Genomic DNA, 72,089 nt, shown 5'->3' with positions numbered 1-72,089 from the left:
TCCCTGAAAGGTTGGGATAACTCTCTCCCCTCACCGTGAAGCAAACCCCCTCCCCCTCTCCCCCCCCCCCCATCCGTCCCCCTATACCTGAGCTACGCTCTCGGCGGCGACTCCCTGCCCGGGACTGTGCATACTTGCAAAGCCATACAACGGAGACTTCCTACCCCCCCCCCCTTCCCTGCCTCTCCCCTACGTGCGCCCACAATACAAACCACCACCCCTCACAGGTTTTTCCCGTTTACACCGACCCGGGCCCTCCCTCCGCCCATGCACAAAGAGAGCAGAGCCCCAGGCTGATGGCAGCCCTGGCCTCCCAACTTACCTGGAGGCTGCGGAGAGGAGGGTCGGGAGAGCGGAGCTGAGAGGCGATCCAGCGGAGTCTGCCTGTGGACGCTTCAGCCTGATGGTAGAGGTAAAACAAAAAATGAAGAACTATACCAGAATCGACCACAGGAGGTCGCTGTTGCTTTAGAGATAGGAGCCCTGTATGTAAAGGAAGGGATTATAATTAACTGTATTCAATGGCCAACGAATATCTGCCCCCCCCCCTCAGTGATTATAGAGGTGTCCCCTGCCCCCCCCACCTCCCCTTTCCCCCCCACCTCCCCTTTCCCCCCCACGTATAAGTTCATATTATGCCCACACAATTGAAATGTATAGGAAAACTTAAGAATGCGTAACAAATAAATGATGCTACCTTACATTCCCCCATCCCCTGCCCCTCCCCCTCTCTCCTCCCTTCCCCCCCCCCCCCGCATAAGATTTTATTTTGCCTACGCTTGCTCATTTGAAATGTATACGACAACCAATGAATACGTGCCAATCATGTGATGTTAAGTCACATTCCCCCTTCCCCTGCCTTTTCCCCTCCCCTATCTCCGTCTCCATCCCCCCCCTCCCAGTCCCCTTCCCCCCCACCTCCCAGTCCCCTTCCCCCCCCTCCCAGTCCCCTTCCCCCCCCACCTCCCAGTCCCCTTCCCCCCCCCCCTCCGTATAAGTTCATATCTTGCCTACTCTTGTATCACCGAAATGTATACGGAAGCCCAAGGAGGCGCAACAAATATGTGATGTTAAATATGTTATGTGATGATACCCCATCCCCTGTCCCTCCCCCCCTCTCTCTCCCTCCTTTCCCTCCTTTCCCTACCCCCCTTCCTTTCCAATAATCCTGGCTAAGTTTCCCTGGGCAACCCCCCCGCTCAGCACCTAACAGATAACAGAACTGTTTCAATATGCAGGTCTGACAACAGACAGGAAATCAAGCTACGCAACGGTTATTGTAATCAGAGTTTACACCTATGTACCCCTTCCTCCCCCCCTCACCCCCCTCCCCACCACGCCCCCCTCCTCCCCTCTTCACCGCCCTCTCCACCCCTCCACTCCCCCCCCCTTTTTTTCCTTCTCCCCCCCACCCCCCCCTCTCGCTCCACCCCCACCGTCCCCCCCACTTTCCCCTCCGGTTGAGGATAGACACTAAAGGGAAAAATCAAGTACATAGCATGTGTATAACCGATAGTCTATCCAAAGAAGGAAGTTCAGATATAAGACCTCAATCGAGAGATCTGTTTACACTGGAGAGAGGAGGGTGACTCTCCGATTGTGGTCTCTCTACACTGGAGGCTTGAGGGTCCAGGTGCCATAGGAAAAGTATCATATAGTTGTAAGGGGGTCACCCCCGGTTCCCCTGATCTCCCTTTGCCCCCTGCCTTACCCCTGTGGCAGTGGGGGAAGGGGACGGCGACTTCTCCCGGTGGGCACCACCATCTCGGTTGTGGCGCGAGGTTCGCGCAATGCGCAGAGGTTGGCACGGGTAGCGGTGGCCCTTATAAGTGTGCAGGAGCTCTGGGAAGTTGCGCAGGCGCAGTTGAGCGTAGCGGCGGCCATTACAGCTTCGCACAGGCGCAGGAGAGATCGCGCACGCAGTCCCCATAGGAAAGAGGTCCTGAGTGGACTACGATTCCCAGCAGCCTCTGGGGACTGCCCTTTCACCTCTATCACATGCAGTCAGACAGCCACTAAGGCTGACAGATTCTCATGCTGCAAAGAAGATACAATGTTGTGTGCAGACAGGGATTGTTCAGTCAGGCTGAGGACACAGAGGGGGAAAGAAGGGGGGCAGAGAGCTGCAAGCTTCTGCCCTAGGCCAGCAATCCCTAGGCTAGAGTTGAGGCCCTGACTCCCCACTAGTGAGGGTGGGTGGTCACAGGGACAGGCCCTAGGATAGGAACCTGTCACATTAGAGAGAGAGAGAAGACCGGGAAGGGGAAGAAGAAGGAGCTTAGTGTGTAGAGAGGCAAGTAGCCTCTACACTAGGTCTCATACCTCTGGCCCAGTTATTATCTTTGCCCCAGTTTGTTGGCTGCTTCAGGGACAGGCTTTAAGGAAGGAGATCTGCCCCTTTAGCTGTTTGATTAGTTAAGGAAGCACTCAGTGGCGCGCAGCCTGGTTCCTGGGTCTGGGATCACACCCTCAGTTATATAGAGACTATTTTTACGGAGGCCACGCCAAGCAGTGACTGCGGCCTGCCGGCTGCAGACGACACCCTGCAAGGTATAGACGGTACGGTGCATGGTGTTATTATCCACGCTGGAATTCACCCCACGCGTAGGAGGACATCACGTCGGATCAGGCGGATCCAAGCCAGTTGTATTGCGGCACCCGTGGCTGGAGCCCGGGCAGGTATCTATAAGTAGTGCACCAACACTTCAAGGGATAGCGCTATCTCCATCACACGTGGGTGGGATTGGACATAAGGTACTTTGGGGAATACCTATGTTGATGTGTGCACCCGGTGTACTTCCATGTGTGTGGTTATATGCATCTTGCTGTGTGGTACAGATACTGAGTTATGAGTAGTTACAATAGTAAAACAGTTGTTAGCATACATTGTGTGCGTGTCTTATTATTGTGGTTCCTGTAAGAGGACCATCCCCCTCAGGTGGGAAACCTTACAGGTGGAGGCGCTGTGTTCGACGAATCATCAGGTAACCCCAGGCTCCCAGTGGCGGAGGTTCAGGTCTCCTGTGAGCCTATCAGGTAACGCACCACACCCGGTAACAAAAGTGTATTTCCCCACATGGTTCCCATCTGCGATAGGGGGGGGGGGGAGGTGTTACATAGTTTAAAAGAGTTATATAGTTTTAAAGAGTTATATAGGTTTGACCAATACAGGAGAGGGGAGGGGGGAAAGAAAAAATGGAAAAAAAAGGGTTTCATATATAAATATGAAGTGGAGGGATCGGGACATGACCGCAAAGGGCTGAACGTGCACATGACTCACGGTCGTCTCCACAAGGGCAATAAGCCCAAAATCCAGATCACACAGGTGATCATGGTTTCCATTTTAGGGGGTTTTCCCCCAAAAAACACTCTTTTTCTCTCCTCTCTCTATCTCCCCTTTCTTCCCCTTACCCCCCCCCCCCCTGAGTGGTGCGGACGAAGAGCGCAAGAACAGGAGGTAGTTTACCATGAGGAAGGGTGCTGACCATAGTGGGAAAATGGCTGGACGAGCCATTAAGGTCGAGGAAACTGAGATATGGCTAATACATCGGCCATAAAAATAATATCATTAAATGTACAGGGCCTCAACTCTAACAAAAAAAGAAGATTAGCTCTCCAGGAGTTTAAAAAGTAAAAAGGGGACATAGTGTTTATTCAAGAAACTAATTTCAACACCAACATCCCCCCCCCCAACACATTTAAGCAAACCTATCCCCAAGCATACTTTGCGTCCTCTAAAACATAGAAAAGAGGAGTAGCTATTATGTTTAAAAATAACACGCCATTTGCAGTGGAAGAGGTTGTCCCGGATCCAGAGGGCAGATATCTATTGGTGAAAGGGTCTCTGTCGGGAGTTAAAGTTTCCCTTCTCAATATCTATGCCCCAAATGAAGCTCAGGCAGAATTCTTAAACGGGGTTTTGGAGATGCTAGATCAAGAAACACTAACCTCCTTGCTGATAGCAGGAGATATGAATGTGGTCTACAACCTAGACATAGACAAAACCACAATAACAGGGACAAATCGATCCAGATCTCTCCTCGACCTCGGCTTCGGACTCTGACCATTCTTGATCTCTCCTATCCTTACTACGGCAAGTACCTCTACGATCCCACACTCTCCTACCCTGACTTGGCTAACCGACACCGACTCTGCTTACCGGACCTGCCCTCGTGGTTGTAGGGCGGCGGTTTCATATATCCCCACCTTGGCCTCGTGGTCTAGTCCGGTTTGTGGTGAGCATCCATGACACTGTCTCACCATCTAGTTGTACTACATAGTTACATTCATTCATCTTTCTGAGTACCGTGTACGGTCCAGACCAGGCAGCCATTAATTTGTTCTCCCGAGTGGGCTTCAGAACAAGTACTTGCTGACTTGGGATGAATGATCTACTACGCTCTTTCTGATCATACCAAGTCTTCTGCTTGGTTTGAGCATCCATGAGGTTGTCCTGTGCCAACCTCATGAGCATCTCTAATCGATCTGTGAGATTTACCACGTACTGAAGTACAGAGGCATCAGTATTAGTAGTCTCCCCTTCTCATCCCTCATGGAATAGGTCGAGAGGTCCCCATACTCTGCGACCATATAGCAGCTCGAAGGGTGAAAAGCCTGTAGATACTTGCGGTACCTCTCAAGTGCTGCAGGTGAACCCCCCAGTCTTTCCCCTCCGCCTCTATAAAAGCTTGCAGCATCTGCTTCAGGGTACCATTAAACCTCTCACATAGTCCGTTTGTTTGGGGATGATAAGGGGTCGTGCGCTGGTGCTTCACCCCGCACGCATCCCAGAGACACTGTAACAACTCACTCATGAATTGTGACCCGTGATCGGTTAGGATCTCACTAGGGAAACCAACCCTAGTAAAGATAACTAACAATGCCTTTGCTACTGCCTTTGCATCAATGGTGGTACCACCTCAGGGTACCGAGTGGCAAAATCCACCACTGTGAGTATGTAGTGCTTCCCCGACCAGCTCAGAACCATGAGGGGTTCCACTAAATCCATAGCTACTCTCTGGAATGGTTCTCCGATTACCAGTAACGGGTTCAGGGGTGCCTTCACACGATCAACCGCCTTACCTACTCGCTGGCAGGCATCACATGAGCTGCAGAAATCTGCCACAGCCCCTGATGCCCCCGGCCAGTAGTAACGCTGCAACAGCCGTGCTCTCGTCAGAGTGACCCCCTGATGCTCTGCTAGTGGAATGGAGTGGGCTACCCGCAATAACTGCTGCCTTTACTCCCTGGGTACCACTAGCTGTGTTCTACCTGTCGATTCTATCAAGCCCGGTAGAACCTTGCTCCCTATACAAGAGCCCGCGGTGGCTCTGACACTTCACTTGCCTTAGACTTGGATGCCCAAAGTCTCATACCTTCCAAGCTGGGGTCAGCTTTCACCGCATCCCTGAACTGTGTCCCTAACACTGGCCACCCACCCTTAGTCTCTAAGTCGGGGGAAACAGGAATAGGTACAGGGAACAGTAAGTCAGTCTCTGGTCGTGAATCAGTCTGGCTTACCTGTCTGGTCTCCACAGAGACCCCTGGAACAGTTGGTCCCAAATGCAGGGGGACAGGGGATGATTCTGCTGTGAGCTTGGCTGACTGACTGCTGGTAATAGCTACAACCGGAGCCAGCTCTGCTGTAAAGACACAGGTCATCACAGGTCATTGCCAAGTAGGAGCACAGCATCTAATCGGGTAATACCCCCACCTCCCTCATGCCACATCCGGCACCCCAATCCAAAAAGACCCAGGCAACATGGAGCGACCTCAGTCCCCCATCTGGCATGGTCACTTGCATCCCGGTGCCCGGGAGCAAATCCTCTGGTCGGACCATATCAGGTTGGACCAGGGTAACAGTTGCAAGTCCAAACTTTATGAGCTGCGGCCTGCTTCCTGGGAGCTTGCGTGTACTGACTGATATGTGTGGTTGATTTCAAGTGCTGGTTGTTTAAAGTGTGTGCAGTTAGAACCAGAAGCAGTTGTTTAAAGTGCTGGTTGTTTAAAGTGTTTGCAGTTAGAACCAGAAGCAGTTGTTTAAAGTGCTGGTTGGTTAAAGTTGAGAAAAAGCATAAATAAGAAACAAAGTCTGAGGTTATTTTGAAAACAGAATAACACGTGAATTTATTCAAGTCAAGTGCACAACGGAGAAAGCTTTTGAAAAAAGCTCTCTAAATAATAAACACGGTATGCCATATATTTATACCCTAAATCCTAAAAAGTGTCCTCCCTCAATGGGGGCTTGCGCGCCACTAATATTACCTCATTTTGTAATACATAACAATATTAAAGTCGATGTCATTTTGGAATACATAATAATATTGTATAACTACCTGTCAGCTAGAAACCATTCTGGGGTTAAATGGGATGTGCCTATTCTACCACCTGGCATTTGTGTGAGAACTAGTTTCACTGCGAGAATCTAAGTTTATCTCATGGGTTCTCATAACCTTTAGCCTGTTTACACTTTCAATTTGAAGCTGATTTGATGAGGAAGGGTCAATAAATTCAGCTAAGAGTGAAAAACATTCCATTCCTGTTTCACACATTTGTTTATACAGAAATGTAACACAGAAATTAAGACTCACAGAGACAAGACAAGATGGCGGATTGAAATATTCACACAAAATGGCTTCATCCTAGATGCTGTTATGTTGTTATGCCAGACCCCCTAATGTCTCAACTTTGTCAGTCCCTCCTCTGATTCTTTAAAACATTGTTTTTGAGAATTATTGGTATGATTTTAGTCCAGAAACACGTTGGGAGGCACAAGGGTGCTCCATCATCTCATAATGCTGCTTGAGGGTATAGGACAGTGCACGAGGGTGCCTGCTAAATGTAGTCATAGTCTCGTATGGCGTTACAGCCAAATTCTTTTCCAGAGTTAGAACATTGTACTTGGCATATTCTTTCTTCAAGGGACTGCTGTAGATTGGTTCTGCAAACCATGGCATTATGTCTGCAGAGGGGGTGGCACATTTGTGGATCATGCCTTTGACAAATGTAACACAAACATAGATGACAACGAGTATCACAATCACACACATTACCACATTCAAAAATTTCGCTCCTAGTGATCCTACCAATCCAGTCAGCCCCAAAGGGTCCCAGTCTGTGTCACCTTCCTTCCTAAGTCTTTCTTGAATTTCTCCTATCTTATCTAACTCATGCTGTACCTTGCCACTCTGATCTTGGATGAAAACACAACATTGTTCTTTAATTAGGGCACATACACCTCCTTTTGATGCTAAAATGTAATCTAAAGCCATTCTTTTTTGTAAGGCCATAAGCCTGATCTGAACCTGTTCTTGGTTTAGTGATGCTATGGCTGTAGTACTGTGATTGAGGACTTCATCTAACACATCTGTTAATGTATTAAGCCTGTCATACAGTAACCCAACTCCTACATTTGGAAATAAACTTGCCCAAAATTGTTCTTTCCATAAACTACTTTTCAGTCCTGCAGTGTTTGGTGTTTTTCTCTTGTTTCTGAGACGCCCTGCAGAAAATTCTTTGGTAATTGTAAATGCAGGGACCACTTTCCCTAAATAGAAAGATCTTATCCAATTGCAAGGTAAGATTCTATATGCCCACTTTCCACAGAGCCAATAAATTCCACGTGGTAGAGTAAAGTTTCTGCATCCACGAAAAATTGCATCTACTGATAAAGATGTGTTTGCAGTTATGTATTTTGTTGCTGCTATTTGTTTTGCTCTATATTGTGTCTGATTCAGTGTACTGTTATTTATGCATTTGTACCAATAGGAAATTGATGTTCGGTCTTTGTTTACATATATGTCTAGTTCAAAACAAGTGTCATTTGTGGGAGGGAGGACTTTACCTATGGAAACATATCCAATTGTACTGCTTATATGACAACCTCCCACTGGAATATTATTCATCAACGGCACCCTGTTAAATTCTTTGGAGAATTGTCCACTCAACATATCTGGTAATCTTGGTGTGTCATTTGCTGCAGGAGTTAATTCTTCCTGGGTATAAGGAATGCCAATCCAGGGTGACTCCTGATTATGAGGTACATAACCACATACCCAGCAAGATTCGTTAATACCAGATTTCTGATATATTGTTCTGCGTGTGTCCATAAATGTATTATCTCTTTCCCAAGGGGTTAAATGCAAGTCTCGTTTGTTTCTGGATGTACCAGTGGACTTTGTGATGTTTGTGGGTGAGATGCTTTGTGTAGTGTTACCTTGACCATGGTGATAGATATCTGCGATGTATAAGGAACACAGGCAGATGAGTATTGTTGACAAAGCTCTGCAGAGCATCATCATGACAATCCTGTCATCTCTCTGTGGGTTATACTTTCGCAGACCCAATGGTCCATACATCTTAAAATTCTAACTTATACACACTATAAAAGAATAAAAATATTGAGTCTCTGAAAAATGAAATGTTCTGATAAGAATCAGGAATATTGAGTCTCTGAAAAATAGAATGTTTTGAGTTTTTGAAAAACTGAAATGTTCTGATAAAACCAGGCCTGGTATTTTATTTTACTTGTTGGTTAACAGTCAGAGTTTTGACTCGTCAAAATGTTAACTTGATGCGGCTGTGCTTTAGATGTCTGTGGTCTTTAGTGGAGCTGGAATGAGTTTCACGTGTGTTACGTCGATCCAGGAAGAAATTTCTGCTACTTTAATTGCTGTATTGGTGGTGAGAAGAATTTGATAAGGGCCTTTCCATCTGGGATGAAGAACGTGCTTACGTAAGAAATGCTTGACCATTACCCAATCGCCTTCCTGGAGATGATGCTGCTTTGTGTTTTCTTTGGTAGACTGCACTGCTTGTACCTGTGAGTGAAGAGACTTAAGGAATTTCATTAATCTTATACAATACACGCTGATTAAGTCATCAGTAAGTGCATGATCATGCTTCATTAATTCTAAAGTGCCGGCACAAACCATTGGCCTACCCATTATTATTTCATGAGGAGTTAATTTAGTCTTGGCCTGCGGAGTACTTCTGATTGCCATAAGTGCTAATGGAAGAGCATCTGGCCATTGCAATTTTGTTTCTGCACATATTTTACTGATTTTATTCTTTAGGACCCCATTGGTCCTCTCAACTTTGCCAGCGCTCTGCGGATGATAGGGGCAGTGCAGATGATAGATAATACCTAGGACCTTAGCTAGATCCTGAACTATTGCGGAAGTGAAATGTGTGCCTTGGTCTGAAAAAATATGCTGAGGAATTCCATATCTAGGAATGAACTCATGTAGTAGCTTCTTAGCCACTGAGCGACCATCTGCGTGCTGACATGGGTATGCTTCAGTCCATCCTGAGAACATGCAAACAACAACCAAAAACATAGTGATAGTGTAGGCTACGTGGCATTTCAATTAAATCAATTTGTAAGTTGCGAAATGGACCCTGAGGGCATAAGATTTTTCCTGGGCCAACAGGAACATGTTTTTCAATGTTATGTAATTGGCAGATGTGGCATGAAGAACAAAAATCTCTTATCTTAGGGCCTATATGTGGTGCAAACCAATCATTTCTGATGGAAAGCAACATCCCTCCTGCATGAATGTGTGATAACCCATGAGCTATGCGAATTTCATATGGCTCTAAAGAAGGAGGTAAAACTGGTTTGTCATCAGGGCCTCCAAACCAAAATTCCCCTTTTAGTTGATAACCCTTGCTTGTCCAGTCCTGGACAACATCTGTGGTTAACTGCTTGTAAAAAGAAGCTAAATCAAGTGGTATGGTAATGGGTGTGTCCGGGTCAGGTGTTTTAAGAACATATGCCTGCACATATGGACGTCCGGCTGCTGACTTTGCAGTTGCATCAGCAAAGGCATTACCTTTGGATATCTCATCTTTCTTATTTGTATGAGCAGACACTTTAGTGACAGCTAATGACTGTGGAAGTAAAAGTGCATTTAATAGATTTGCAATATGCTTCGCATTATGAATGGGTGAACCAGTAGCAGTAATAAATCCTCTAAGTCGCCAGAGAGCGCCAAAGTCATGTACAACACCAAAAGCATAGCGTGAGTCAGTATAAATATTTACATTCTTTCCAACTGGTAAGACACAAGCTTCAGTTAAGGCACATAACTCTGCTATTTGAGCAGAATAATGAGACGGAAGAGGATTACTGAGAAAAATCTCTTTGTTGGAAACGACAGAATAACCTGTGCATCTTTTCCCTTCAACATTAATATAAGATGAGCCATCCACAAAAAGTTCCATGTCTGGATTTTCAATGGGAATTTCAAAAAGATTATTTCTAATCGTAGTGATTGTGTCCGTCTGAACTATACAGTCGTGGTGTGAGTCACCCTCCTCTGGCAGTGGAAGAAGTGTAGCTGGATTGAGTGTAATGCATCGGTGAACAGTTATATTCTCAGAGCCCTGTAATATAACTTCATACCTGGTAAGTCTGCTGTTTGTTATTTGTGTGTATCTGCGTAGAAGTAATGTAGATACTGAATGTGGGACATACACTTGTAAAGTATGACCCTGGACAAGAGGTTGAGCTGTGTCAACAAGAACTGCAGCAGCTGCTACGTCACGAAGGCAAGGCGGGAATGCCTGTGCAACTGCATCAAGCTTAGTGCTGAAATAAGCCACAGGACGCTGTCTGCTGCCATGAGTTTGAGTTAAAACTCCTGAGGCATGTCCTTTGTTCTCGTGGCAGTACAGTGCAAAGGGTAATGCATAGTTAGGCAGCCCTAGTGAAGGAGCTGACATTAAGCACTGTTTTAAAGTACAGAAAGCTAGTTCTGTTTCTTCAGTCCAAGGGACTGGTTCAGCAACCCCTTTGCGGGTTAATTGCTGTAGGGGTTTTGCAATGTGTGAAAAATTTGGAATCCATTGTCTGCAGTATCCTGCCATTCCCAAGAATCCTCTTACTTGTTTCTGTGTCTGCGGTCTAGGTGTATTTTGAATAGGTGTGATCCTATCAGGGTTAATGGATCTTTGGCCTAGTGATACAATCTGGCCTAGATAAAGCACTTTAGTTTGACATAATTGTAGCTTTTGTCTATTAACTTTATGTCCCTTTGTAGCCAATACTCTTAACAAAGCTACAGAGTCTGTTTTACATGCTTCTAGTGTTTGAGAAGCTAATAACAAATCATCCACATACTGGATTAGGACTGAGCCCTCTGGCAGACAAATGTCCTGTAAATCCCGCTGCAGAATCTGTGAGAATAAGCTTGGTGCTTCGGTATAACCTTGTGGTAGTCTTGACCATTTGTATTGCCTACCTTTGAAAGTGAAAGCGAAGAGAAATTGACTATCTTTATGTACTGGTAAACTGAAATATGCTGAAGATAGGTCAATTGCAGTAAAATAACATGCTGTTGGAGGAATGGATGATAACATGGTTGCTGGATTAGGAACCACCGGAAATATTGGTTGTACTATTTTGTTAATTGCTCTTAAATCTTGTACAAACCTATATTTGGGAGGATTTGAATGGGGCTTAATAATTGGTAAAATTGGAGTGTTACAAACACTGGTTGTTGGAATTATAACTCCTTCTTGAAGAAGTTCTGCTATCACAGGGGTGATTCCTTCTAATGCACTCCTACTAAGAGGATACTGACTGATACGTGGTAATACAGCATTTGGGATTAATTTAACTTGCACTGGTTTCGCTGACTTAATAAAACCTGTGCTATGGCCTGGTGATGCCCACACATCGGAAGGCAGATCTTCCAAAATGTATTCATGATTCTCTGTGGTTAAATTGTACACACAGGCATCTTCCTCTAGAGGGCAGCAAAGCATTACAATTGGCTGTATGTGTCCCGAAATTTCTAACAAAACATTTCCGTCTGTTTTACAGTCTATTGAAAACTGCATTTTGCACATAAGGTCTTTTCCTAATAAGTTGACAGGACATGTAGGGCTCATGAGAAATGCATGTGTTAATTTAGTGTCTCCGATAGTAAGAGATAAGGGAACGGATAACAAATGAGGTATCACCGTGTTTCCAACACCTCTAACCATTACGGGTTTGTTTGTACTAATCTTAAAATATTTTGAGGTCTCTTTAGATATCGCAGAGCGACTTGCTCCCGTATCTAAAAGAAATTCTTCTTTTCTGCCGTTCAAATCTACTGTAATGCTTGGTCCGTCACTGTCAACTGGTATAGAAGGTAGATGTATTATAAAGTCCTCGTGCCCTGTGTCCTCATGTCAGTTAGAATACCCTTGGTTGTAATCCAGGTATTCCTGATCATCAGAACTGTCTAATGTGTAAATTGGGTGTCTTTGTTCCTGTGAATTGTTGTGGTGATTCTGCCTACACTGGTCTCTGTTTCTCTGCTGAATCTCTGTTAATTGCTTTGCAAGTTCTCGCTATGTGTCCCAATTTCCCACAATTATAGCAATCCACCTGTCTCCAATCCCGCCTCCAATCCTGTCCCTGTCTCCCATTATCTCTTCCTCCCTCATTCCTGCTGCCTCCTTGGTAACCTCTTGCGTAACCACTTCTTTGATTATTATTCTCCTTCACTCGTCTTAAATTACCCTTGTCCTTTGTCAGATAACCTCTCCTGTAATCCTCTCCACCTTGATTTCCCTCTTCCCTGGTCTCTGCTCCTTGGAAGAATGCAGTTTGAGCTTTCATCAGTAATTTTTGCTCTTTAACATGTGAAAATTCTGCTTTCTCTCTGCTGTCCACTTTGTTTCTCTCAAAATGCATTGCGGTGGCAATGATCTCACTAATGGTCTTGTTTTCCCATCCCAAAACTACTCTTGTAATCCCCTTTGCAATATCTGGATCTAACCCTTTAATGTATGCAGCCACAATTAAAGGACCGGCGTTCTGTTCTATATTAATGATTCTGCCATATGCCTTAACAGAAGAGATTACTCTGTCTGCAAACTCTTCCGCAGTCTCTCCCTTTCTCTGTTTCATTGAATTAATCTTTCCCCAATTAACTTGCGGCGAGAAAGCCTTGTGAAGTGCGGCTATGATAGCAGTGTTTAATTGTGCACGTTGCTGATCATCTCTCTGAATCCCAGCAATGTCTGCCCAATCTGGTGATCCCACAATCTTATCTTCGTTGTAAGCTTTTACAAACTTGCCTCTTTCAGTCACGGTCATGATTACTGTCAGTAAATGTTTTATGTCGCCACAAGTGGGGTCATATGCAGTCATAACACTGTGTATTTGATCACAAAAACCTCCTATATCATCATCTGGGCGCGGGATTTGGTTTTTTTAAAGTCATAATTTCATTCGGCGTCCAGGGCTGGTGCACATGTCTGACCTCTGCCCCCACTCCTGCAATTTCTCTCATCGGCATAATCTGAGTGTCTGTGTGAATAGGCTGTTCCCTTTGCCGAATGGGTAATAGTGCGCTTCTAAGACGCTTTGCTATGGGTGTGTATAGGTGAGGCATTGTGGGTGATTCAGGGGAAGATAGCACATATTTTGGTGGCTGTGCTGTGTATGTGACTCTGTGGTTTCTGAGTAGGTAGATCTAAATAGTCTAATCGCCGTGGGTGTAACTGTAGACGTGGGTCTAACTGCTGTAAATCAAAGTACACTCTGTTGTCCCTCCTCACAGGAGTGTCTAGATGAGGGTTTGGGGGTGCATGTTCTTCTGCTAACACTGGAGCAGGTGCAAGTGGTTGAATCATGCCTATCTGCGGTGCGTATTGTGGGGCCGTAGGGAGGCAGATCATTGCTTGATCAAGGAGAAAATCTACTTCATCAGCAATAGTCTGTTTTGGCTTTGTTTTGCAGTCCTGAATCCTTACAGGATACAGTACAGACGGTGTAGTGTCACAGATGTTTGATGCAGTGATATGTGCGACGTCTAGTGCGTGTCTCTCCCACTGGAGAAATGTACGCCACTCATCTCTAGGTACAATTTTTTGTGAACACACAAGGGCATTGCGCAAACATTGAACAATTACAGGATTAAATGAACCTTCTCTTGGCCAAGTAAATGCATTCGTTTTATCTGTTTCTGTTCTCTGTACCCATTTCTTCGCATATTTCTCTGCGGAAATTCCATATAAATCACACATTACCTTTCCAGGTGTCTCTGCACTTTGGCGAGAAGCCTGGTTTCCCATAACTCCTCTGCTACAGCATTCAAATTTAATTGACCTGTACAATACTTCTACAGCATCAACTGTTAATTGACCTGTACAATTCTTCGGCTACAGCAATCAACTGTTAATTGACCTGTACAATATTTCGGCTACAATAATCAACTGTTAATTGACAATGTACAACTCTAATGCGGCGAGTAAAACAACCTGATTACTCCGAATCCACTTGGTATATTATTCACAAGACAGAGCAAAGTTATAGTCACAATCCCTTCCTCTTGAGAATGCAAATAATTAACTACAACCCAGGTAATGTCTGGTAGCAATCCTTTAAACGTGCAAATACTCCCATTCATTACTATACCAATTTTCTTCAGGACTCTCACTTAGTCCCTAATAATACTCTAACAACTAACAACTCTGTCACTTTCAAATGGGTACAGGAACACAGATGTTATAAATTCACGTGAAACTGTTAGGGATTCTTACTCGTCACATCAGATAAGACACCGTTCAAAAATCAGCTCCACGCACCACTCAAAAACAATTTAAACGGGCTGTTTGTAAGGTAGCCTTACCTTGATTCATATGAGCGCTCAGGTTGAGTGATGGAGGAGTGATTCATCCGGGTGCTCGATTCCGATGATATTGAGTCCCTATTCCGAATGCGCCATCTGAGAAAAAGCGTAAATAAGAAACATAGTCTGAGGTTATTTTGAAAACAGAATAACACGTGAATTTATTCAAATCAAGTGCACAACGGAGAAAGCTTTTGAAAAAAAGCTCTCTAAATAATAAACACAGTATGCCATATATTTATACCCTAAATCCTAAAAAGTGTCCTCCCTCAATGGGGGCTTGCGCGTCACTATTATTACCTCATTTTGTAATACATAACAATATTAAAGTCGATGTCATTTTGGAATACATAATAATATTGTATAACTGCCTGTCAGCTAGAAACCATTCTGGGGTTAAATGGGATGTGCCTATTCTACGACCTGGTATTTGTGTGAGAACCAGTTTCACTGCGAGAATCTAAGTTTATCTCATGGGTTCTCATAACCTTTAGCCTGTTTACACTTTCAATTTGAAGCTGATTGGATGAGGAAGGATCAATAAATTCAGCTAAGAGCGAAAAATATTCCATTCCTGTTTCACACATTTGTTTATACAGAAATGTAACACAGAAATTAAGACTCACAGAGACAAGACAAGATGGCGGATTGAAATATTCACACAAAATGGCTTCATCCTAAATGCTGTTATGTTGTTATGCCAGACCCCCTAATGTCTCAACTTTGTCAAAGTGTGTGCAGTTAGAACCAGAAGCAGTTTGAACAAGGAAGCGGTTAAACAAGGTATAGTTTATTGAAGTACAGTTACTGTTAGTACTTCTAAACTTCATAGTTGCTAGAATGAGCAGGATTGAAAATGCCACTCAATGCTCATCTTGCCACATGTATGTGCACTTGGAGCAGCTGTTCCAAGGAGCATACCGCTGTGAGAAGTGTGAGCAGGTGGTCTCTTTAGAATCAGAGATTGCTGATCTGAAGAGGCAACTTGCAATATTGAGGGACATTGGCAATCTTGAAAGGGAATTAGAGCTCACTGAGCAGGGCCTTGCTTTGACTAGTGGTGCAGATGTTGGCGCTGTTAGTGAGGAGCAGGTAGGTAGCTTGGTTGCTTTTAGTGAGGAGTTTAGGTAGCTGGGTGACAGTTAGAAGGGGAAGCAGGGGCAATAGGGAGAGGCAGGTCATTTCTGAGCTGACACATCCCAATAGATTTGCCATGTTGAGGAAAGATATTGGGAATGTTGGGGCAGAAATGGCAAGGCTGGGGGAGACTAATTCCTCTAGCAGCCAGGGGAATAGTTCCTCCAGCACAGTGGGGACTCCGGATGCTCAGATAAAAAGAAAGATTGTGGTGGTAGGGGACTCCATTATTAGGAAGGTAGATAGGGCAATCTGTTTCCAGGACCGCATGAACCGAACAGTTTGTTGTCTCCCGGGTGCTCGGGTTCGGCACATTGCGGATCGGGTACACAGATTGTTGGGGGGGGGCTGGGATTGACCCGGCGGTCTTGGTACACGTTGGCACCAATGACAAAGTTAGAGAAAGATGGAGGGTCCTAAAAAATGATTACAGGGATCTAAGCCAAAAGCTTAAGGCAAGGACCTCCAAGGTAGTATTTTCTGAAATACTACCAGTGCCATGCGCAGGGAAACAGTTAGAGATCAGGGAGGTTAATGCATGGCTAAGAAAGTGGTGCAGGAAGGAGGGGTTTGGGTTTTTAGAGCACTGGGACTCCTTTTCTGAGAGGTGCCATCTATATTCTAGGGACGGATTACACCTCAATGAAGAGGGATCTTCTGTGCTAGGGGGGAGAATGCTAAAAAGGTTGGAGGAGATTTTAAACTAGGATGGAGGGGGGAGGGGAATGAAACAGATAATGAACTAAATGGAATAGATGAGGATACAAGGTGGTATGGTGGTAGAATGGGGGCAAGTGCAAGTTTGAAAAGCAGTGAGACACTCATAGTAAATACAGATAATACTAGAAAACTTCTAAAGACTAAACAAAGTGGGCGCAGAAAGGAAGGAGCAGATAAGATAATAGTACAGGCTGAAAAAAAACTGAAATGCATGCTTGCTAATGCAAGAAGCCTGACAGATAAAATGGGGGAGCTTGAATTAATAGCTGCAAGGGAGCAGTATGATATCATCGGCATTACTGAAACATGGTGGGATGAAACTCATGACTGGACAGTTAATTTAGAGGGTTATTCTCTTTTTCGGAAGGATCAAACAAATAGAAGGGGAGGTGGAGTATGTTTATATGTTAAACCGGATCTAAAACCTATTATAAGGGATGATGTTTTTGAATGGAATGATGAAAATGTAGAGACTTTGTGGATAGAAATTAGCAGTGGAAGTAAAAGTATAAAGAAAATGTTTGTGGGAATATGCTATAAACCACCAAATATCTGTGAGATTGAGGAAGCTAAAATACTTTTGCAAATGGAGATGGCATCAAAACTGGGTCATGTTTGCATAATGGGGGATTTTAATTATCCAGACATAGACTGGGGCAATGAGATTAGCGTTACAACAAAAGGGTAGCTGTGTGTATGGGAAATTATCCCAATCCTCAGGGCTCAGCTGTGTGTGGAAATGACTTGATTGAAGTCTCAATTAAACATGTGTCTGGTCATATGAGCATGTATTTTAAGCTGTGTGAGGCTCTATATATTATAATGCAAATAGGTGTACAGGTATAACTGGAGACAATACACAGAACTCTATATATACCATAAAGGTACTGTCTAAATCCCCAGAAAACCAAAGTACATACCCATGGTGTTTGATGGAGCCTCAATGGAACAGCTGCTCAGACTCAGAAGTGTGCGTGCGTCACGCCTGCATCTCAGGTAAGTTGAAGGTGGTCCCGTGGGGTCCGACGGCGGAGCACTGCTGTTTGAAGAAATTCGGGGCTGCACACCAGTTCCAGTTAAAAATCGATTTATTGAGTGGTCATCTGAAGTATACAGCAAGCACTCTGACGCGTTTCAGGACAGTTGTCCCTTTATCAAAGAGTTACTCTTTGATAAAGGGACAACTGTCCTGAAACGCGTCAGAGTGCTTGCTGTATACTTCAGATGACCACTCAATAAATCGATTTTTAACTGGAACTGGTGTGCAGCCCCGAATTTCTTCAAACAGCAGTGCTCCGCCGTCGGACCCCACGGGACCACCTTCAACTTACAACAAAAGGGAACAGGTTTTTGGGGGTGCTTAAAGACAATTATATGACCCAAATTATTGAGGAACCAACCAGGAGAGGGGCAGTTCTGGATTTGGTCATATCAAACAATGTAGAAGTAATAACAAATATTCAAGTCCTGGAACATTTGGGTAACAGTGATGATAACACGGTCTCGTTTGAAATAAATTATCAAAAAACAGATTACTTGGGTTCAACAAAGACCTTCAACTTTGGAAAGGCAGATTTTAATAAACTGAGGTCTAATCTAGTAGTAATACAATGGGATGATGTTTTTGCAGGGAAAAATGTAGAAGATAAATGGGCAATCTTTAAAACATTGTTAGAAAAGCACACGTATCAGTGTATACCCTTGGGTAATAAGTATAAAAGAAATAAGTCAAAACCAATGTGGCTAAATAAACAGGTAAGGCCCAGGGAATGGTTACTGCTTGCTTGCTCTTGCTTGCTCTCGCTTGCTGCTGCTTGCCACTGAGCCCCTACAGCCGCAATTAAAGCGGCTTTAGTAGGGGCTCGCGCATGCTTTCCCTTGCTTGCTGAGGCGCGCTTGAACAGAGCCGACAGTGAAATTTTAAATTCACGCGCTGACTCCGCTCACGTGACGCCTCAGCAACCAATGGAAGGAGAGCAGGGAAATGTGAATGTGGTACTTATTGTCTGGCGCCAGCGGAGTGAGTGAGAGTGTGTGTGTGTGTGTGTTGATGTGCGTGTGCGTGCGTGTGTGTGTGTTGATGTGCGTGTGTGTTGATGTGCGTGAGTTGATGTGTTGTGCTGTCAGCCTGCGGGAGATGGAGGGGCTTGCGCTGCTGGGGGGGGGAGCGGGTGATGTGCCCCCTTCTGCCCCGTGTCTGTGTGTGTGTGCATGTATGTATGTGTGTGTGTGTGCATGTGCGTGTGTGTATGTATGTATGTATGTGTGTGTGTGCGTGTGCGTGTGCGTGTGTGTGTGTGTGTGTGTGTGTGTGTGTGTGTGTGTGTGTGCATGTATGTGTGTGTGTGCATGTATGTGTGTATGTGTGTATGTGTGTGTGTGTGTGTGTGTGTGTGTGTGTGTGTGTGTGTGTGCATGTATGTGTGTATGTGTGTGTGTGTATGTATGTATGTGTGTGTGTGTGTGTGTGTGTGTGCATGTATGTGTGTATGTGTGTATGTGTGTGTGTGTGTGTGTGTGTGTGCATGTATGTGTGTATGTGCGTGTGTGTGTATGTATGTATGTGTGTGTGTGTGTGTGTGCATGTATGTGTGCATGTGTGTGTGTGTGTGTGTGTGTGTGTGTGTATGTGTGTATGTGCGTGTGTGTGTATGTATGTATGTGTGTGTGTGTGTGTGTGCATGTATGTGTGTATGTGCGGTGTGTGCATGTATGTGTGTATGTGCGTGTGTGTGTATGTATGTGTGTATGTGTGTATGTGTATGTGTGTGTGTGTGTGCATGTATGTGTGTGTGTGTGTGTGTGTGTGTGTGTGTGTGTGTGTGTGTGTGTGTGTGTGTGTGTGTGTGTGTGTGTGTGTGTGTGTGTGTGTGTGTGTGCATGTATGTGTGTATGTGCGTGTGTGTGTGTGCAAGTATGTGTGTATGTGTGTATGTGCGTGTGCATGTGTGTGTGCATGTGTGTATGTGTGTGTGCATGTGCGTGTGTGTGTGTGCATGTATGTGTGTGTGTGCAAGTATGTGTGTATGTGTGTATGTGCGTGTGCATGTGCATGTGCATGTGTGTGTGCATGTGTGTATGTGTGTGTGTACCAGTGTGTATGTGTCTGTGTGGTGTGTGATGTGTGTGCGCGAATATATTTATCAAAGTTGCACAATGTTAATAAATAATTTATTCTCACATGTCTTTTTTTTAATTTTTAAAATATTATATAATATATACACACACACACACACACACACACACACACACACACACACACACACACACACACACACACACACACACACACACACACACACACATACACAACACACACACACAGGTTCCCCAGTGACACACAAACACACAGACCACTTCAAAGTGACACACACACACAGTGATACCCGCCTCCCAAGCGCTTGCTGTCTCCTCTGCCAGGACAGCAAAAAAAAGCGCTTACTATGTCCCAGGCCTAAGGGAGGAAATGGACAAGAAGAGGAAGGCGTTTAGGTTCTTTAACTCAGAAGGGAAAGAGACATCGTATCAGAATTATAAGGAATGTAACAAAAATTGCAAAAGGGCAATCAAATTAGCAAAAATGGATAATGAAAAAAGGATTGCAATAGAAAGTAAGGTCAACCCTAAAAAAATCTTTAAGTACCTTAATAACAAAAAAATGAGAAAACAAAATATAGGACCCTTTCAGTGTGAGATGGGTAGGCAGATTATTGGAGATAAGGAAAAAATTGAGGTATTAAACAAATTCTTTGCCTCTGTGTTTACCAGGGAAGAATCAAGTTCAATAGTAGCGCCAGAGGAGGAAGCCACAACCTCCATATTAATGAACAATTGGTTAACTGAGGAAGAAGTTCATAAGCGACTTGAAAAAATTAAAGTAAATAAGGCACCTGGCCCCGATGGCTTACATCCAAGAGTTCTCAAGGAGTTAAGCTCAGTAATAGCAAAACCATTATATTTAATATTCAAGGACTCCATTTCCACAGGCTCAGTACCACAAGATTGGCGTAAAGCAGATGAGGTGCCCATATTTAAAAAGGGAGCTAGATCACAACCGGGAAATTACAGACCTGTAAGCCTGACTTCAATAGTAGGGAAACTACTTGAAGGTTTAATACGGGATAACATTCAGGAATACCTAATGGAAAACAAAATTATTAGTAATAGTCAGCATGGATTTATGAAGGATAGATCATGCCAAACTCACCTTATTTTTTTCTTTGAGGAGGTAAGTAGGAATTTAGACCAGGGTAATGCAGTTGATGTGGTCTACTTAGATTTTGCAAAGGCTTTTGATACGGTTTCACACAAGAGGTTGGTGTACAAAATAAAGAAAGTTGGACTCAGTAATAATATATGCACCTGGATTGAAAACTGGTTAAAGGACAGACAACAGAGGGTTGTCATAAATTGAACTTTTTCAGGTTGGGCTAAAGTCGTGAGTGGAGTACCTCAGGGATCGGTACTGGGACCTCTGCTTTTTAACTTGTTTATTAATGACCTTGAGGTTAGGATCGAGAGCAAAGTCTCCATCTTTGCTGATGACACTAAATTGTGTAAGGTAATAAAATCAGAGCAGGATATAATTTCTCTTCAGAAGAACTTGGAGAGACTGGAAACGTGGGCAGGTAAATGGCAGATGAGGTTTAATACAGATAAATGTAAGGTTATGCATTTGGGATACAAGAATAAAAAGGCGACTTACAAATTAAATGGAGATATATTGGGGGAATCCTTGATGGAGAAGGATTTAGGAGTGCTTGTAGACAGCAGGCTTAGCAATAGTGCCCAATGTCATGCAGTAGCTGCAAAGGCAAACAAGATCTTATCTTGCATGAAACGGGCAATGGATGGAAGGGAAGTAAACATAATGATGCCCCTTTACAAAGCATTAGTAAGACCACACCTTGAATATGGAGTACAATTTTGGGCACCAATCCTAAGAAAATACATTATGGAACTAGAGAGAGTGCAGAGAAGAGCCACCAAATTAATAAAGGGGATGGACATTCTAACTTATGAGGAGAGGCTAGCTAAATTAGATTTATTTACATTAGAAAAGAGGCGTCTAAGAGGAGATATGATAACTATATACAAATATATTCAGGGACAATACAAGGAGCTTTCAAAAGAACTATTAATCCCACAGGCAGTACAAAGGACTCAGGGCCATCCCTTAAGGTTGGAGGAAAGGAAATTTTACCAGCAACAAAGGAAAGGGTTCTTTACAGTAAGGGCAGTTAAAATGTGGAATTCCTTACCCATGGAGACTGTGATGGCAGATACAATAGATTTGTTCAAAAAAAGGTTGGACATCTTTTTAGATGGGAAAGGTATACAGGGATATACCAAATAAGTATACATGGGAAGGATGTTGATCCAGGGATTAATCCGATTGCCAATTATTGGAGTCAGGAAGGAATTAATTTTCCCCTTCATGGGGTTTTTTGTTTGCCTTCCTCTGAATCAATAAGTATAGATATAGGATAAAGTATTTGTTGTCTAAATTTAGCATAGGTTGAACTTGATGGACGGAAGTCTTTTTTCAACCTCATCTATGTATGTAACTATGTAACCTCTTGTATACTCCCTCACACAAATAAAGGGAAAACTGTTACAGGGAAGAAGTTTAACTGCATAAGAGGCATAGGGCAGATCTTGACAGGCTCCCAGCCTTTATAGTTGCTGTATATATATATGTATATATATGTTTATATAGCTGTCCCTGGAGGTCACTTCCTATACTGTAGAGCAGGATATATAATATTATTTTTGTGCCAAGATTCCATTTCTAGCCAAGCGAGAAGAAGTGCCTGTCACGGTAGCTTTGTGTCAGGGTTATAATACACAGCAGGTTACAATAATAACCTCTTACCTCTGGGTTGAATTGAACGCGACCATGATATGATAAATAAAGTTTATTCCTTAGCGATAAGGTGAACACACAGGATTGTACAAACAACACACAGAATAGGAACACTTACGTGGGAAGGGGTCAATGAAGTAATCAGGACTGGATTAGCAATTCATCAGGCATCAGGTATCATTCAGATGTAGTAACGAAGACCCTGGGCATAGGGCTTACACTCGTTTATATGGGATTTAAGCCCAATACCCTAACATTGGGTGCCAGGTATTGGTTAACAATTACCTGCACCAATGACCTTTTGCCAGCTAACGTGGGAAGCATTTTGGTACATGCCCCCAGGTTGCTGGCCCATGCGCACAGTCTCTGGCTTGGGGTCTCATTTTCTTAACCCCACACTAAAGAAGCGGCGCCTCTGAGTCTGCCAGAATAGGATCTGGACATGAGAACCTTTGTCTGCAAGTGTGATTTATAACACCTATAGAACCACTCAAGTCCTGCTCTTCTCCGCCCTACCATATACAATCAGGGTGGGGGAGCCTTTGATCAGGGGGCCTGGTGGAGACATATGGTCGCCCCCTGAACATTAACATACTGCAGAGCCAGTATCCTTCGCGGGCTTTTATGCCAGACCCAAAATACAGTATATTTCTTAACACACAAACATATTAAAATAATCCGTTTGGTTAGGCCGAGTGGGCTGGAAATTACCAGACCCTCAGGCCGGTAGGGACTTTCCATGGTGGCCAAGTTTCAGCTTGCTATGACCCACCGAACCGGAGTTACAATAAAAGACTTTAAATGTACCTTTTGCAGAAGTGGCATTTCTCTGCCATTGAAGTCAATGGAAAAACCCCACATTAAACAATTAACCTGCCTCCGTTCTGTTGCTCAGAGTGGGTCGTAATTTGCCATGCAGTCATGCCGGAATGAGGACTACATGGTGTCAAAATTCCAGCTCTCTAGTCCATACAGAACCGGAGTTATGGACTTCAGGTTTTTACAGTTTTGCACTTAGTGTTCGAAAGCCACGTGGCTTTCTCTGCCATTGCGGACAATGGCACAACCCCCGTGGCAAGTGCGATTGGGGTCGAGGGAGGGGGTTTCTATGGGCTAGAGGCAAAAAGAAGTTTATTTCTGGTCGCCCTAGAACAAAAGTTTCACACGCTAATTGGTGGTAAACTTGACCGAAGCCTAGTTCCCACGCCAATTAAGAGATTAAGCTCTTTCATAGATATTGTATCCGCTTTTGCGGTTCTGCGGCCTGGCTGACTGCCAGGTCGTTCCTGGAGGTCAGACTCGAGGAATCCCCATTGAAAGACATTACTCCATTCACTTTCAATGGGGAAGCTCTGCTCCTTCTCTTGGGTGCCACCTGCAGGTCTTCTCAGGTATCGGGCCCAAATCTGTGGAATCTCCATAGGATTACATGGGGCTCCAATGGCGACCTATGGAGATACTGCAAAAAGGAGACTGAAAAGGCGGGAAAGGGAACAAAGGGCCATAAACATGTAAATGCAATTAACCCTTTCTGTCTCGACCTGATCCCAGTGTATGTGGTTGGTGCATACACTGGAAAGGGACAAACACCGATAAATGGAACCATATATACATCCAGCAAAGAGAACACATGTTGCCCTGAGTCAGGGGAATAAAAATACATGTAATCCCTGTGACGGGAGCGCAGGCCAAATACACCTTTATATTTAAGGGATCAGTCACAAGGCAAAACAGGCAGTAAATATATTGCGGTTTATTCGGATAAGACCTCGGAAACACACAGAAATACAAGAAACAGAGAATATATACACTTATGGGGGTCTGGGGAAGAGATCTACCCTTTCCTAGTTGCAAGGCACCTGTTCAGCAAAGGCTTACCTTGATAGGACCCTGGTTCTGGGCTCCTGGACCGAAATCCAGCCTGCTGGCTAGGCCTCCCAATGCTTCCATGTGTGAATAGCTTTTTCACAGAAGCAAATTTGAGAGGCCTGCCAGCAGCTGCTTGTCTTCAGATCTCCAACAGGAAAAAGAGAGAGGTGCTTTAACTGTACGCTCTTATATAGGCTGAATTCCTATCTAAATAATTGAGGAGTGTAATAGCCAATTAAAGCAGGGATTGAAATTACGCATTCCCTGATAGGAGGGATAAATTCAAAACTTGCCAATAGAAACCTTGCTTATCAGTTTTGACATCCAGAGCCGTTTTTCCCTGGCTCCGCTGTGTCTACTTAAAACACTTCCTAATCTGAACATCCTGCTCACCAAATGGTTTTCCCCCCTCTCTGAACTATGGAATCTATGCAAACTAGCTAGCATCTTCCACATGCCTGTGCTTTCTGTATAGAACCTTATACAGTAGTAAACATTAAAACACAATATAAAGTACATTTCCTTACAGAATATACTTTGGAGAACCTTATACTTATGTAGCCATGCATAACAATGTCTACAGTCATCTCTCCTGCTGGCAGTAAAACCTGGTAAGTTACAGTAATGCCAGCAGTAATCATGGAGATTTGCCCTCACACCCTGGTGAGGTGCCCTATGTATGGATGGGAGTGGCTACATGCTCTGAGTCCCTAGTTAGTGACATCAGAGAGGTGCCTGCTTCCTGAAGTATATAAGGCACTGCACTGCCTAAAGTTAGTGTGTGTGGTTGCTGTGGGTTGATGTTACAAGGTGAAGGTGAAGCAGCAAGTTCAAGGTGCCCACTAGTGCAGTAACTAGTGGCACCATTCTATATCCAGCCAGAGAAGGCCAACTGTGTCCAGGGACCTGGCACAGGGGTGGTCTCCCTGCGGGGAGAGGGAATCCCACTCCATTGGGACGGCGTACCTTTTAAAGGGGATCACGGAGAAATGTGCGGCTGAGACAATGACTGTGAGGGGCAGCTGGCCCTTATCACCACGCACAATAAAAATGGTGTGTCTGCAATTACTCTCCAGGGGTCCTCACCACCAAGAAGGAGTTCCTCATCAGGACCATCTACCTGCATACGCATATATCCTGATGAGGTGGAGGCGCTGCACGTGATGTAAGTAGGACTCGCACCCACTACCTCAGATACCTGTCTGGCTTGACATCCCCGAATTCCATCATGCGGGAGACTCAGGAGTCCTGTTGCCTACTGGTGCACCATCAGGCACAGACATGTAATGGGGCTGGATAGACCACAGGGGCCAATGTGAGATTGGGTGGGTCAGACCAGACACGAACACCCGTTACAGTTGGAGGCGCTGCTGAGATACCTGTCAACAGGACAAGCTTTTTCTAGGCTCACCAGGAATGGGAAGAGTGTCTGCTGCCACTTTGTGCTGCATGGAAGGGACCCAGGGGTAGTCAGGGTTGCTGCATGCGACGCGGACCGCACAGACGCCCTGGAATCCTGCAAGGAGTTAGTTGGGTCTGGAGCCGGGCTATAGCTGTCACCGAAACCTTGAGGTAGTGCTAGTGGTAGGACGTCTAAAGGGATAAACTGGTAACTTAGAGCAGGAATCCTGGAGAGGGTCTGCGCTAGACTAGCCAACAGTAGGTAGATGCCCTAGTACTGCATGGATGAACCAGAGTACTCTAGTCCATTCCAGACCACTCACCGCAGGGAGCACAGACTGGGAGGAAGGAGATACAGCAGACACAGTAAGAGTGAGCCTAGCCTGAGGTAGTGCAAACACGAGTCAGATCTACATTAGGTACACAAGGTGGTGCACAAGGCATTTTTATTGTATCGGTGTGGCAGCTGCCCCACAGAGTGGAGCTCCATGTACAATAATTCAAGACACAGTATTCGAATGGCGACTGACAGAATGGAGAATCCGCGCAGTGCGGAAGCTCAAAAATGGCTGACGGAGGCCGAAGGAGAGAAAGAATATGTTATGATGTGTGAGGAAGAGGAGCCAGCTACAGAGGAGACTTTTGTGAGCCTGTTGTGGAATGGCGTGAAAACAGTGGTGGTGCCGTGTATGGCCTGCTTGGGACCTTGGGGTACTGACACTGAGGATAGTGAAGGGGACAGTATTGTGAAATGGGAGGCACGTAATGGACTTGCTTGTCATTCAACATACAAACAATCGAACGCTACCTCAACAATGAATCCGATTGACAGTGCAATCCAAGATGGCGGTTCCTGCGTCCCTGGGAAACCGCGTTGGCCAGTTGCAGAGAATATTGCAAATGCTCAATTTGCAGAAAGTTGGCCAGGAGTGGCGCCAACGGAGAGACCCCGCCCTGTATGGTGCGAAAGCTGGAGCCGCGCCCACATGGACTGTGACTAGTTCCGCCCCTGTGCTGGGCCACCCTACAAGTCTACAGGACATCCCCCAAGTTTCAACCAGGGGGTGTGGTTTCCTGTCTTGGCGGATGCGGATGGAGAAAGCTGGAGGAAGGGTTGGCAACCCAGCCCATGCCCTTCAGTTGCGAGGAACCAGCAAGCCGTACAGACCACTAGTGCGAGCACCTCCATTAGTGACTATGGCTTGCAAACAAGAACAAGGGCCTTTGATAACCACTCATCCCTACTCGGCTCCAGGAGGCTTCCTGATCCTCCGAGTAGAGGGCGTAGAGACAGTAGCATGCCTATGCCTGCAGTGTCGACTGCTGGGCGGAGCGGTGAGCTCTACTGCACGATGCACCCAATGTGGCCTACAATATTTATGGCCCATGCCAACATTTGTGCTGATTCAGGCAGCAGAGGCTGCGGAAGATGCCGCTATGCTGGCGGCAGAACTTCCTGGTGCGCTCTGGAGGGAGGCTACGAGTCCCTGTGAACAGGTACCAGCTCCGGTCATCAAAACAGAGCCGACTGAGAAAACCGGTCACCAACGCGGTGATAAGAGGGGGCCGCGCCGCAAATCACCAGGCGGAATGCCCCGCCCAAATGCAAAATTGGAGTCCTCGGATGAGGAGTCCCTCAGCATTATTGCCGTTACGACCCGACCGCCGACGTACCACAGCAGCAGTACTATTAAAAGAGGGACACTTACCTGTGTCGGCGAGGAACGGAGCCGAGTGTCGCCCATACCACGGCAAAGTCCCACGGCCGTGGTGACCAGCGGATCCGATGGTGGCAGGTCCACTCCAATGCCCCGGAGTGGTAAGCAGAGTCCATGCTTGTCCCAGGCTCCCAATGGTGGCAGTGGCGGAGGAAGGAAAGAGCCAAGCCCAGGCGGTGCCACGACGGAAAAAGGCGTTGCCGGATATCGTGGTGGAGGAAGAGGTCCCGCTTGGGGACCCAACCCAAGATGGCGGCGAGACACGTGAGTGTCCAGACATCACGTCCGGTGGACCGAGCGGAGCAGAGTGGGAGATGATTGCGCCCCGTCGCTCGAGCAGTGGAGGTCGGACGCCCAAGTCCAAGAGGAGCGGGCGATCGACACAGCGATCGAGGAGTCATGAGACCGGAGAGACGGAGAGTCCCTGCGGCGGAAACGGACCAGGTAGCGGAGAAGAGCGGGTCCTAGCCCCGCGGATACCGACGGTGCGGCCCTATCCCCAAACCCCAGTCCTAGCTAGACCCCAGGCCCTAGTTAAAGTCCCAGCCCCATTCACTTTCACTTTTGGGTCATCCTCTAGTTTAGGGATGTTAGGGGATTCCCGGGTAACTTCTGATGAACGGACTGGGAGCCTGGACTATGGGACCTCTGATGATGGGTCAGTGGGAGGGGGGAGGATTACACGACAGGTGTCGGTATCCAGTGACTGTCCCAGTAATGTGAGCATTACTATTGGAAGCCAGAAAAAGGGTTCGGACAATCAAGCACCGTCCGAGTGTACGTCGGGCATATCTTCCAGGGGTGTACCAGAAGAAGGAGATCTAGAGGAGTAATCGCTAGAGGAAGTCGGGGAAACCCGATGGTGGGCCCCCTTATTTGAGGGATATGTGCCCTGGATTGATAGGACCCGGTTCATCATAGATCGGGATGGGGTGGTAGATCATTGGTGGGCTAAAGGGGAGTTTATGGAGAAGGATCACCTAAGGGAGATTCAGGAGAGGTGGTATAAAATTGGGCGAGGATTAATAGAACCCCTGGGTCCGGATGGGTTGGATGATCCGGTGGCTCCCGATGAACCCCTGTCATGGGTGTTGCCGGGGAGAGCGGGCAGTGCTCAGCTGACAAGGGCCTGCCGAGCAGAACGGGCCATTTTAGCTAAATATAAACGTACCCATGGGCTAGAATACCCATATGTTCCTGAACCCCTCATGCAGGAGATAGAGGACCGCCGGGATGGGTGGCTCAGGGAAGATATTGAGTACTACATGGTTACCAAGGGAGGTGCCATTAAGGGCCCCCAAGCAGAGGAACGTATATCCCAGTTAATGCGAGTCTGGAGTATTGGGCGCAGCATCTATATGCATAAGGTGGTGTATAGAGGGGAACGTGGCTTGCCCAGGGAGTATAGCGTAACAGTGACCGACATGGCGGGCAGAGAAGTGAAGAAGCCAGATCCTCGTCACTATTATTAGGGAGAAAGCAAATGAGGTCTGTGAAAAGAAATCTTGAGCGCCCCTGCTGGTCAGTGTGCACTGTTATCTAACTAATTATGAAAAGCATTGTTATGACTTTTGATGTGTGTTCCTTTTGCAGTGTTTCCTGAAGAAAGGTACACCAAATTTAGGTCCCAGCCGGGACGGTGGGGATTCACCAGGGGGAGTATGTAACCATGCATAACAATGTCTACAGTCATCTCTCCTGCTGGCAGTAAAACCTGGTAAGTTACAGGAATGCCAGCAGTAATCATGGAGGTTTGCCCTCACACCCTGGTGAGGTGCCCTATGTATGGATGGGAGTGGCTACATGCTCTGAGTCCCTAGTTAGTGACATCAGAGAGGTGCCTGCTTCCTGAGGTATATAAGGCACTGCACTGCCTAAAGTTAGTGTGTGTGGTTGCTGCGGGTTGATGTTACAAGGTGAAGGTGAAGCAGCAAGTTCAAGGTGCCCACTAGTGCAGTAACTAGTGGCACCAATCTATCTCCAGCCAGAGAAGGCCAACTGTGTCCAGGGACCTGGCACAGGGGTGATCTCCCTGCGGGGAGAGGGAATCCCACTCCATTTCGAGGGCGTACCTTTTAAAGGGGATCACGGAGAAATGTGCGGCTGAGACAATGACTGTGAGGGGCAGCTGGCCCTTAACACCACGCACAATAAAGATGGCTTGTTCAACAAGAACCACATGGTGTGAGTCTGCAATTACTCTCCAGGGGCCCTCACCACCAAGAAGGAGTTCCTCATCAGGACCATCTACCTGCATACGCATAGATCCTGATGAGGTGGAGGCGCTGCACGTGATGTAAGTAGGACTCGCACCCACTACCTCAGATACCTGTCTGGCTTGACATCCCCGAATACCATCATGCGGGAGACTCAGGAGTCCTGTTGCCTACAGGTGCACCATCAGACACAGACATGTAATGGGGCTGGATAGACCACGGGGGCCAATGTGAGATTGGGTGGGTCAGACCAGACACGAACACCCGTTACACTTATAAGGGAAATAAATTGGGGAGATTTGGACTTGGAAACCCTATCTGAGCTGGGGCATTGAAATGCTAATCCACATGTAATTCACATGCTAATTCAGACTGCCTTTTGTCACCAACCTGGGTTTAAATCACAGGACAAACACAATGTATTGCAGTTTTAAAACACAGAGAAACAATATTTAGACACGAGCTTGCATTCTCCCATCTGCACCTATCATGTGGGGTTGTAAAATCTTCTCTTCTCTAAGACACAAGCTAAGAATACCTTGCTGGCAGGCAAGACAGGTTAAAATATCCCCCCCCCCCCCCTTGCCCTGCAGCTATTTCTCATAAGAGGCCACCCATACAAGGCAATCCACTTCCAAGCTGACACAGGCAGTTGCAGGCCCATGAGGCAAAGGGAATACACAGACACTGCATTACCTAGCTCACTGGGCTTACACATTTAACCCCAAATACACAGTTCCTAGTTTATAACCCTATGGGGGAAAGTATAACAGAGGAACAAAATTACAGGCAACACAGTAAGGTACAATATTAGACCCAAGAGCTGACACTCTCAGCCCATACCATATGATTTCAGGGGCAGCCAGCCGGGCTCCACCTTTATTAAGGAAGGCCGGCTACGCCGACCGCGACACCTCCCCCCTCAATTATGAAGGCGCCAGGACAGTCACCATCATCAGGTGGCTTGCTGAGCCTGAAAAAATTGAGGTTGCCGGGAAGAAACGGAGTCCATCTGGCTGGTTAAGTCCTCCAGCATGGTTGGACCCCTTGCCTCCATAGTCCAAGTTCAACAGGGCAAGGATCCGCTGCAGACATCGAAATGTTGGTCCACTATCTGGGAACCAGGCTGCCAGCACTACTGCCCTCTGGTCAGTCACCTTAGTCCAGGAGTCAGTTAGAACACTGTAGTGCAGGCCTGCCCAACTCGTAAAGTGAGAAGGGCCGAACTGCTCCAAGGAAAAAAAATTTGGGCCGCACGGGTTAAATCATCATCATCATCATCATCATCATCTCTCCTCCAGCACCTCTCCATCATCATCATCCTCATCTCCCCCAGAACCCCTCACTATCAACCTTTATGATACTCCCCATCAATCTCTCATACCCCCATCTCTCCCCCTCACCCACACAATACCACCCTCCACATCAAAAACACAATACCCCCTCCACATCCCCCCAGCCCATTCCATGTCAGCATCCCCCCCATGTCTCTCTTCCCTCAATATAACACTCTCTCCCACTCCCCTAAATAACACCCTCTCCCCCTCCTCTCAATGACACTCTCCCCCTCCCCTCAATATGACACTCTCTCCACCTCCCCTCAATATGACACACTCTCCCCCTCCCCTAAATCACACCCTCTCCCCCTCCCCTCAATATGACTCTCTCCCCCTCCCCTCAATATGACACTCTCCCCCTCCCCTCAATATGACACACTCTCCCCCTCCCCTCAATATGACACTCTTCCCCTCCCCTCAATATGGCACTCTCTCCCCCTCCCCTCAATATGACACTCTCTCTCCCTCCCCTCAATATGACACTCTCCCCCTCCCCTCAATATGACACTCTCCCCCTCCCCTCAATATGACACACTCCCCCTCCCCTAAATGACACGCTTTTCTGATAGAGATAATAGGTCACTGATAGAGATAATAGGTCACGTGATGGACATTATTCAGAATCTATGGGAAATCACTCATCAAAAAACAAAAGGCGACCAGAAGGGGCAACAAAATATCGAAGCAAGGGATCCACAAAGAAAAGAAAGATGAACTCTTGAATAAAGAACTTTCCAATAATGATGGGGTTATTAACATCTCAAAAATTGAGCTTACATTAGAGGAAGTTTCTTTGCTTAACAAAGGGCTCAAATTTGCCCGATTCTGATTATCATATTTTCAATACAGTAGTGGATCTACATAAATTTGTTAGAAAATGCACCCTTAAAAAATTTTTGGGTAGTAAAGACACATTTGCTTCTAGTCATGGTACAGCTACAGTTGATAGGAGTGTTGATTCTTTGAATGAGGTATCTAATATGTTTTCTTTTAGAGAATTATGTACCATTCAAGACATGGAGGAATTGGGTGGGTTTGACTTGGATGAGCACGATCCTGTTACCTTTTTAGGTAGGAGAGAATCGGGCCTGAAGAGAAGATCCCATTTCTTCCCCTCCTTCATTAAAGGCAAATTTTAGTCGACGTTGAACGAGACTTAATTCTTTTACACAAGGTTTTCACTTTTGATTCTCCCACACATACTCATTTTGGCAATAATTTAACTATGGGTGAACGTAAAGCACTTAATGATCTTAAAGCTAATACATCGCTTGTTATCAAAAATGCTGATAAAGGGGGGGGGGGGCGATTGTAGTGCAGCATAGGGATGACTATCACAGGGAGGCTTTACGCCAACTTTGTGATGCTTGTTCCTATGCTGTACTGCAATCAGACCCTACCCCTAAATTTCTTGCCGAATTGAGAAACCTCCTTGATGAGGGTTCTATGTTGGGTATCCTTAATGATAATGATGTGGAATTTCTGTATAATTCCACTCCTACTACGGCCGTGTTTCACCATCTCCCAAAGGTTCATAAATCGTTAGTCTCCCCTCCTGGGAGACCTATTATTTCCAGCATTGACTCTTTGGGAGATGGTGTCTCACGGTACGTGGATTGTTTCCTGCAGCCATTAGTACAATTATTACCTTTTTATATCTTGGATAGTGGAGATCTTCCTAAACAAATTGAATGTATTACCTGGAAAAAGAACTGTCTATGGGTTACCCTGGACGTTACCTCGCTCTATACTGTGATATCTCATTCTCAAGGGGTGGCAGCTGTTTGGCATTTTTTGAGTCGGTCTGATTTATCACCTGCACAAGTCGCTTTTATTTTGGACTCAGTCTGGTTTCTTTTCACTCACAATTATTTTTTGTTTGGGGTTCATTATCTCCAAACGCGTGGAACGGCCATGGGGACGAGCTTTGCTCCCTCATACGCCAATCTCTTCATGGGGTGGTGGGAGTCATTCCACGTGTTTGGAGATATGAACATTTATAGGGAGCACATTTTATTTTACCGGCGGTTATCTTTAATCAATACACTTAATACCAATGATTTAAATCTTCACTTCACGTACACGTATAATTATCACCATATACACTATTTATATTTATATTTATATACAGGCATACCCCGGTTTAAGGATACTCACTTTAAGTACACTCGCGAGTAAGTACATATCGCTCAATAGGAAAATGGCAGCTCACGCATGCGCCTGTCAGCATGTCCTGAACAGCAATACCGGCTCCATACCTGTACCGAAGCTGTGCGCAAGTGGGGAGACTATAGAGCCTTTTACACATGTGTTATTTACATCAGTTATGCACGTATATGACAATTGCCATACAGTTCATGCATCGATAAGTAGGAAAAAGGTAGTGCTTCACTTTAAGTACATTTTCGCTTTACATACATGCTCCGGTCCCATTGCGTACGTTAATGCGGGGTATGCCTGTATCGACAATGCACTAAATATTAATACTGATGTTTTTCGTAAACCAAATTCACGAAACACCTTTTTATGTGCGAACAGCTGCCACCCCAAAGCCTTAATCAAAAGCATCCCGAAAGGCCAACTGATACGGCTTCGGCGCAATTGCTCTACAGATTAGTTATTTAATGTTCAGGTTAAAGACCTGTATGATCGTTTTATTAAGCGAGGCTATGATCATAGTGATCTAATGAAAACGATACAGGAAGTCTCCTCTATGGATAGAAGACGGTTGCTCCAACGGCCCCCTAAAAAACCTGTACTAGATGATTGTCCACTGTTCATCACATCTTTTAGTAATCAGGGAGAACAGATTAAACGAATCCTAAAAAAACATTGGTGTATTTTGTCATTAGACCCTGTTCTCAGACCTATAATATCGACAGGTCCTAGAGTGATTTTAAAAAAAAGCTAGGACAGTAGCGAACACTCTCTCACCCAGTCTCTTCAAAACGTCAACTGAAAATCAATCGAAATTACCTAGAGGGTCATATAGATGTAATAAGTGCAAAATTTGCCCTAAAATGAAACAATGTAGCCCTTTCATTTCCACTGTGAATATAACAACACATAAAACTATGATGTTTATTAATTGTAATTCATCATTTGTTATCTATTTAATTACATGTGGATGTGGATGTCAATATGTGGGCCGAACAACCAGATGTCTCAAAATCAGAATGATGGAGCACTTCAGGCTTATATCAAATGGGGATCTCTGTCACCCGGTTTCTAAACACTTTTCCAGCTGTATTAAGGGTGGCCCTGTCAATTTTTCCTTTCAAGGAATTGAGATGGTTGCACCTCTGGCGAGAGGTGGCAACAGGACCTTACAGCTGGATCGCCGTGAGGCATTCTGGATCTTTACTTTAAAGACCAGAGTGCCTCACGGAATGAACATAGACTGGGATCTTACACATTTCTTGTAATTATTTTTGCCATTTTCTACATATATTTGTCTGGAGTGTTTCCCTTGTTCTCATTTGGTATTATCAGATGTTCAAATATACTTGTTCTTTGTTACAGCTAATTTAGTATCATTAACATAATATCTCTGGTGTGTTAGTCATTTAAACTTTTTTCAATTGAAGCTTTTTTCAATATAATCCTCCTACTTTTCATGATTCCTGTAGATTGAGATTATATACAATTTTGCCCTTAGGGAGGGACGATTTCTGCTATGACCCATGACTGTGTTATGAGTCTGGGATATTTCTATCTTACCTTTGGTTAATATATATCTGTATATGTATAGTAGTTATCTTTAAATAGATACATCTCTTTTAAAAAAAAACGGATAAATTTCTATTTCTTGTGTAGTTTCTTTATTTGTTTTTTTTTCTCCCGATAGCCAATCCTCACACTCAGTGTATCTCCTCAGTTACGAGCGCGACTCAGCATTGAGCCGCGCAGTAATACTGCGACTCCGTTTTCGGGGACGCATGCGGATGAAGTCACGAGTTCTGAGTTTTGGTGCAAATTCTTTGTGGATAAATGGTTTGCTATTGTGTCTCTCATTACACCTTGAGAAAGTCCTGAGGGATGAAACGCGTAGGTGCGTGGTCCTATTTTTGTGCCTCTACTGACCATTAAAGGCTAATTTATATTTTATCCCCGTCTGGAGTTGCCCTTATTTCCTGCGTCTGGTACGCTGTGAGCTGTGCTCCTCTTCACTTCTACTGTCCTGGATTTCCCTTCAGAGGACTGCACGCCAAAGAACCCACTTACCTGGAACCACATCAGGAAGGTAAAGGGCATAGCCCATCATATTCTACCTTCCTTTGCTGGACTGATTTGCATTGTTTCCCCAGGGGTGAATATTCATTTATTGGAGACGAAGTTTTTGGGGTAGCCATGTGGGCACCACCAAGTCCCTGATTTTCACCCTGGGAGGTTTATTCATACTGTATTTGCATATAATGTTCCTGGATTTTGGATTCATGCATATGGAAGTTATGTTACCTGAGCTCTTTGTGGTGATGCACCAATACACCGCACAATCATTGTATGCAACTAATACATTTTTTGAGTCTCTCTAGGCAAAGTTGAAAGTGCACCTACTCGAGATGGGGTTAATAGTCAAATATTTCCTACGCAAGCAAGCTCTTCATCCCAGATGAAAAGGCCTATACTAACCACCAATACAGCAATTAAAGTGGCAGAGTTATTTTCCTGGACCTAAAGCACGTTAAACTCGTTCCAGCTCCACCAAAGACCAAAGTCACCTAAAGCACAGCCGCATCAAGTTAACGTCTTGCCGAGTCAAAACTCTAACCGTTAACCAACGAGGAAAATAAGATACCAGGCAGAGGCTTGGTTTTATCAGAACATTTCATTTGTTCAAAGACTCAATATTTTTATTTTTAGAGTGTGTTTAAGTTAGAAATTTAAGATGTATGTACCATTGAGCCTTGATGGGAGGATTGGTTTCCTGGAAGCGTGGCTTGTGAATGCTCTTGTATGTGTTTTGGCAGTACTCATCACTCTCTATGTATGTGTCATGTGCAGCAAAACTTTGATCCAGAAGTGTGTTGCACCTCCACCGAAAGGAGGGGGTCACCCAGGGGCGTGTGTCAGCCACAAGGAAAGGATCATAAGTCAGCCATTTTGACCATCGCAGACATTGTCTGTTCTGATATTCTGAGTGAATGATGTATACAATGCGTGCAGGGGTGAGGATCATGCATCCGCTTCCACCGATACCAACCCCCTCAATTCTCAGTAATAGGATGTTGTGATGATTCTGAAAATATATGATGATAGAGATAGATGCCATTTTCTTTATCTAGCAACTGCATACCCAAAGAAAGGTTGCTTGCATAAAATAATGTTTTTAGTATTATGTGTATAATTTCTGTATTTTCCCATTTTTTAAGCCAGCCTCTTTAAAGGGTGTATCACACACTAGGAACAAGAATCAATTTATGGGTCAAGTGTCTCCACCAACCAATGAAACCTGTGTAAAAATGTATGTTCAGTCAGATAACAATTTACAGGAAGGATGTGGCCTTAATTATTTTACAGTTTTTAATTTCATCATTAAACCAAGAGCAGGTTCAGACTAGGCTTATGGCCTTACAAAACAGAATTGCTTTAGACTATGTTTTAGCTTCAAAAGGAGGGGTATGTGTCATAATTAAGGAACAATGTTGTGTTTTCATTCAAGATCAGTGTAGCAATGTGCAGCATGAACTAGATGAAATAGAAGAGATTAAAAAAAAAAAAAGGCTTACAAAGGGAAGTGACAGAATATCACCCCTTGGGGTTAGGTGTTTGGCTTGGATCACTTGGAGCAAAAGTTTTGAATGCTTTGGTGTGTGTGGGGGTGTTACTTGTTGTCATATATGTGTGTGCCACGTGTTGCAGAGGTATGATCCACAAATGTGCTACCCCCTCCTCCAATCTGATGCCACTCTTTGCAGATGCCAGAAACAGCAGTCCCTTGAAGAAAGAAGATGCCGATCAGTTATTCAACTCCAAAAGACATGTTGGGGCCACAAGCGCCTTACGAGACTATGACAGCAGGAGGGAACCACCCTCTCCCTTTCACTCCGGTGTATACATACAAACAGTATCAGATGATGGAGCACCCCAGTATACAATACGAGTCTGTCTATGTGTACCTGGACTAACATCATAACCTTAATTCTCAAAAGCGATGTTTTAAGAATAAAAAAGGAGGGAGTGACAAAGTGAGAATATGATGTAAGGAGTGGGGGAGGTCTGACATAACAGCACTGGGATCTAAGCAGCCATTTTAAGTCAGCATCCATCTTAGGTGCCTCATATTGTCATCCATTTTGGGTTTGTGTGATTGAAAGGGAATGAGAATGAAGGTTTGAAAGAGATTTTGTTTTGCTTCCAATTTTTAAGTGAGAACAAGCTGTTCAGCTAAGCCACAAGACCTTGAAGATGGGAGAAAAGTGCCAATGTTATGAAAATAAAAGATAGATAACACACGTCTCGCATTCCGAGGGAGGTTCCCATGAAGTCCCGTATGTAGAGAAAAGGTCACCGGCCTGTATAAGGTGTTATTGCTGAGTCATTTCATTTCTAATATGAATCCCATAGAAATGCTATTAACTCAATGTGTTCATATTCATATTTTGTTTATCTTATATGCTTACGTAGTGACGCACAAGCAACCTCGTATAGGGGGCATGGGCTTATTATTTTGTGTATAAATAAGGCCTGTATGCCACCATATAGTTGGGGAAGTGTTTAATTTGAACCTCCCTTCTGCGTGTGCACCGTACACTGCAATAAACTTATTTGTCATTCTGCAATATATCCTCAGATTTGTGTATCTTTTTTTCACAACTTTCACAATGGTAAGCTTCCACACAAAGTTTGCTTGACTCAATTTGCTGACTGCTGACCACAGCTGCCTTTGAGGTTTGGACATTTCGAACTGCTATGCCTGTTGCTGGCTGGGAGATAAGAAACAATCAGCTCTGGAGGTAATTGCTTACTCAATCCCCTACATTACAGCTGAACACCTTTGGAGTTTATTCTTTCATTCGGAACATTTCCAGTGTCTGACCCACACTTCCCACGACCATTGAATTGCTCTATTTTGGCTGTTAGCGTGGACGTTCCCTACTTCCAACCATGCACCATTTGATGCTGGAGGAACGACAGCACAACTTTGGATTTCTCAGCTTTTGCATTCCCTATCGTAAAGCTGAATATTATCTGGAGCCCCCCCACCCCCATATTTGTGTTGTCTCTATGCAGTCAAATACTTATTTATATCATAGTTTGCAACTGCTACACCCGGGTGATTGCCTACTGGTTTCATTATTCATTTTAAAGAGCCATTTCATACAACCTTTTAGCTGCTAAGAAACCTTTCTGCCTCAATTCCGGGTACTCGGTACATCACTACTTTCTGCCTCACTGCTTGATTTTCTGCACAGGAATCAGAGTGGTAATGTTATAATATTTCTATCCAATGTCTGGTGTGTAAGAAGACTTGAATTTTCAGGAGAGCATTTCCTACATTTGGGGAAAACATACAGTACAGTGTGGATTTTGATGCAATAAAAAGTGGCTTTCCTTTGTGTATCTCTGATATACTGTAAAATTAGATTTAGGAGCAAAGTATTTCCCACATTTAAGGTAAACATATTCTTTGCAGTATCCTAAAGCAGCGCTCAAACCTTCTAGCTCAAATGCAATGTCAATATGGAACAGGGAAAACCAGTATGTAACACGGTCAGTCAAGAGTGTAAAAATCCACAATAGGGGCTGGTGCAATCTCCTACAGAGGTGTTTCCAGACCTCCTGTAGTCTGAATAGGCACTGTAGAACAAGGGATAGAAGAGCACACAGAAGCCACTAATAGTGTAAAACCTTATTTAATTAGATACAAATAAAAAAGCAACAAAGGATGCAATTACCAAACGAAAGCTTTAAAATAGCATGTAAAGGGTTACCCCAGCGGGGTGGACCAGCAGCATCTCTCCCATCAACCTCTGATCGAGCTTCCGAACATGAAAGCAAGGAAACCCGGAAGTGGACTTACTAGAGGTGTTTCCTACAGTCATTGAATGTATGACATTTTTCCCATGTGGTTTCTTTGATGTATAACAAGATTTGGTAACAAAATGTTTGCTACATTCATTCCATTTATTAGGGCTTCTTCTCTCCTGTGTGTAATCTGTGATGTGTAATAAGACTATATTTGTGAGTAAACCCTTACCCACAGTCATTACACGTATGAGGCTTCTCTCCTGTGTGTTTTCTCTGATGTATAACAAGGTTAGATTTGCGAGTGAAGTGTTTCCCACATTCATTGCATTTATGAGGCTTCTCTCCTGTGTGCGTTTTCTGATGTGCAATAAGACTACATTTGGAAGCAAAGTGTTTCCCACATTCATTGCATTTATAAGAATTCTCTCCTGTGTATGTTTTCTGATGTACAACAAGATCACATTTGCGAGTGAAGTGTTTCCCACATTCATTGCATTTATGAGGCTTCTCTCCCGTGTGCATTATCTGATGAACAATAAGACTAGATTTGTAAGTAAACTGTTTCCAACATTCATGGCATTTATGAGGCTTCTCTCCTGTGTGTATCCTCTGATGAACAACATAATCAGATTTGCGAGTGAAGGGTTTCCCACATTCATTGCATTTATAAGGCTTCACTCCTGTGTGCGTTCTCAGATGTGCAATAAAACTAGATTTGTAAGAAAACTGTTTCCCACATTCACTGCATTTGTGAGGCTTCTCTCCAGTGTGCGTTCTCAGATGTTCAATCAGACTAGATTTGTAAGTAAACTGTTTCTCACAGTCATTGCATTTATGAGGCTTCTCTCCTGTGTGTATCCTCTGATGTACAACAAAATCATATTTGCGAGTGAAGTGTTTCCCACATTCATTGCATTTATGAGGCTTCTCTCCTGTGTGCATACTCTGATGTTCAATAAGACGAGATTTGTAAGAAAACGGTTTCCCACATTCATTGCATTTATGAGGCTTGTCTCCAGTGTGCGTTCTCAGATGTTCAACAAGATTCGATTTGCGAGTGAAGTTTTTCCCACATTCATTGCATTTATGAGGCTTCTCTCCTGTGTGTATTCTCTGATGTACAACAAAATCATATTTGCGAGTGAAGTGTCTCCCACATTCATTGCATTTATGAGACTTCCCCTCTGTGGGCAAATTGATATCTTCCATTGTCCTATCTGTTGAACAGGCTGCAGTGTGGAATACTTCTAACATATTCCTGCTCATGGATCCATCTGTTGGAGGATTTGCACAGTGAGTAAAGAAGTGTATCATAACAGTATAATCAAACATTGAGTTCCCTATGAGCATCATTTAACAACAAGGGCTCAGAGAGGGATATTGGCCTTTGGTGGTAACACTTTAGAATTTGGTTATATATTCTCTGCCACTTTATGTATTGGCTGCTCTCTCTCTAAATGTAATAATTACAATGAAAATGTAGAACTTGAATAAGGAAACAAAACAAATAGAAAAAAAGACTCCTCTCCATGCTGCTATATAATATCACCACCCTGTAAGGTAAAGGTGATACTCCTAAAGATGGACCACAGGAATTCATGTGGTCGCGATACCCATTGGTAGCAATCACATGTACGGAGATCTCCCCCAGGGTGACAAACAGAAGCAGAGGGGGTTCTGATCAACCCATAGAAAACTAGCATTTTAATAATGATTTGCTATCCTGAGGTCCTGGGCATAGCAGGTACATTATTAGAGTACTCTAAAGGTTAAAATACGGAATGCTAAGGAATTTTTCATAATTACTTTAACTAGTAGCGCACAACAAAATTTCCTTGAGAACATTTCTACACATACATTTCAGCTTTAATCCTTTTTCTCTGCACATAGGAGAAATATGGGCTCTGATCTACTTTCTTCACACATGTTCTACTCACCTGTGCTGGTAACTTCAAGGCTTTCCATCTCCTGAGCTTCCAGGTGACTCTTCACACTCGGCTCCTCTATTTGCTCAGCCTTTGGTACAATTTCATCTTTAACTTCCCCTGTTCAAAACATTCAATACTGATTACATTTTTTTATTTTATTGAAATTTTCTCATAGAAAATATTTAATACATGTTCTATTTAATGTGTTTTCCTGTTCTCCACATGGCAGTAGGTACCAAATGGGATAGCTCCTCCCCTTTAGTTGCAGTCGGACAGGATACTTCTCCAGGTACTAGTATATAAGGCCCTCCCCTTAAATGCAGGACAGTATTGTTTCTGTCCTACAGTGTAGCTGTAGGTTATTTTCTTTTGTAATAGGACTCATCTGGACTGCAGATAGTGCAGTTCAATCCAAGAGTTGTCAGCCCCTCTCTTCCTGAAGCTCCTGCACGTGTTTGTATCCTGGAACGCAGTCAGTGAAAAGCGAGGCAAGGACCAGGTAGGGCTGATACGGGCATCCCAAGTGGACGCGTAGGATCCAGTGCATCACAGACGTAATAGTTACTGAATTCCTCGATTTATGCTTGTGATGTGCGGAGACGTTTAGAAACTCAGGAAAAGAGTGCACACTGAGCATGGAGGGTGCATCAGGCAAAGAATCATGCACAAATCTTCCAGATGAGACCTTAGTTAGATTGTTATGACTTACTGCTGCGGCTCATTTTATTCTAACACATCGCCGCTTTTTTCCTGGCTTTTTTCTCGAATGCGACGCACTTCACCGGGAGCATGCCGCATTCATTTTGCGTTCTCAGTCACGGGTCATGCTTGGTTGACACGCGGTTGATGCGTTTATTGAGAATGGTTCGGATGTAATAGGTTGCAATTCTTTGCGTGTCCACCAGATGGCAGATATTCATGAATAGTAATGCGCATGCGCTTCAGTAATGTGTCGACTTGCAGGTGTTTCGTTTAAAAAAGATACCACAGTGTGCTATTGTAAATTGGCCTTGAGACTGAAGGAAGGAAGGTTACAATAATGTATCAATTTAGGCTTTTCATATTAAAGAAAGACAAAGACCAGTTTCTGTTATTCTCCAGAGACCCGCCGCCATGAGTGTTCAAGTGCAGCCCGTTTTCCAAAAACCCGACAGAATTTACGCGTATTTGATATGGGCCGCGATTAAAGCAACAGATGATAAGATGGCAACAGTTGTTCAAATTTATCAGTATTTTATCGAAAACTATGACTTTTACAAATTTTCGCCAGCTCCTCATGTGTGGAAGCGTGCAATAAGGAAAAGGTTATGTAGCGATCCATGTTTTTATCGTATTGATCCACAATTTATTGGTGGGTATTGGTGTGTATCACCGGCTTTTTCCTGTATCTATGATCATGCAGACGGCAAAAGGCAAAATGTTGTGTTAAAACCAACAAAGAAACGACAGTCGCTGCCAAGCAATTCCCCAGCACCAGCACCGGCTTCCAATAACGGTCCCACCGTCATTGACAACCCTTGCTGTCTGTCCAGCAAGCCTGAGCCGGATTTCGCGTGCAGTTTCGATAAAGCTTGCATGTACCTAAGCGATTTCCAGCCTCATCAGCTGACTGGTGTAGTAGTCCCGCTGCCAACTATCAACGTGAATGATCAAGAATACTGGACTGGCAGTGGCCCGGCGCCGGCGCCAGCTGAATGGGAAATTCTATGGTGAGTAATGTTGCCGTATTTATTTTTTATTTTGAAAATATCAATATCAGTGCGATTCAAAAGTCAAGCGATTCTCCTGTAAGCAATATCATTGGCTGAGCGGCTTCTACAGTACTGTAGTGCAGATACTGAACAATTGGTGGAATGCTAGGCGCATGCACATTGGAACCTTCTTGAAACGCATATGCGTGTCATCACATCGACGGTAGGCGCATGCGCATGTGAACAGGAGACGCCGCCCCGAGAAAATTATTGGTGGGACTGGCTGGGAACTTCTTTAGCGGACTGACTGACCATTACAGTAAAACTTTTCTTTTTGTTTTTCCTCAGAAAAGAAAACGGCTAATGGAGGGATTTCGATGGATAATATCGCTTTGCGTAACAATGCCTGCACATTGCTGAATTGGATTTAAAAACCCACGTACCGGAGTCTACAGTTTAGTGACCGTTGTTATTGATTAGGATAGAATACTGTACCTGAAACAGTATGCTGATGTTTTCCGACCGTACAGTATACGATACTTTTTTTATATACAGTATACTGTGTAATAAACCCGAAAAAATAAAAAGTATGCATTTATTCTACATGTATTACAGTACATACAGTACAGTATGTTTCTTCTATACAGTACCAGTACAAACAGTACAGTACAGTATGTGTCTTCTATTTTTTTTAATACTCTTGTACTGAGCATGCCTACAGTAAACAGTACAGTATGCCTGGACAGTAGTGTACAGTACATTCTAGAAACACTAATTTGTTACAGTATCAAAGGAGCCAATGGAACAATTTAAAACAAATCAACATGTTCTTTTATTGGTGGAGTAAGTACAAAAATATTTATTTACAAATACTGTACAATGTAAAATCATTAAGTGCACAACAATTCAAAACATCAACAAGTGTATGGTTTACTGCTAGTGAAAACATTTATTTACAGAAAGTAAAAACATTTACAGTCAGTCAGTATGGTTTACAGTCACATGTTATTAAAAAAAATTGTTTATTCATAAAATATACAAAACGCAACATCTCCTTTACACAAGAACGGCAAGTCAAAACATTTGCAGTGGGATGGTGTGCAGAACAGTCAGTCAGGCCTGCACCACTACAGTCCTCGAGGGCAGCAAAGAGGCCCGGTTTTCAGGACAACCTTGAAAACCGGGCCTGTTTGCGGCCCTCGGGGACTGGAAAAAAACATTTACCAAACATTTTCAACAGTTGAACACTCACTCAAATGCGTACCCCACCAGATTGTCCTTCCATGGCCGATGCCTTGCATGGCGCAAAACGCCATTAATGCAGCCTCGATCGCCTTTCATTACAGGATCTGTAATTGGATAAAAGCGCCGCAATTCCTCCAGAATGGTCTTTCTTAAATTGTCAGGAAACGCCTTTTTTACGCGATTTCCTTCGTAGTTCACTCTGAAGGCCCAGTTGCAGTACAACGAGTAGGGCACATGGTGCTTAAAAATTAACAAGGCATACTTGTGGGGTGCAGAAGTGAAGATCATCAGGAAGCGCAATGTCATGTAAAAACAGAAGAAAATTCCCTGATGGTGCAGTATTGTGATTGATATGTGATTAATATCAAGGTGCAGTGTGCTGGATACTCACAAGTGTAGAGTGAGCAACGTTCCCATAAAGGTTTCTTTATGTGTGGCAGCCCGTTTGACCGTCAGACAGGTAAGTGGAATGGTAAGTGCTGGAGACCTTAAGTGAATAATAAAACGGACATAGTGCAGACTGTACAAAATATCTTTAAAAGTAAGTATATGTGCAATACACTCACATGGTTATAAAAGGTAACAAGCGTTTAGATCACACAGGTTGGATCTCAGCAATGAATGAGCTGTTCTCTGTCCCCCCTCTGCCTCGGCAGGCGTGCGTGTCACCGGTGCGTCTCACCCTAACCGGAAACCGGAAGTGACGTCATCTGCTCTGGGGGACGCCGATCCTGTGGGAGTTTTTTCTCATCAGCCTCACTCTACGCGTTTCTCCGTATTGCGGTTTCTTCAGGAGTGTATGGCTGACATGCTTTGGGAGGATTTTATACGCTATGCTCAGATCCCATTGGTGGACAATTAAGTATGGTAATCCAAATCAGTAATTAGGGCAGGGATTACAAGTGTAAACAGGCAATATTTGTACAACTCATATCAATCATATATGAGTTTAAACAGACATAAAAATTATAAGACTCATATCATACATATATGGGTCTTCCAAAAGGATTTTATTAAATAAACTTAAAATTAACGATATACACAAATAGGTTAAAATAGTTAAAATAATTAAAATAGATTAAATTAACCGCTACAACATGATTTAACCCCTAAATAAACTGAGCTAGTCATATGATAACAGGCATGGTGATGTAGTTTATCTAGTGGAGAAAAGACAGGCATGTTAGAATCATTCACAGAAAAGGTTTTATATCGAACTCAAGATTTAAACCTTGGGGGGAAATGGTTTTTAGCTCGAATATCCAGAATGATTCCCTCTTAATTAAATTTAAGTCTCTATTGCCCCCCCTCCAATGGGGCAAAACTTGCTCTATGGCTTTGAATGAGAAGCTGGCAGGATTGGAGCTATGTGTCAATAAAAAATGGTTCGAAACACTGTGGGTTGTGAGTTTGCGTTTTATATTACCCAGATGTTCTAATATACGTGTTCTAAGCGGGCGTATGGTCTTCCCAATGTATTGTAAGCCACACTCACATTCCGCAAGGTAAATGACATGACTGGATCTACAGTTCAAATGCTGTTTAATCTTATAAGATTTCTGTGTTACATTAGATTTGAAACTGTATACTTCTTTGGAGCTATGCTGGCAAGCCGTGCACATTTTACATTCATAAAATCCTTTGGGGGGATCTAGCCAAGTGTGCTTTTTGGCTATTGTATTTCTCAGTGCACTTGGGGACAGGAAATTTTTAATATTAGGTGCTCTCCTATAAACCATTTTTACTCTGTCCGCCAAATGTTCCCCCAAAATTGGATCATTTCTAAGTACCGGCCAGTGGTTATTCAGGATTCTATTAATCTTACTGGCATCCTTATTGAATTGTGTGATAAAAGGCACTTGTATAGTGTCCATATCTACAGTTAATTTTGGGGCAGGTGTGAGCATGGATTCTCTTGGGGTACTCTTAGTTCTAGCTAATGCTCTATCTATTACATCCCTCTTGTAGTTTCTCTCTCTAAACCTTTTTGTTAAAACTGTGGATTGCTCCTCAAAGACATGGTTATCTGTGCAATTACGCTTTATTCTGCGGTACTGCCCATATGGGATGTTTCCAATCCACTTGTTGAGGTGGCAGCTTGATTGTAAAATATAGTTATTTGCGTCCACCTCTTTAAAATAGTTTTTGGTCTTAATGAGGCCATTTTCCAGATAAATGCAAAGGTCCAGAAAGTTGATAGAGGTGCTACTGACCATAGATGTGAATCTCAGATTGTACACTGGCGACACACTTTATTCGAGCTCGGCTAGTCCCACGAATTCGGGTATACCCGGGTGTATTGAGGTTTGTGACTGTTTTCTGCCCGAGTGCATTGGGTTATTTTCCAGGCAGGGATTGAAGCATTTTATTCCCGCTGGCTGCAATACTGCACAGTATATATATATATACTGCATTACAATTCATGAATTTATGCCATCTGGTAGACACGCGAAGCATTGCAGCCTATTAAATCCTAATCATTATCATTTAACAAATCAGCCACCCGTCAGCCAGGCATGAACCCAGGCTGGGAAGGCAAACGCAACGGGGCTTGTCAGAGGTGAGGAGCGGCGCATTCCAGGTATCTGCCAGGTACATACTGGGTATTTGCTCGAATAAAGTGTGTCGGTGCAGTACTCATTGTCATCCAGATATAAGAGGAACACATCTAGATCTTTCATAGTACCCTTCCATACAAAGATAATATCATCTATATACCTCCGCCATGTGACCAAATTTGCGTCCAGCCCAGGCCAAGACCATATATATTGGTCCTCCCACATGGCCATCAATAGATTAGCATAGCTGGGCGCAAATTTGTTCCCCATGGCGGTCCCACAGAGTTGCAAATAAAAAACCTCGTTGAACCAAAAGAAGTTCTTACTTAGGACAAACTTAATGCATTCCACCAAAAAGTCTACTTGTATTGTGGGCAAAATCCCTTCCTTTTCCAAAAAATGTCTGGCGGCTCTACATCCATCTACATGTCTGATGGATGTGTAAAGAGCCGTCACATCTGCTGTCACCAATAAGAAGTTATCCTGCCATTCTATCTCTCTCAGCATCAGGATTACGTCATTTGTATCTTTCAAATGAGATTTTTGCTTTATGACTATTCCCTGTAAGTAACTATCCACAAACTCAGACAGGTTAGCCGTCAGTGACCCAATGCCAGATATTATAGGCCGTCCTGGCGGATGAGTGCGGTTTTTATGTACCTAAGATACATAAAAACCGCACTCATCCGCCAGGACGGCCTATAATATCTGGCATTGGGTCACTGACGGCTAACCTGTCTGAGTTTGTGGATAGTTACTTACAGGGAATAGTCATAAAGCAAAAATCTCATTTGAAAGATACAAATGACGTAATCCTGATGCTGAGAGAGATAGAATGGCAGGATAACTTCTTATTGGTGACAGCAGATGTGACGGCTCTTTACACATCCATCAGACATGTAGATGGATGTAGAGCCGCCAGACATTTTTTGGAAAAGGAAGGGATTTTGCCCACAATACAAGTAGACTTTTTGGTGGAATGCATTAAGTTTGTCCTAAGTAAGAACTTCTTTTGGTTCAACGAGGTTTTTTATTTGCAACTCTGTGGGACCGCCATGGGGACCAAATTTGCGCCCAGCTATGCTAATCTATTGATGGCCATGTGGGAGGACCAATATATATGGTCTTGGCCTGGGCTGGACGCAAATTTGGTCACATGGCGGAGGTACATAGATGATATTATCTTTGTATGGAAGGGTACTATGAAAGATCTAGATGTGTTCCTCTTATATCTGGATGACAATGAGTACAATCTGAGATTCACATCTATGGTCAGTAGCACCTCTATCAACTTTCTGGACCTTTGCATTTATCTGGAAAATGGCCTCATTAAGACCAAAAACTATTTTAAAGAGGTGGACGCAAATAACTATATTTTACAATCAAGCTGCCACCTCAACAAGTGGATTGGAAACATCCCATATGGGCAGTACCGCAGAATAAAGCGTAATTGCACAGATAACCATGTCTTTGAGGAGCAATCCACAGTTTTAACAAAAAGGTTTAGAGAGAGAAACTACAAGAGGGATGTAATAGATAGAGCATTAGCTAGAACCAAGAGTACCCCAAGAGAATCCATGCTCACACCTGCCCCAAAATTAACTGTAGATATGGACACTATACAAGTGCCTTTTATCACACAATTCAATAAGGATGCCAGTAAGATTAATAGAATCCTGAATAACCACTGGCCGGTACTTAGAAATGATCCAATTTTGGGGGAACATTTGGCGGACAGAGTAAAAATGGTTTATAGGAGAGCACCTAATATTAAAAATTTCCTGTCCCCAAGTGCACTGAGAAATACAATAGCCAAAAAGCACACTTGGCTAGATCCCCCCAAAGGATTTTATGAATGTAAAATGTGCACGGCTTGCCAGCATAGCTCCAAAGAAGTATACAGTTTCAAATCTAATGTAACACAGAAATCTTATAAGATTAAACAGCATTTGAACTGTAGATCCAGTCATGTCATTTACCTTGCGGAATGTGAGTGTGGCTTACAATACATTGGGAAGACCATACGCCCGCTTAGAACACGTATATTAGAACATCTGGGTAATATAAAACGCAAACTCACAACCCACAGTGTTTCGAACCATTTTTTATTGACACATAGCTCCAATCCTGCCAGCTTCTCATTCAAAGCCATAGAGCAAGTTTTGCCCCATTGGAGGGGGGGCAATAGAGACTTAAATTTAATTAAGAGGGAATCATTCTGGATATTCGAGCTAAAAACCATTTCCCCCCAAGGTTTAAATCTTGAGTTCGATATAAAACCTTTTCTGTGAATGATTCTAACATGCCTGTCTTTTCTCCACTAGATAAACTACATCACCATGCCTGTTATCATATGACTAGCTCAGTTTATTTAGGGGTTAAATCATGTTGTAGCGGTTAATTTAATCTATTTTAATTATTTTAACTATTTTAACCTATTTGTGTATATCGTTAATTTTAACTTTATTTAATAAAATCCTTTTGGAAGACCCATATATGTATGATATGAGTCTTATAATTTTTATGTCTGTTTAAACTCATATATGATTGATATGAGTTGTACAAATATTGCCTGTTTACACTTGTAATCCCTGCCCTAATTACTGATTTGGATCACCATACTTAATTGTCCACCAATGGGATCTGAGCATAGCGTATAAAATCCTCCCAAAGCATGTCAGCCATACACTCCTGAAGAAACCGCAATACGGAGAAACGCGTAGAGTGAGGCTGATGAGAAAAAACTCCCACAGGATCGGCGTCCCCCAGAGCAGATGACGTCACTTCCGGTTTCCGGTTAGGGTGAGACGCACCGGTGACACGCACGCCTGCCGAGGCAGAGGGGGGACAGAGAACAGCTCATTCATTGCTGAGATCCAACCTGTGTGATCTAAACGCTTGTTACCTTTTATAACCATGTGAGTGTATTGCACATATACTTACTTTTAAAGATATTTTGTACAGTCTGCACTATGTCCGTTTTATTATTCACTTAAGGTCTCCAGCACTTACCATTCCACTTACCTGTCTGACGGTCAAACGGGCTGCCACACATAAAGAAACCTTTATGGGAACGTTGCTCACTCTACACTTGTGAGTATCCAGCACACTGCACCTTGATATTAATCACATATCAATCACAATACTGCACCATCAGGGAATTTTCTTCTGTTTTTACATGACATTGCGCTTCCTGATGATCTTCACTTCTTCACTGTCCACGGGATCGAGAGAACGACCCCACACCGGGTTAAGCAGCATTAATTCATGTTTGTATAAGTATCACATTTTTTCACATATGTGTCTATAATTTTGGAGCGCCACTTTTTGATATATTTGCTTGTCACTTATACTTGTGGGGTGCACCAGCACTCATCACCCTATACTTCTCCCTGAGTGCCGGTGGCAGATCGCGCAGGGTGATGTTCGGCACCGTATCGATGCGAGCGAATGTAGGTCTTCTGTGAGCGGGTGTGCTTGTGGCGGCGGGCGATGGTAGGTTGTCTGGGAGGAAGCTTTCCTCCTGTCTTGGTCGCCGTGTTGTCTCCAGGCGTGGTCTTGACGGGGTTGTCATGTCCTCCTCAACGGCATACATGTACACTAAATCTTCTGGTTGAGGGGGTGCGCTTGGTGATGGAAGGGTGTCGATGCTCCCATTCATCACATCCATGCCACCCTCCTGCTCCGGCGTTGGGGAAACAGGGGCATGAACACCGAGCAAATGATGTATCCCCGCTATGTCAGCCTCTATCTTCTCCATCCGTCGATCCATCCGTTGATCCATATGTAGCATCCGTTGCTCCATATTTAGCATGGTCTCCCTAAGCAGATCTATCTTTGTCAGCATAATGGAGTCCACGGGGATATCCACACTTATCCCATTCAGCATCCGGTCTAACGACGTGTGCATGGCGTGTGGACATCTGGGTGGATGGGTGCTACGGAGGATGAGATGGGGGTTCCATGGAGAGAAGCGGCAGCGTCGAAGAAGGGTGGAGAAGGGGACCTGTGGATATCCGGTAGAGGAGAAGCGGCAGAGTTGTCGAAGAGGGATGGAGAAAGTGATCTCTGGATTTCCGGGCGAGAAGCGGCAGAGTCGTCTAAGCGTAAAGGAGAAAGTGACCCGTGGATTTCAGAGGCACCAGCGGCAGCGTCGTCGAATAGAACTGGAGAAGATGGCCTGTGGGTTCCCGGGAGGGCGGCGGCAGCGTCGAGGACGAGGAGTGGAGAAGACGGGCTGAAGATTTCCGGGACAGCGGCAGCAGAGTCGTCGAAGCGTATGGGAGGAAGTGGTCTGCGGGTTCGATGGGTTGGCTGCCATTTGTTTTGCGTTGAGAGTACATCACCGTATTTCTTCTTGACATAATAAGGCTGACGTCTATTAAAACCCTTAGCCTTTGGGGTCAGCAGAAGGTTTTCTTTATTGGCCTTAGCCTGTCGCTTTGGCCTTGGCGTGGAAACGGCAACCGCCTTTCGCTTTTTCTGCATGACAGGCACGGCAGAGGCGAGTGGGTTCCTGCGTCCGTAGAATCGAGGGTTGATCCATGGAAGCAGATGGCACAATGCAGTATCTGGACAAGGGCAAATTCAGATAAAGATCATCGAGTGGTGGGCTATGCAAAGTGTGTAACCTTTTATGCATGGCGGCGAGGTACAGGTGTTGAAAGTGGGCGTACTCTAATGTGAGTCATTACCGTATAAATACACCATCCATTTTGTGGATTCACTGCACATTGAATACACATCGACTAAACATTGAATATACATTCTTGTGTTTGTATTTCTTTCTACTCGCAGCAATGCCTGTTAAAAAGATTTCCAAGGAGCTCAGCATGCGAATTAAGGAGATGTACACGAGCGGACACCGAATTGCTGCCATCCAACGCTGGTTAGCTACTTCTGGCCTCGTTGTGCCAGCAACCACCGTGAGCTATCATGCACACGGAAAAACCAGAGAACGCAAAAGGACACCAAGGGTAACTAACGCGTAAGTATATTTATACAACTTAAATTTTTTTTAATTTAATCTACAGTACTGTATCTAATATGTTTGTTATTTCGGTAGATTTATATTACAACAGTATATATATTTTTTATATTTATATTACAACAGTATATTTAGTTTTTATATTTATATTACAACAGTATATATATTTTTTATATTTATATTACAACAGTATATATATTTTTTAGATTTATATTTATATTACAACAGTATATATATATTGTATATTTATATTTATATTACAACAGTATATATATTTTTTATATTTATATTACAACAGTATATATATTTTGTATATTTATATTACAACAGTATATATATTTTTTATATTGCTGCATATTAATAGAACAATATATTGTGTACTGTTGATCTACTGTTTCCAATATTTTGGTTATTTCAATTTATATTTATATTACAACAGTACTGTATACAGTATATATTTTTTATATTGCTGCATATTGATACTGTAGAACTGTGCTGTAATACTGTAATGCTGTGCTTGTGGCCTACTGCACTGTAACTTACCGGATTGTTTTTCTTTAAATTGTAGGGAGACAACTCTTCTGGTGGACAAAATAAGTGAGGAGAATGATGAGAAGAGTGCATTAAGGGGTCAAATACACTCTGCAGGAAAATCACAATCTCACTGTATCAGAGACCAGCATAAAGAAGATGAGACGCAGCATTGGATGGAAATATGGACTTGTGAGGTTAGTACAGGACAGTACAGGAGGTAAAAGTGTTGTTTAGGAAACTGTACTGTACTGCTAAAATTATTTATTCCTTGTCATTACAGATCGTACCCCATGATAAGGGACGCAAACAAAATCAAAAGAGTGGTCCAGGCCCAGGCATGGATTGACAGTGGGGAAACTTTCCAGGATTGCATCTTCACTGACGAGTCTACTGTGTCGCTGGAGAGATTTGCAACCTTTGCATTCCACAAAAAAGGTCGCATATATATGAAGCCGCGGGCAAAATACCCCGTCAAGCTGCATGTGTGGGGTGCCATCTCTAGGCGTGGACCAGGATGCATTGTCATCTTTGAAGGTAAAATATATAAAATATAATTTAGCTTTATGCACTGTACTGTACTAGTGTAGCCTTACTGTATGCACTGTACTATACTATTGTGCAGTTTTTGGAGCACTTTTCTTTTCTTGTTATAGGAATCATGAATAAAGCTTTCTTCCAAGACAAAATTGTGCCTGAGATAGTGGAATACATCACACGTGAGTTCCCGGATGGTCACCGTTTCTACCAGGACAACGATCCGAAGCACACCGAGTCAACAGCACATATCCTTGAGCGCGGTATCAACTGGGTGAAGACGCCAGCGGAGTAAGTGCGGTAACCGTGTCTCATTTTTCCCCCACTATTTTTACTGTGTACTGTATCTCTTAAACTAATTGTCCTTTTTTTACAATGACAGATCGCCAGACTTCAATCCGATCGAAATGGTCTGGCATCAGCTGGAGGACCATATCCGGAAAGTGGTGAAACCCTCCAAAAAGGATGAGTTGGCGAAAGGCATAATGAGTTTTTGGAACGATGTACTCACCGTGGAACGCTGCAATAAATATATAGACCATATTGCGACTGTGTTGCCCATTGTGATCGTGCGTAATGGGCAAGCATCAGGAAAGTAGTACTGTACTGTAGTATTGTAAGTACAGTATGATACAGGTAAGTATGGCACAGATTTTTTCTTTCCTAATAGTCAGAGTATACAGTAGTTCCAGTATAGACTAGTTTGACAGTACTAACTGCATACACAATGCCATAATGCCATAATACAGTATGCACCTTCAGTACAGTAACTGCTCAATTTTTTTCTTTCCAGAGAGAGCAGCACCAGCCATCTGGTTACATACAGTAGTATTTAACAGTAGTCAGAGTATACAGTAGTTCCAGTATAGACTAGTTTGACAGTACTACAGTAACTGCCTACTATAGTCCAATGTGGAGTAGCTATACAGTACAATACACAATGCCATAATACAGTATGCACCTAACTGCTCATTTTTTTTCTTTCCAGAGAAAGCAGCACCAGCCATCTAGTACTACACATCACTCAATGCCATAATACAGTACGCACTTAACTGCACTAATTTTTTGTTTTCTTGTCTTTTCAGGAAAAAGGGATGGCCTGGGGGGAGGGGGCTTGTTATGTGTAATCTGTTTGTACAGTCAAGTGTACAGTATATAAACAGCAGTAATGATGTACACAAAACCTCTCCTCTCTCAATGAACTACTGTACTGTACACAGAATGAGGAAAAAGATAAAGACGGAAAAAATTATATTACTATACTGTATATATATTATAAATTAAATATTATTAAATAATATTATTATAAATGTACATTATTCATGTTTATCCATGTTTTCTAAATGTTTTCTAAATGTTTATCCAATTTCAATCTGCCAGAAGAACTTAATAAAGACTGCATTATGTATTATTCATGATTATTTTTATATTTGTACTTTTTGGTTCCTGATAAAATAAAATAAATATTTATTTACATTCCTGCTAATCATAATCATTGACAACAACCCCCCACCCCCCCCCCCCCACACCTACAGTACACCAAAGAAAAAGAATGAATGACAAAACAACATGAATCAGTTAATGGTTTTTTTAACTCTCAATTCTCACAATGCTGTGCAAATCAGATTTACATTTCAAATTCGAGAAGGGATTTTCCAAAGCATTACCGTAAACCAAGCCTCAAAGGGTTGGGGGGGGGGGGTTGGGTGAGTCATGCGCAGTAATCAGCTAGCTCCCATCTCAAAGAGGATTACATGCAGGCGCAGTGAGGTGATTGACGCTCGGCTAGAGACGGATTAAAAACACAATGACTAGCTTCAGAAAATTAATGACTCTGTGGAGGTGTCTGTCGATAAGAGTTTGTGTGTGCGTGGGGGAGGGGGTTGCATGAAGGATTAGCTGTGCAGCAGTTCAAAGAAATTACATAGAGTAGAGTGCAGTAATTTCAAAAGGCAGTTCATCATAATAATTTGATCCCTACACCCCCCAAATACAGTACATAAAAAGCACACAAATCAACCATGTGCAGTCAAACGCACAGGGTTGCAGTCAAAAGCTACAGTACAGATTGAATATCGTAATATCAAGATTGTTTTTGCAGGCTTGTGGATAAAATGACAGTTAAAAAATTATAATAATTTTTTTTTTTTTGGGCACTCACTCAAGCAAGCAGTGGTGGGTGAAGTTACAGGCGCATGCGCAGTTATCAACTAGCTCCCATCCGAAAGAGGATTACAGTACACACAGGTGCATAGAGAGGTGATGCTCTGCTAGGGACTGATTAAAAACACAATGGCAAGCGTTTTATATTTATTTTTTTTGTTCCTGGTAAAATAAATATTTATTTACGTTCCTGCTAATCATAATCATTGACAATGGGTTTTTTTAACTCTCAATTCTCACAATGCTGTGCAAATCAGATTTACATTTCAAATTCGAGAAGGCATTTTCAAAAGCGTTACCGTAAACAAAGCCTCAAAGGGTTGGGGGGGGGGGGGGGGGTTGGGTGAGTCATGCGCAGTAATCAGATAGCTCCCATCTCAAAGAGGATTACACGCAGGCGCAGTGAGGCTTTTTAGCTCGGCTATGGACGGATTAAGAACACAATGTTAAGCTTCAGAAAATTAATGACTCTGTGGAGGGGGGGGGGGTTGGGTGAGTCATGCGCAGTAATCAGCTAGCTCCCATCTCAAAGAGGATTACACGCAGGCGCAGTGAGGCTTTTTAGCTCAGCTATGGACGGATTAAGAACACAATGTCAAGCTTCAGAAAATTAATGACTCTGTGGAGGGGGGGGGTTGGGTGAGTCATGCGCAGTAATCAGCTAGCTCCCATCTCAAAGAGGATTACAAGCAGGCGCATTGAGGCTTTTTAGTTCGGCTATGAGCGAGCCTTGTGTGTGTTCGTGGGGGAGGGGGCTACAGGGTACAGCTGCATGAAGTTCAAAGATAATGACATACTGTACTTTAATTTCAAAAGGCAGTTCATCATAATAATATGATCCCTACACCCCCAAATACAGTACGTAAAAAGCACACAAATCAACCATGTGCAGTCAAACGCACAGGGTCGCAGTCAAAAGCTACAGCACAGATTGAATATCGTAATACAGTATCAAGATGGTTTTTGCAGGCTTGTGCAGAAAAAAAATTAGAATAATTTTTTTTTTTGGTCACTCACTCAAGCAAGCAGTGGTGGGCTAAGTTACAGGCGCATGCGCAGTCATCACCTGCTGTCAAGCAGGAATGTGATTGAAACCAGACACATGTTCAAAGGAATGGTGTGGGAGAGATGTACTGCATTGTAGAGAAGATAAGAAGTTGAAATACCCTGCAGTGCAGTAAATTATCCTGAGCGAGGGGAGAGCGCTGTATATGCCGAAATGTGACACTGTTACAGTACTGTACACGCCTGTGCGTTTCAACAATTTTCAAATGAGACATACAGTACTGTACAGTACAGCACTGCAAATGCATGTATACTTTAAATATGAATATTTACAATTACTGCGCGCGCAGACACAGACTGTGTACTGACGTAGGTTAAACCGCGAAGGTATTAGACTTCCAAGACAACAGCTCGCAAACGCCCCCCTGAGTTTTTACACGGCATTGCAGTATTTCAGACAGCGAGAATAAAATGCTAATATCACTAGCGCTAAAATAACGCAATTCACTCCGGTCAACAAAAAAAAACGCACCTAACCGGGATTATTTGAGAGCCGCGGATCTAGCCGTCTTAGACTCAGGTCGGCCGCCACTGTAAAGAGAATGCATTTGTACTCTGAAGAATGAAGATATTAATTTATCACTACAGTACCTCTGAGGGTCAACCAGAAGGAGGAACTTCTGAAAGGTAGCCATGGACGCTTTGTATCATGAAAAGTAGGGTACAAAAAAATCCATAATTTGTGCAGCATATGAGAAACCAGCCATGGAAGAAAAAAACGATACGTCAAGACTGCTGGAAGTCAGCTGCGGTGGAACCGAATGACCAGATATTCAGCTTTCTATCTTTCTGGATGAAGGAGACCGTATCCCAGATCGTTGAATCAGCGATTGTACAACCAAGCAGTCTCCCAAAAGGTCAAGGTCACAAACATGTCTTGACAAGAAGACTCTTCTACAGAGAGCCAAAGATATGTAAGCAACATTCAGAGGACAAATATTGGGATTCATCCAAACCGGTGGGGTTAGGCGAAGATTTGGATTTTAATCTAGGACCTTGCAGACCCTTAATTTAGGAAATGAAGGAAGTACTGGGATTAGAAGATACAGAAATTATTCATGGGTTCACAAAGAAAGATGAGATATTTCCCCCCTGCACAAGGTTATAAAGGTATGATAGAGAATGAGTGGACACAGTCAGACAAGAAATTGCTGGCTCTTAAAAGATTTACCAGAATGTATCCTTTTGCAGATAAAGTGGTCAGAAATTGGGAAGCCCCTCTGAAAGCTGGATGCCACAATCTACGGTCCTCCCAGGAACAGCTGATTCGATTCTACGTGTTTCGCGTTGGTATCAGTCGAATGCTGAATGCAATATCCAATATGTTAGAGGGAAGAGTGTTCCTTCCATAGAAGAAAAGAACGAGGTATTTTTATCATCCTTAGTAAGACAGGATGCCTTACATGTATGCCAATGTCCCTCGTCCTGGGAGACCTTTCTCATGGCAATCAGCATGGAGAAGATCCTTTGGAAAGGGAATTGCATGAATTAAGGAGAGCCCTACCATTCACTGTGGGAGTAAGGCGTGCACAGTTCACAGCTGTATGGGCTCAATATGTAAGAGACAGATGGGTTCTTCAAGTCAAGGTTACCATCTGGAGTTCACTCAAGAACCAAGAGAAAGCAATTTTTTTATTTTCCAGCTGTCCAAGATCTGCATAGAAATCAAACCATTAGACCGTATTCTAATGAATTTAACACTGAATCTAGTGATACGGGAAGTCCCTCGTTCTCAAAAATGACAGAATAATACTCTAGAATATTTCTGGTCAGAAAACTATACGGAGAATTCAGAGCAGTACTGGATTTCAGGAGGTTGAATACTTTCCTTCAAATAAGTAAAATTGAGATGGTATCATTAAACACAATTATTCAAGAAGTCAGAACAAAGGACTGTCTGGTTTCCATAGACCAGAAGGATGCATATCTGCACATACCCATCACACAGAGCCATCAGAGATACTTCAGATTTCCAGTAAGGCGGAAGAATGATCAATACACTGCAATCCCTTTTGAAGGTATTAGTTCCATTGGTGGCTGAACTGAGAAAGAGGGCTATCCAGATATATCCATAACTGAATGGACAGGATGACGTATTGCTAACATCTCAAGACAAAATGTATTACTGTCACACACACAGATAGTACTCACGATAATGGAAAATCATGGGTGGATAATAAATGGAGACAAGAGCCAACTAACCACACCACATTCTTTGAAATCCTGGAAGTCATATTCCAGACACTACAAGGGAGAGTTAGACATCCCCGAGATGAGGTACAGTAAATTGCAAGTAAAATCAAAAAGTTAAGACAAGTATGCAGAGTTTCAGCTTTGGATTGCATGACATTATTGGGAAAGTTCGCTTCAATACAGAGTGATGTAAAACAGGCAAGATTCCATATGAAGCCACTGCAGAAAACAAACATTCTTGGATTAATGGAACACAGGCCCAAAACATCCAGAGCAAAAGATTTACATATATCCCAGAACAAGACTGGATCTAAGATGGTGTGAAATCCCACAAAATCTACATAATACACGCTCCCTCCAGGTAGGCAAATGGATAACAATCACCACCGACCAGCAGCTCTAAATGGGGAGTGCAGATGGGAAGATGGTCGGCACAAGGAAGCTGGCCAAGGTCCTACAAAGAGCTTCCAGCAAACGTGTGAAAATTGCACTCATCGAAGAACGCACTCAAATTATTTCAAGCTTATATTAAAAGCAAGAACATACAATCCAACCACATTGCCATGGTAAAATACATTGCAAAAGAAGGAAGAATCAGAAGTGGGAGACACAATTTTGTCTTGGGCGGAAGACCACTCAAATGACAACACAGTGGTTCATATTCCCAGGTGCCAAAATACTGCGGCCGACTTTTTGAGTCAAACAAGAATCCATCCAGGCACACGGGAATTAGATGTTAGATATTTTACATGTATGATGTACATGATACATTATGTATCACTGGAGTCAACCCCAAAGAGTCAACCCCAAACAGGTCTCCATGAGGTCTATCAACAAAAAAGTGGACTGCTCTTGCTCAAGGTTTTCATATCATCACACGAGTATGGCGAGAAAAATATGATTTGTCCATCTGGTGAATATGGCAATAGATCTAACATGGCATATACCAGTCTTTCAGGACATGCTGACACAAGGCCCAATCCAACACCCAGAGCTAAAAAATTTGACATGAGCGGTATGGAGGTTGAGCAACAAACGCTGAAAAAGAAGTGATGTTCAGATAAGGCAATTGCAACACTAATGACAGCCAGGAAGACCTCAAACTCATTAATATACCATTGTATATGGCCATGTCTTCAAAACTAGTGTAAGTAGACAAATCAAGATTTTTCTGATCTCTTTTTATTGTTATTGAGGGAATTTTTACAAGATGATTTTGATAAGGGTCTCACTCTGAGTTCCATAAAAGGTCCAGGTTTTGGCATTATCTGCACTACTAGAGAGGAATTTAGCATCAGACAACTTCCAGACTCCTACTGTTTCCTCCGTTTGCCAAGATACACCCTTTCCTCTGTCGCTTTACAGCTAAAACTCCAACGCAGGCCCTTATCCTCTCCCATCGACTATTGAACCTTCTACTGTCCATCTTTCCTGCCTCTCCTATAGTCTGTACTAAACGCTGCAGCTACAGTAGAATCATTTCACGCTCATCTAAATCAGTTTCAATGTCTCTGCTGCTGAAATCCTTCTCCTGGCTTCCTACAAAATGCCATATTACTTACATAATTCTTATCTCTTTTAAGGCTATACACTCCCCTGCCCCTCCATTCAGCCCTAATTTCTCACTATAAACCTGCCCGACTCAAGGACATGTTCTGTTTACCCCTTTTGTATCTAAATCCCTCTCCCACCTAAAATCTCTCGCTCAATGACCCACGCTTCTGGAATGTCCTTCCCATCAATATCCAACTGGAACCCTCTCTCTCCACCATTAAGACCCATCTTAAAACAGATAGCTTGTCCGTTCTGAGCATGTGCTTCGGTTCTATGATGAGTCTCCACTCCGTGTGCATGCGCGGCGCACCCATGGTGTTTCTGTGGAGGACGCGCATTCGCCGAGTGAGTTGTGCCCATGCACAATGGGTTGCTTGGGGTAGTATGCACCCTGCGCATGCGTGGGACCCCGTGGGAGCCGTGACATCACGAGGAGTGCAGCGTTCGCGCCAATGGACACCTGTAACGCGGCAATAGGTGAGTACAAGAGGTATGTGTATATATATATATATATATTTCACAAGGTTGTTCTACATTTAGCCCTCACCTTGACAAAGACTGATTAGGCAGTCGAAACGTTGGATTTGCTATTAAACCACCCCTTCTGCAAGACCGTGTGCCTGGCTGTTTTCCTCCTGCTCTGCTATTTTAAAACACACCTCTTTAAGGGAGGATATGGGTAGCGGCGCTGGCTGATACTATACATCTCATTCATTGACGTTGACCCCTTTCTGATGTACTTACTAGAACACCGTCCCAAAGTCTCTAAATTCTCCCTACTTACCACATAGATTGTAAGCTCTTAGGGGTCAGGGACTCCTTTAACTAATGTTAGTTTTATGTCTCAAGAGCTAATTCCCATTATGTGTTATATTATTATGCCAGGTGTGTTACTGCTGTGAAGCGCTAAGTACATGGATGACGCTATATAAAGATATACATACTGTACAGGCTTATTACAAGATTTCTACAAACAGTCAAACACCTATGACCCCAAAAAGGAAGCACAGAACCGACATGGGATCTTTCATTGATCTTACAATTCCTGGTGGGTCAGCTACTTGAACATTTGCAGCAAATTCTGTTGACCTGAAAGACAATCACATCAGCGAAAAGAGTGGGGGGGGATCTCCAGGCCTTTCATTTAAAGAACTTTTTCTGACGTTTCACCAGGATAACGCAGTTTTAAGACCAGTTTTCCATTTCCTTACAAAAATAATTTCCCATTTCATTTAAAATTAAGCGATCGGCTTTCCTTTATTTTCCCCAAAGCTGGGAAATTACCCCAAAAATAAACATCATCATTTAGACATAGTAACATGCTTAAAAGACTATCTTTGGGGCGCGGCCTGGGGTGCTGCAAGATGGCCGCATTAAACTGGAGCTCCCTAGTAAAAGAACTTTAATCTATTGCCATCCTGACACGGGAGACCAGGTATTTACAGCCTTTTACCGAAATCATTCACTGAGCAAGCAAGATCGTAAAACAAATGGTCATTTATTCCATAGAAACAGACGTACATACAGTGGATTACAAAATACAGAAGAAAAACACACTTACTGGGAGTCTGGGCAACAAAACTGGACTTTCCTAGGTGAAATGTCACATAAAATAAAGTCTTTAGGTTGACCGGGACATGTCCCGAAATGTCCTGGAACTCAAATCGGCATGAGGTTCCTGACACCACCACTGTATCTGCTCCAGAGCTGCCAAAATCCCTTGACCGGGAGTTAGTACCAAATGTCCTGGTACTCTTTTCGGCTTGCAATCCAAGCCGCAACCGCTACGTTCTATTCTCAGAATTTGGCCTCGCAAAGTGGGACTTTCTCGCCTTGAAATTTCTGAAGCCAGCTCGCTGCTATTTCTCTCGGAGCATCTTTTGGTGATTTCAAATTTGCTGCTGCTGTCTTGGCACTTAGAATCTCTCGTCTGGATTGGCTGAGGGTTTCTTATAGTATTTCTGTGTTCATTCATGAAATAATCCAGCCAATCCGAGTGTGGGTAGAATCCTACCAGCCAATCAGAATGCTGCTAGTCTATCCAAGCCGAGCAAGCTCGGATTTGGAATCTGACAAGGGCATGCGCCAACCTGGCACCTCTGCCACTTGTCAGAAGCCACCGTTGAGTTAGGCTCCTCACAGTCTTGTCGGCGGCAAATGGTGGTCCAATGACTTCCATTCATCCCATGACGTGAGTACTTGAGCCTAACTTTTCCCACCCTGGCAACCTCTGGGGCTTTCATGTCCGGGACCCGAGCAGACTTGATGGCACCAAGCTTGGTAGCCACATAGTCTCTCGGAACCGTGGACCTGGAAGTCCCCAGCTCATACACCGAGCACACGCATATGTACTTTTATACACTTTAATAAAATGTACTTTCACATATTTTTTCTAAGTCCTTTGGTTATGGGGAATAGAATGAAAAAGCGTGCAGGTTCATTCTTACCAGCCTTATCCCCACACACTGAAAACTGGACTTAGACTTTTAAAACTCTCGCAACCTCATCAATGGTTGGAGCACCCCCAGAACACCTATACCAGATTCTGGGTGATCAGGGCATTAACTGGGCATCCCCCTTATACTAGGGACCCCTTTTCCGTATCAGGGATACCACACATCCCTATGCTCCATTACCTTTTTGGTCTGTGCTGATGCAAGGAGTCCCAGCGGTGAGTTGCGCAAGCGTTTTCAAGGGGAGATTTTGCCGGAGCAGTGTGTCTCAGTGTAACCTGATTCCCGGGTACATTTTTGGGGTATCCAGCAACTCTGGAGCCCCGCTATCTAGACACATTCTGGTCAGACTTTCTCCGTAAACCCCCCCTTGAAACTCCTAGCCTAGCAATCTCTGCTTGCTGGCACACCTGGAAAGGTAAAACACAGAAAATTCATTATTGTTGCACAATTACATACATTGGAGATACAATAAACAGGTCCAAGAGCTGACACTCTAAAACCCCAAATATGGATCAGAGGTAACCAGCCGACCATAATACCTATATTGATGGCTTGGTTACCCCCTCACCGTCACACAATTTTGCAGCTACATCAGGATATAATTGACAAAATATTAAAGACTTTTGCATAAACTACACGCCGATACCTCATATATGATATCTGGAACAAGATTAATGGAGTTTGGCGCTGCAGAGGCCTAATGGACATCACCAACACCAGCTTGCAGGCCTAATATTTCTAGAAAATCAACCATCCACGGAGGCTGCGGGTGAAACAGAACAGGTGTGCAACCCTCCGCAGACTGTATACAACGGCCGTCCCCCAGAGGAATGAATTGAGCTGAGCCAGACGGGGGATGACCGGACTGAAGTGGTTGAAGTGGAGACGGCCTGCAATACGTACTCGGGCCCCCTGACACGCGTCTGCCTGACCAGAGCAACAGAGCCCTTTCAAATTCTGAACACAACGTAAAGAAGTATATAAATAAATAATAAAAGTGTCCCATAATTTCTCCCCCCTACCTCTTTCTCCGACTTGAATAAAATAAAAAGCTACCGCTACATGTCTGTGGCTGTCGCACGGAGCCCGAGGAGCCATCTTGTCCCGGGAGAAGAGACCTGCTTCCCCCCCGGAGAGTTCGTGCCCTTTGCTGGTCAGGCAGACAAAGCGGGATCCCCCCGGGTCGAGGAAGACCCCCTTGGGCGTGCTCCCGACATCCTAAAATGGCCACCATCAGCCAGTGAGGCAGCAAGGGAGCAGAGTGGCTATGTTGACTCTGCGCCCTCCGGAGGCGCTGAGGACGTGGAGGATCACATCTCCCAGCTGGCGCTCTGGTTCCCTGGTGGGTCCGGTGTCGGGTTGGGCGGGCCGCGCGGGTGTAGTCCCTGTGGCGGGGGGAGAGCGGGGAAGGAGTGAAAGAGGCAACGCGTCTGCTCCTCCTGCGTCTGGGCTGACAGGATCACCAAAGCTCACAGATCTCTCCCCCAAGGCCCTACTTGCTGGCTGAGGTTGACATCAGAACACGTGATCCCAGAGGAGACACAAAGGCAGGAGGATTCAGCTCCAAAGAGGAGGAGAGTAAGGGAGACTGGGGGTGAGTGCACAGTCTCCAGCTTAAAGGTACAGGGTCTGAATGTGGGGAGGAGACTGGTAACTGGACTTTACAGGCCAACAGACCTAACCTGAACTCACTGCATCCCAGCTTAGTGTGGAGCTAGCTTCACAAGTGCCCTGAAATTGAAGCAAAGTATCATTAACAACAAAAACTACAGACCATAGACTTTATGAATTAAAATATCCCACAACAATATCCTAAGAAACATTTCTCCTGCAAGAAAAGACGAAACAAGAACCCGCAATACAAAGACTGTACCTGACGTAATCTCATGTCATTAAAAATCCAAATGGGGAGCGCTCGCTTGACGTGCAGCAAGATGAGAGCTTAATCACAAAGCTCCGCCCCAGGACTCGACATATCACCGCTAGCCAGCGATATATAGGCAAATCTCCAACCTCAATCTCAATAATAAATCTCACCTGCAGTAATGCCACGCAGCTCCGCTCCCAAGATAGTGCCTTCCAAGGTTAAGAAAACCCTGCTCCGTGACGGCGCATCCGACTTCTTCCATCGACAACGTGGCCCGTCTTAAGCAGCCCAAGATGGGGCCAGAACACAGGGTGAGTGGGAATTAGAAACGGAGGAGGGCCCTGCTCCTCTATACTCCACCAAACGACATAGACAAAGACATAGACAAACTATGTGAAACTAAAATCAGTCAGAAATCCAGAAGGTTGTAAAGGAGCTCCGTGGAGATCTAGCCCAAGTGGAGGAGCGTACTACTGAAGTAGAGGCCAGGGTCACGGAAAACTGGGGACGTCCAAGACTCTTTGGTGCAAGACATGGCCACTATGAAGAACCAGATGGCTGCACTTAGCGAGTTACAGGAGGACAAAGACAACCGTTCTCGGAGGAATAACATCAGAGTCCGTGGAACACCGGAGGATGTAGATGACCTCAATGACTTTCTGATAAATGTATTTACTATGCTATGAGTTAACTGAATCGCAAATGCTAATGAACAGAGCACACTGAGCCTTAAGGCACCACCATACAATAGAGGAGAAGGACTGGCTAAGTGAGTAAAGACACTGACTGGCACTGAGAGTTTGAAGCAGGGGAACCTGGGAGAAGGAGCGGCTCAGTGAGTAAAGACACTGACTGGCACTGAGTTTGAAGCAATGGAACCTGATTCAATTCCCGGTGTCGGCTCCTTGTGACCTTGGGCAAGTCACTTTATCTCCCTGTGCCTCAGGCACCAAAAACATAGATTGTAAGCTCTATGGGGCAGGACGGTGTCTGCAAAAATGTCTCTGCAAAGGACTACGTAAAACTAGCAGCCCTATACAAGAACAAATTATTATTATTATTACAAAGGAATCAATCATCACGGCAGCTAGAAACCGCAAGGTTATTGAATTGAATTCCATAAAATTACAGTTATTTCCGGATCTGGTGGCAATTACACTGCAAAAACACAGAGATTTAAAGAAAGTAACGGACAATCTACACAATGCTGGAATCGGATACCAGTGGGGTTTCCCCTTTCGCCTTATGGTGCTCAAAGGGGGCACTCACGTCTCAATCAAACATCCAACTTTCTGGCAAAATTGGGGCTTCAGGGAGAGGGACCGACCCCGAAAAGAGACCAGCTGAAATGGTTCTAGGTGGGATCCCAGAAAGGCACCTGGCGGAGGGGCCAACATAGAGTCTGGCCGCATGACTCAATGGCCAGGTGAGGTTCTCCCCTCCCATTAAGAGAAAACAAAACGAATAAGACAGCCACAAGATAAGTGGAACTATACATGGACTGTTAGTATAAGGGATAAGGTGCAATCCCGCTTATGACCTGGCTCTGTATAAAGCACCTCAGGCCGTGACGATTCGAAGATAGGATCACATTGGGGTAGTGCTACAAGCCGATGACGCTGTTGACCAGAATGATATAGATGATTTTCATGCACTTGTAACACAGGTAACCAGACCCCACCATCACTTAAATATGGGGTCCTTTACCAAATCTAGGGGGAGGTAGGTGGAGTAATCCAAGTAACGGAGGTTGCCAAATGTTTAAGATATGAGTTCCTGGGACTGCTGATAGTCGGCCACAGAGGTTACGTTGCGGGTATCTGACCCGAGTTATTGTTTGACTCATGCCAATAAGTTGGCAAATCATGAGTCTTGACTGTTTGGGCCACCCAGTGAGCCCAAACGTTTGTCCTTTTAATGTGTTAGTTTTGTTCAGTCATTATTGTTCTCTCTTGCCCTATGTGTCACCCTTCACCTTCAATAACAATAAGGCGAAATGGTTCCAACATAATGTTTTCATTAACATGTATTTTCCAGTTCTTAAATCAGTTAGACTCGGGGTACCAGAAATGATCAAACTATTAGCTTTCAACCACCGTATTGTTGGGTACCCTTAAAATACTATCCCATAATGTCAAAGGGCTTACCAGCCAGGCTAAACGTGCGAACGGCTTTCTCGAACTTCGAACTATCTTTTTTGCAGGAGATGCACTTTCCCAGGCAACATCAACTCACCTTTCTACATAAACAGTTCTCCCAGGTATTTTACTCGTCTGCGGTAGTAAAAACGACATATTGTGTTTAGTATTACGATTACCACTCGAGTTTGTCACCCATGTACACAGGTTACACATCCACGCATCTCCCTCCCCCTTACTAGGTTTTGCTACAAGGAGTTTATCTCCTTCGTATATATCAGCTATACTTGTGTTTGTCTTTTATGTTGTTCTATGTCCACCATTATTTTATTCTATACCCATCAAAGGTTAAATTTTAATGAAATCATATACTTTGATATTGAGTGCTGTGTACAGCGGCTCCTTCTTTCTTGTTCTGGCAAGATATTGTTCCTCATGCCGCTCATAGCACCTTATGGCATCCAATTAGACTGTGGCAAAAGCACTTGTCCCCCTCCCTCTCCGCCCCCCTTATAGAGACAAGCATTGTTACAAAATTAACAGAACGCCCTCCTACTGTCTCTGTACGTCCTTCCTACCAACCAATTAGATTGTAAGCTCTTCGGGGCAGGGACTCCTTTTCCCAAATGTTACTTTTAATGTCTGAAGCGCTTCTCCCCGTTATGTGTTATTTATAATTTATATGATTGTCACGTGTATCACTGCTGTGAAACGCTATGTACATTAATGGCACTATATAAAAAAAAAAGACATACATACATAGAAAAAACATTTTAACTGACAGTTTTTAACCCATAATATTTAGGTTTACATCGTCATTTTAATTTACTTGAAAGTTGTATGTTTTCTGCTAACACAGCGAAGAGCGACTACAGAATTTTGTCTTTGCTGATCTGACATAAACCTTGAGTGGGATATTTTAGTTCAAGTTCATAAACAAACACATAGTGTTACCTGAGCTCATATTAAATGGGATGCCAAAAGATTTGTGGGTCTGGTAATTCTCCATCATCACATCCTTGTAAAGCCCCTTGTGTCCTTCTATATACTCCCACTCTTCCATGGAGAAATAGACCACAACATCATCACACCTTACAGGTACCTGAGAGAGAAAACCCCATTCAGCGTTCACATAGAGCAACTTATTCTGTAAGAGTCTTAAACGAGACAAGAGATGAAGGATAATGTTAATGAAAACATGCAGAGAAGCACGGAGATAAGAGAGAATCATACACACAGGTCCACATAAAGCTTGGTCAGTAATGTGTCATGAATCTGGTATAATGTAACATTCCCCAGCAGTGCTCACCTCTCCAGTTAGCAGGTGAATGCTGCTGTGGAGGGAATTCTTCCTCACAATGATGTATTCCTACAGAATGAGAGAGTTATGGATGTCAGACTTCAACGCAAGAGACTGATTTAATATGAGAAATATTCCAGGTGTGTCGCTCTGCAGCGAGAGGAACAATCCTTCCTTACTAGTTCCATACTTAAGTCATCTCTTCGGTGGCCTCATCAATATGGACGCCTTGGCACCAAACGTACCGACTCGGCTGTGCTCACTGCATTAAAACTCACTTCCATTTTTCGATCAGTCAAATTCTTCTATCGTATTTACATCGGTTTGGTGTCATATGAACACATGAAGAACAGATTGTGAAAATCCTGATATATGATCAGTTAGAGCTACGGACACAGCAAAGGCATGTTATTTTATATGCCGTGAAATCACCCTCTCCACACACATAGCTCCTCCATTAAAGCTTTGAATGGGCGAGAGTTGACTGGCTGTGCACACAATGAATATCTTACTTAGTTATATACAGTATATGTTGCTATTCTTTATTATTTCAACGATTGCTTTCTAACATTTTCTGAGGGCCCTCATCTCTGGAGCAATATCTTTCAGAAGGACCATTGGAATGTAAAACAAAGGTGATAAGAATAGAACAGAGCTGGCCAGCTGGTAAAAGCAAGGTCAGGATGGGTAATATGTGTTGATTGTTCCGGACAATGAGGAGACAAAGTAATACATTTGGAACAGGGGAAAAACTAGTCTGATAAAGGGAAAATAGGAATAAACTCAAGTGAACTACTGGAATAATGATAATATTTATTAAGAGGTGTTGCCCAAATGCATGACATATGTTGAGACTCACGTACCTGTAGTAATGAATAGTATATACATGTGATTGCTTTCATATATTTCTTTGCAACAGTTTTTTCATCCTGATGTTTCCCTGCTTGCGAGAGGCAGAATAAATTGTATACTGAGACAATGTCTACTTGGATTATTTATTGTCGAGCCTATCGAAACATTACATGGGACTGACTCCTAACTACTTATACAAACCCCTAATGGGTGTGTGACTGAGTGTATCAGCATCCATATTGGCAATTGATTGATTATTTCTAACAGAGATGAGTATCCATCTCTGGTAAAAGCCAATCGGACTATCCGCTCACTAGCAAAATCCTCTATTGTCTCCAAACTCATGGCTGATTGACTTTATCTGTTCTCTCCTTCTACCTAGTCATGTCCCTTTATTATCTTGTGCTCTCCCTATGCTCCGTCGTCTTGTCTGTCCCAGGCTCTGTCATTGTATAACTGCATCTGTCCCTGGACATCGGTTCTCAAAGTAGCACACGGACGCACTATGACATTATGGCATTCTTTAGCAGCTCTCACCTCTCCAGTCAGCAGGTAGATGATCCCAAGGGTGTGATTCAAGATCCTCTCAATCATCTTCTTCTTATTACTGTTGTTCATCATCAGAGAGTCAGTCAGATGCTCCAAGAATGGGCTCTGAGACAAAAGATAACATGGGAGATGTCAGAAGTACAGATATAGGGAATAAGGGCATTTTCTGTCTGTGTCACTGTGCATTTTGAAGTACAGAGAAGAAAGACTATGGGGCATATCTATCTGTGTCTCTTTGCAGTGGGAGGGACAGATATGAGGGAGTCATCAGCTTCTTTTACTTGCTCAGTGAGTTTCTTAGGAACTCCAAGAATGAGCTCTGGTCCCTGTGGGAGTGCTTCTCCACTTGGTGACCTCTGCAGTTAGGAACAGTGACTGTACTTGTCCTATCACATCAATAATAGGAGAGAGACCAACCTGAAATACTATGAGGAAAGTTACCATATTTCAGGAATCCTCAAACAAGACACTGCTGCACTACAATATAATCTGTGCTACTTTATTTAAAATACAATATGGTTGTGCTGATTTTAACAAGATATCATTTACAGTTATTCCAGATATGTTTGTTCTTGTGAACAAACTTGGGGTTTGAGTGACCGCCTGTATTACCCTGCAATGGGAAGTACAGATGTCATCTCAAAGAAACACTGATGCACTGCAGGGTCCTTATACAGTATACAGAAGGAGATATGAGGGGTGCCCTTATGACCTTCTGTAGAAGCCCTCACCTCTCCAGTCAGCAGGTAGATGATGTCCAGGGTGTGATTCAAGATTCCATCAGCCGTCTGCTTCTTGTCCTTGTTCATCATCGAGTTAGTCATATGCTCCATGGGTAAGATCTACAGATCTCAAGCAATAAGGGCTTTTTCTGTCTGTGTCACTGTGAGGTACAGAAGAGAAAGACTATGGGTCCTCTCTATCTGTGACACTTTACAGTGGGAGAGACAGATGTGAGGAAGTGATCTGCTTCTTGTCATTGTTCATCAACAACGAGTTATTCAGATACTCTAACAATGCTTCTGGTTCCTGAGGAGGCGTTTCAGCACATGGTGGTGACCTCTGCAGTTAGGGACATGACTGTACTTGTCCTTCACAGCAATACCAAGAAGTGAGAGGTAGGCAGAGACAGAGACCAGCTTGGGAGAGTATGGAGAAAGCTAGAAATCTCAAACAGGACAGGATCAAGCACTAACATGTAATCTGTACTACATTATATAGGAAAAATGAGCGATGGGAGGGGTGTGAAAAAACTAGTAGAGCCGACTACTACTCGCATGTTTGTGAGTGCGTGCGCAAACTGGGGAGAGCAAGATTTTCATTGTGGGGGGGGGGGGGGGGAGGGTGCGGCAGTTACAGAGGTCCCGCGCTCACCCCCAGGGCATTTAAATTAAATGCCGGTGAACCGCTCTAGGCCTCTATAACACACTTACTGCGTCGTCATGGTAACCCAGCATCAAATGTCGCCGCTGGGTCACATGATGTCACGTTACCATGGCAACGTGACATCACATGACCCTGCGCGTCATTTGGCGCGAGCCGCAGAGGAGAGCAGGCAGAGGTGCGCACGGTGAAAAGTTTGCGTACCCCTGCGTTAGAGTCAAGCGTGAGAGCCAAGAACGTGTGCGAGTGTGCGCATCCCTGGGGAGGAAGAGGGGGAGAAGTGAGGAGAAGGGGTGTGGGGTGAGAATGAACATCCAGATATCCTAACTCTGTATGTAATATTCTCCGTTTCATTATTCCTGCCATATGCAATGAAGAGGACGTTCAATAAAAGCTTGTAACCTATCCCCCGTGTCAGTGGTTTTCAACCGCGGTTCCGCGGAACCGGAGCTCCCCTCAGGGGTTCCACGGTCGCCAGGGGCGAGCGCTGGGACTACTCTCCCAGCTAGCCCGGGCGGCACGCCCACAATGCATAGCTGCAAATGCCCCTTGTTGCAACACTACAAGGAACCGAGAGGAGGAGAGAGAGAGAGGAGAGAAAGAAAAGAGAGAGAGACACACACACAGAGAGAGAGAGAGAGAGACAGAGAGAGAGAGAGAGACAGAGACAGAGACAGAGACAGAGACAGAGAGAGAGAGAGAGAGAGAAGAGAGAGAGAGAAGAGAGAGAGAGAGAGAGACAGAGACAGAGACAGAGAGAGAGAGAAAGGAAAGAGAGAGAGACACCCACACAGAGAGAGAGAGAGAGAGACAGAGAGACAGAGAGAGAGACAGAGACAGAAAGAGTGTCAGAGAGAGAGACAGAGAGAATGTCAGAGAGAGAGACAGAGAGTGTCAGAGAGAGAGACAGAGAGTGTCAGAGAGAGAGACAGAGAGTGTCAGAGAGAGAGACAGAGAGAGACAGGCTGGGCGATTTGTGGCCGACCGAGTGCGCGCTCACGATGTCACGGAGCTGGTTCGCCCTCATCGGGGGGCGAGGGTTGGGGTTCCCCAGAATTTCAAAATCGAATTCTGTGGTTCCCTAACCAAAAAAAGATTGAAAACCACTGCCCAATGTACTGGTGCAATAACAGGTCTCATACCCCCTTCCATGTATGTTACACACACAGCTTCCCCCTTCTCTGCCCCTCACCCAGTAAGAATATTTAGCAGCAGCCATTCCCATGTGAGGTGGGTGCATGAAGCCCCCATGTAATAGTCAGGTCTCTGCACACAGTGTAACAGGAGATTAATGTAATCAGAGCCTCTGTGTAACTATATTACATACACATAAGAAACACATCACCTCCTACCTGGGGGCAGCTGCAGCATGTGGGGGAGGGACTCTGTGCGCTGATTGGCTGCGCTCTGAACGATGTCATGAGCTCTCATGTATTCTGGGACTTGTGGTCCTGCTGCCTTCAGAATTACAAAATAGGATCAGAAGCAGGACTACAACTCCCAGAAGCCCCTGCTGAGAAGGAAAGGAATCACAAGCCAGATAGCAGCCAATTCGTACAGATGCTCAGGGTGTCAGCATTCATTGGCTGCTGTGTGCCATGTGATCTCTTTCCTTGTCCCCAGTTGCTTCTGAGAATTGTAGTCCTGCTTCCTATTCAGTGCTCTAACTGCTTAGGCAGGAGGACCACATCTCCCAGAATCCTTTGAGTGAAAACCACAACACCTAGAGGACTGCCAACAGAGCAGAGGTTGATCCTCCCCCTTCCCCAGGGCAGGAGGTGATATTTAGTTACTGTGTAACACTGACATTATAACAATAATAGATAATGCCTGTGATGTAATGCAGGGGTGCGCACGGCTCTTAGGCTGCGGATATGGTGCCGCAGCCGGTGCGGAGGCGCGCGGAGGCTGCGGGAAAGCGGGTGCTTTCCCTGGCCATACCAGACGGGCCGTGGGGGGCATTCCTGGGGGTGTTCCTAGTGACGTCACGGAGCTGGTTCGGCGAACCGCTCACGTGAAATGTCTGTCGCGTTGAGAAATCAGTTTAACTGATTTCTCACGCAACGCGCGCCCCCTCCCGCTTCCACGCGCCCGCATGCCGCATAGAAGCGAACACTGCCTTAAGTCAGTCTGTTCGCTGGTCTGCCATACCATTTCCGAGGCCTTGCAGAGGCCCCGCGCTCTTCCACACAAGATTTCAATTAAATGCCAGGGGAGTGCGCGAGAC

At 44.1% G+C, this 72,089-nt stretch overlaps 1 protein-coding gene across 1 annotated transcript; it reads right to left on the bottom strand.

Moving 5' to 3' along the window:
• Positions 1–38,734: 38,734 nt before the first annotated feature.
• On the bottom strand, positions 38,735–69,765 carry LOC142471237 (uncharacterized). The gene is made up of 6 exons (XM_075578042.1): positions 69,211–69,765; positions 68,468–68,584; positions 67,088–67,147; positions 66,733–66,880; positions 40,803–40,910; positions 38,735–40,139 (listed from the first exon to the last, which is right to left on the bottom strand). Exons 1-6 carry the CDS (start codon positions 69,310–69,312, stop codon positions 39,091–39,093), a joined length of 1,584 nt encoding a protein of 527 aa, XP_075434157.1. The 5' UTR covers positions 69,313–69,765; the 3' UTR covers positions 38,735–39,090.
• Positions 69,766–72,089: the final 2,324 nt, after the last annotated feature.

Source organism: Ascaphus truei, chromosome 20 (genome assembly GCF_040206685.1).
Source record: "Ascaphus truei isolate aAscTru1 chromosome 20, aAscTru1.hap1, whole genome shotgun sequence".
In the NCBI taxonomy this organism is placed as follows: domain Eukaryota; kingdom Metazoa; phylum Chordata; class Amphibia; order Anura; family Ascaphidae; genus Ascaphus; species Ascaphus truei.
The sequence above is the reverse complement of the archived record's forward strand: the minus strand, read 5'-3'. Positions and strand labels throughout refer to the sequence as shown.

What these genes read in the sequence shown, in the direction of transcription:
- LOC142471237 (XM_075578042.1), bottom strand. Translation starts at nt 69,312, where the DNA reads ATGGAGCATATGACTAACTCGATGATGAACAAGGACAAGAAGCAGACG. An exon ending in TCTACCTGCTGACTGGAGAG is followed by an intron (nt 68,585 to 69,210) that starts GTGAGGGCTTCT and finishes CTTTTGTCTCAG; the next exon opens with AGCCCATTCTTGGAGCATCT. An exon ending in CCTTGAAGTTACCAGCACAG is followed by an intron (nt 40,140 to 40,802) that starts GTGAGTAGAACA and finishes ATCCTCCAACAG; the next exon opens with ATGGATCCATGAGCAGGAAT.